The 57,595-nt window shown below is 43.0% G+C and overlaps 2 protein-coding genes across 2 annotated transcripts; both read right to left on the bottom strand.

The window, feature by feature from the left end:
* Positions 1 to 27,214: 27,214 nt before the first annotated feature.
* On the bottom strand, positions 27,215 to 28,607 carry LOC119368079 (COBRA-like protein 7). The gene is made up of 4 exons (XM_037633436.1): positions 28,340 to 28,607; positions 28,087 to 28,243; positions 27,706 to 27,986; positions 27,215 to 27,636 (listed from the first exon to the last, which is right to left on the bottom strand). Exons 1-4 carry the CDS (start codon positions 28,605 to 28,607, stop codon positions 27,347 to 27,349), a joined length of 996 nt encoding a protein of 331 aa, XP_037489333.1. The 3' UTR covers positions 27,215 to 27,346.
* Positions 28,608 to 28,643: 36 nt separating this feature from the next.
* On the bottom strand, positions 28,644 to 29,382 carry LOC119361032 (COBRA-like protein 7; the record flags this gene model as incomplete). Its single annotated transcript, XM_037626426.1, has 3 exons — positions 29,096 to 29,382; positions 28,912 to 28,991; positions 28,644 to 28,799 (listed from the first exon to the last, which is right to left on the bottom strand). Coding segments are annotated over exons 1-3 (297 nt in total), but the record flags the coding sequence as incomplete, so codon positions are not given.
* Between the last annotated feature and the right edge of the window lie 28,213 nt (positions 29,383 to 57,595).

The raw sequence follows: 57,595 nt of genomic DNA, 5'->3' as shown, positions 1-57,595 counted from the left end.
CTGCCTCGTGGCCGCCTCTTTGCTTCCTTGACATCCACTCCAAGTCTCCTGGATTGTGTTTGTTCCAAAAATGATTCTCCCGAAGGTTTCCTTCCATTTGGACTCCGTTTGATATTCCTTTTCCGCGAAACACTGAAATAGGCAAAAAAAACAGCAATTTGCACTGGGCCTCTGGTTAATAGGTTAGTCCAAAAAATAATACAGAAGTGGATAATAAAGCCCATTAAACATCCAAAACAGATAATATAATAGCATGGAACAATCAAAAATTATAGATATGTTGGAGACGTATCAAGCATCCCCAAGCTTAATTGATGCTCGTCCTCAAGTAGGTAAATGATAAAAACAAAAATTTTGATGTGGAATGCTACCTAACATAATTTTCAATGTAATTTTCTTTATTGTGGCATGAATGTTCAGATCAAAAGATTCAAGATAAAAGTTTAATATTGACATAAAAATAGTAATACTTCAAGCATGCTAACCAAGCAGTTTATGTCTTATCAAAATAGCATAGCCAAAGAAAGCTTATCCCTACAAAATCATATAGTTTGTCCATGATTCATTTTCGTCACACAAAATGCTCCCATCATGCACAACCCCGGTTTCAGCCAAGCAATTGGTTCATACCTTTTAACGCGCTTCAGCCTTTTCAACCCTCACGCAATACACGAGCGTAAGCCATGGACCTGGCACTATGGGTGGAGTAGAGTATGATGATAGGGATTATGTGAGAAAACAAAAAAAGGAGAAAGTCTCACATTGACGCGTCTAATCAACGGGCGATGGAGATGCCCATCAATTGATGTCAATACGAGGAGTAGGGATTGCCATGCAATGGATGCACTAGAGCTATAAATGTATGAAAGTTCATCAAAAAGAAACTAAGTGGGTGTGCATCCAACTTGCCTGCTCACGAAGACCTAGGGCATTTTGAGGAAGCCCATCATTGGAATATACAAGCCAAGTTCTATAATGAAAAATTCCCACTAGTATATGAAAGTGACAACATAGGAGACTCTCTCATGAAGATCATGGTGCTACTTTGAAACACAAGTGTGGTAAAAGGATAGTAACATTGTCCCTTCTCTCTTTTTCTCTCATTTTTTGGTGGGCTTCTTTGGCCTCTTTTTTTATTTGGGCTTCTTTGGCCTCTTTTATTTTTCATAAAGTCCGGAGACTCATCCCGACTTGTGGGGGAATCATAGTCTCCATCATCCTTCCCTCACATGGGACAATGCTCTAATAATGGAAATCATCACACTTCTATTTATTTACAACTCAAGAATTACAACTCAATACTTAGGACAAAATATGACTCTATGTGAATGCCTCTGGCAGTGTACCGGGATATGCAATGAATCAAGGGCGACATGTATGAAAGAATTATAAAGGTGGCTTTGCCACAAATACGATGTCAACTACATGATCATGCAAAGCAATATCACAATGATGGAGCGTGTCATAATAAACGAAACGGTGGAAAGTTGCATGGCAATATATCTCGGAATGGCTATGGAAATGCCATAATAGGTAGGTATGGTGGCTGTTTTGAGGAAGATATAAGGAGGTTTATGTGTGATAGAGCGTATCATATCACGGGGTTTGGATGCACCGGCGAAGCTTGCACCAACTCTCAAGGTGAGAAAGGGCAATGCACGGTACCGTAGAGGCTAGCAAATTGTGGAAGGGTAAGAGTGTGTATAATCCATGGACTCACATTAGTCATAAAGAACTCATATACTTATTGCAAAAGTTTATTAGCCCTCGAAGCAAAGTACTACTACGCATGCTCCTAGGGGAAGGGTTGGTAGGAGTGAACCATCGTGCGATCCCGACCTCCACTCATAAGGAAGGCAATCAAAGAACACCCCATGCTTCAAATTTGTCACACAATGTTCACCATACGTGCATGCTACGGGACTTGCCAACTTTAACACAAGTATTTCTCAATTTCATAATTACCCAACTAGCATGACTCTAACATTACCACCTTTATATCTCAAAACAATTATCAAGTATCAAATTTATCATAGTGTTTAATGCACTCCATATGAAAGTTTTTATTTTACCCAACTTGGATGCCGATCATATTAGGACTAATTTTATAACCAAAGAAAATTACCATGCTGTTCTAAAAGACTCTCAAAATAATATATGTGAAGCATGAGAGATCAATAATTTCTACAAAATAAAACCACCACCATGCTCTAAAAAGGTATGAGTGAAGCACTAGAGCAAAATTGTCTAGCTCAAAAGATATAAGTGAAGCACATAGAGTATTCTAATAAATTCTGATTCATGTGTGTCTCTCCAAAAGGTGTGTACAGCAAGGATGATTGTGATAAACTAAAAATAAAAAACTCAAATCATACAAGTCGCTCCAAGCAAAACACATATCATGTGGTGAATAAAAATATAGCATCAAGTAAAGTTACCGATAGACGAAGACGAAAGAGGGTATGCCTTCCGGGGCATCCCCAAGCTTAGGCTTTTGGTTGTCCTTGAATTTTACCTTGGGGTGCCTTGGGCATCCCCAAGCTTAGGCTCTTGCCACTCATTATTCCAAAATCCATCAAATCTTTACCCAAAACTTGAAAACTTCACAACACAAAACTCAACAGAAAATCTCATGAGCTCTGTTAGTGCAAGAAAACAAACCACCACTTTAAGTTACTGTAATGAACTCATTCTTATTTATATTGGTGTTAAACCTACTGTATTCCAACTTCTCTTTGGTTCATACCCCCCGATACTAGCCATAGATTCATCAAAATAAGCAAACAACACACGAAAAACAGAATCTGTCAAAAAAAGAACAGTCTGTAACAATCTGTAACTCTGGAATACTTCTGGAACCCCAAACATTCTACCAAAATAGGAAGTCCTAGAAAATTTGTTTATTCATCTTCTGCAAAAATAATCAACTGTAAAGCACGTTTCTGTGATTTATGAAAATTATTCTCTTGCGTGCAAAAGTTTCTATTTTTCAGCAAGATCAAATTAACTATCACCGTAGGTTATCCTAAAGGTTTTAATTGGCACAAACACTAATTAAGACACAAAACCACATCTAACCAGAGGCTACATGAATTATTTATTACTAAACAGGAACAAAAAGCAAAGAACAAAAATAAAATTGGGTTGCCTCCCAACAAGCGCTATCATTTAACGCCCCTAGCTAGGCATAAAAGCGAGAATAGATCTAAGTATCACCATAATGATAAGGTAAATCACGAAAACTCATCTCATATTCCCTATGTTCAGCAACAAGTTTTTTCTAGCAAGCAAAAGTAATCAAAAGGGCTAAATTTAATGGGACAAAAGTCCCCAAGATCGAGCTCGGGAGGTATGGGTTCCTCCTTTGGCCCCTCATATTGCACAACCAATTCATCATTATAAGCATTCTTTTGGCAAAAAGTCATGAGCCTTTGCTCAAGAGAAAATCCTAACCCATTGTTTTGAATAGAAAAATCATCATTAAGTTTGGAGATTCTATCAACTAGAACATCGGTAGGAACCTTTTTTCTAAGGTTTTCATTATAAGCAACATGATCTAAAGATCGTAAACGCATTATGTCTTCTTGATTAAAAAGGATCGCCTCTATGGGAGAATGACCAATGTCCACCCTATAGTGCGCAAAAATTTCTTTGGCTTCTTTCATTATAAATCTGAACTCATGTGCCAAAAAGATAGTAACTGCACGCTTAACAGAAGAATGCTCAATATTGGAAAATTCTAGGAAAATCCTTTGTATGCAAGGATGCATATGAATAAATTGTATTTCAAGTTCAACTATAAGCTAGGATATAGCATCCGCAAGACTACTAGTTCTATGAAGAATAGATCCACCCATAGCAGGCAAAGCACCGGCACAAGTAAAGAAATCTTGAATAAACCCTTTTCCAATAATATTACCACTACCGATTCGAAACTTTTTAGTATGTAAGATAGTGGGTTCTTCAGCGGGATCATCAAAAGATCAAAGTTTCCCACGTTATTAGTATTGTCCTTATCAACGATAACCTCCCCAGTTTCAGACATAGTGGCAGCAAATACCACAAGAAGCAAGCAAAAAAGAGGCGAATGGGAAAAGGAGGGCGAATAAAATGGCAAGGGTGAAGTGGGGGAGAGGAAAACGAGAGGCAAATGGCAAATAATGTAATGCGAGGGATAAGAGTTTGTGATGGGTACTTGGTATGTCTTGACTTGTGCGTAGACTCCCCGGCAACGGCGCCAAAAATCCTTCTTGCTACCACTTGAGCATGCGTTGGTTTTCCCTTGAAGAGGAAAGGGTGATGCAGCAAAGTAGCATAAGTATTTCCCTTAGTTTTTGATAACCAAGGTATCAATACAGTAGGAGGCTACACTCAAATCCCTCGTACTTGCACAAACAAATAAGAACCTTGCAACCAACGCTATAAAGGGGTTGTCAATCCCTTCACAGCCACTTGCAAAAGTGAGATCTGATAGAGATAATAAGATTAATTTTTTTGGTATTTTATGATATAGATTGGAAAGTAAAGATTGCAAGATAAAATAGATCGGAAACTTATATGATGGAAAATAGACCCGGGGCCATAGGTTTCACTAGTGGCTTCTCTCAAGATAGCATAAGTATTACGGTGGGTGAACAAATTACCGTCGAGCAATTGATAGAAAAGTGCATAGTTATGAGAATATCTAGGCATGATCATGTATATAGGCATCACGTCCGCGACAAGTAGATCGAAACAATTCTGCATCTACTACTATTACTCCACACATCGACTGCTATCCAGCATGCATCTAGAGTATTAAGTTCATAAGAACAGAGTAACGCATTAGGCAAGATGACATGATGTAGAGGGATAAACTCAAGCAATATGATATAAACCCATCTTTTTATCCTCGATGGCAACAATACAATACGTGCCTTGCTGCCCCTGCTGTCACTGGGAAAGGACACCGCAAGATTGAACCCAAAGCTAAGCACTTCTCCCATTGCAAGAAAGATCAATCTAGTAGGCCAAACCAAACTGATAATTTGAAGAGCCTTGCAAAGATAACAAATCATACATAAAAGAATTCATAGGAGATTCAAATATTGTTCATAGACAATCTTGATCATAAACCCACAATTCATCGGATCTCGACAAACACACCGCAAAAAGTATTACATAGAATAGATCTCCAACAAGATCGAGGAGAACTTTGTATTGAGATCCAAAGAGAGAGAAGAATCCATCTAGCTAATAACTATGGACCCGAAGGTCTGAGGTAAACTACTCACACTTCATCAGAGAGGCTATGGTGTTGATGTAGAAGCCCTCCGTGATCGATTCCCCCTCAGGTGGAGCACCGGAAAAGGCCGCAAGATGGGATCTCACGAGTATAGAAGGTTGAGGCGGTGGAAATAGGGTTTCGTCGTGCTCCCGGATGTTTTCGGGGTATATGAGTATATATAGGCAAAAGAAGTTGGTTAGGGGAGCCACGAGGGGCCCACGAGTGTGGGGGTGCGCCTACCCCCCTAGGCGCGCCTCCCTGCCTCTTGGCCGCCTCTTTGCTTCCTTGACGTCCACTCCAAGTCTCCTGGATTGCGTTTGTTCCAAAAATGATTCTCCCGAAGGTTTCATTCCGTTTGGACTCCTTTTGATATTCCTTTTCTGCGAAACATTGAAATAGGCAAAAAAACAACAATTTGCACTGGGCCTCCGGTTAATAGGTTAGTCCCAAAAATTATAAAAGTGTATAATAAAGCCCATTAAACATCCAAAATAGATAATATAATAGCACGGAACAATAAAAAATTATAGATACGTTGGAGACGTATCATAGCCCTCCATGGACTCGCGCGGTCGTTACCCTTCTTGGGTTGAAGTCTCCATCAATGTGGACGTACGATAGCACCACCTATAGGAACCATGCCAAAAATCTTCATGTCTACATTGTGTTTGCCTTCTCCAAACCCTTCCCTTTACCTTCATATGCAATGGTTTACTTTCCGCTGCTACACTCTTAGAATTGCATGTGTAGGTTGATTGCTTGACTTGTGCTAAGTTGCTAAAATCTGCCAAGACTTCAAATTGGGAAAAGGCTAGATTTTTATTTGGTCAAGTAGACTAATCACCCCCACCTCTAGACCTACTCGATCCTACACTTGGCGTATACTCCAAGGCATAGAGATAGTCCTCAACACGTTTATCCCTTAGATATGGCTGACCATGTTTAAACTCTATAGCCCCGGTTTCTATATAAGCCGAGGTGCTAGGGCCGTAGAGGGTAGATTTATTCACATCCAATCTCGTGGTAGATCACATGTGTTATGTGCCCCATCCACAATCGATACAAACAAATCATGACATAGGGTTTTACCGCCTCGAGATGGCCTGAACCTGGGTAAATCTCGTGTCCTTTGTGTCCTTACTTTTTGTCCTTGTTACCATCTAGCCAAGACTAACAGATCGGGACCCCCTACCCGAGATTTGTCGGATCTAGCTCTGACATCCACCGTCTGGAACAGCAGCTTCGGCATCCACTGCCTCGGCATCCCACCACAAACACAAAAGCCACAAGCGCCAACGAACCTCGTCTCCAATAATGGCGCCTCCAAGAAAGATAAACGATGCCAGGAAAACACCGTCGCCATCCGATTCGGCAAACTAAATCTTGGTTTTCACCCGAAAGACAAGGTCCCATTGGTTGGAGGTGGGTCGGGGCTCCTCAACGGCACCATCAAGATGGAAATGGTGCAACAAAGCACCACCGTTGCCACCGACTAAGTCAGGAAAATCTTTCTCCTAGAACACCACAAAAACCACCATCACTTGGCTGTCGCAAGGACAGTCCACTGTGCCGCAGCTCTTGACAAATCCAGGGAGCCGTCGCCTTCACTAGAAGCACCACCAACCATGCCACTGCCGCCCACACGAGCAGGGGCACGACACAAATCCACCGTGACCTGGAGTCGTCACTCCAGCAATCACGAACATACCATCGCCAAAAGCCCCGACCACCACTCTGTCGCACGCACAACCGGACTTGGTAGTGCAAAGACCACACCGGAGGCCAGGGACCCTCCCCCCACGACAACCATAACACACCCACCTACGTGGCGCCGCCGTGCCATCGTCTAGGAGTTGCAGCACACCGCCACCCATGGGCGGATTTGGGCCCCAGGCAGCCCAGGCCATTGCCTGGGGCGTGGGGAAGTTTCTCGGCCTATATCTATATTAAAAAAAGTTTGGCCTGGGGCGCAGCCCACTTCCCCGCCCAAGCCAACTGGCCCAGCCGCCCAGGCCGAGTACCCCGCAGCACAGAAACACGCAAGGTGCAACCCCCAGCAGCAGTCGCCTCTGTTCCTTCGCCGACCTGACGAACCCTAAGCTAGGGAATCGCCTGCCGTCGGAGCCGCCCATCGCCACCGCCTACCGTCGCTGCCATGTCGGTTAGATCTGTCCGGCAGCGCCCCCTGGCTCCCTCCTTCCAGTCTTCGTCGTGCCGGTCAGTGCCCCCGACTCCCCTCCCCCTTCCAATCTTTGTCAGCTCGTCAGGTTGCACCGCTGCCGGTTGCTGCCCTGCCCAGTGTCCGGCGTGGTGGTCCTCAAAAATCAGCTGTGCTGCCCGGTGCAAAGGTACTGGTTTGATCCTTTGATGGCTTGATGCCCATGTGATGCCAGTTTTTTTCTAGATGCCACACTACCACTGTTTGATGATGATTTTAGTTGCTATATTCCACTGTTGTTGCTTGATGTGTTTTTGGTTTGATGGACCATCTAGTCCTGATGATGTGTGTTGGTGAACAGTTGTTGGTATGGTTTGGTATGAATAAGTGAATTTGAACCCATGTGCTTGTTCATTTTACTTCTGATTTGATATCTCCCCGGTTGAATGTTTTTCCAGTTTTTATCTAGCAACTAGCAGTGATCTTACCATAGCGGCTCTTTGTGATTGCATTATATGGGCTGTAGCTCCCAATGTTCCTATGAAATCATTAGATTTTGCAAGTTATATATCCATGTTTCTTCTATCTTGGAATGCTATTGTGTTGAATTTGGGCACATTGAATCTACTGCCTGAATTCTTCATTATGTTCTCTAAAACCTTCTGCTTACAAAAGAAGAAATTCAAGAAATGGGCACATTGCCACTGTTTGTTAGATGCCGAAATTGATTTGGACATTCATTAATTTTTGTTTCTATCAAATTTGACAGGAAGGCAAGATGAGTAAAAGAAACAAGACATTGAATTCTTTTTTTCAAGTTTGAACCACAGGTTATCGCACACGCAAAGGCCTTTTGCCTCGTCCCAGACGTAAGTTTTCACATTTTGCATCTGTTGTTAACTAGTTTTACCTGCTATATTATGCACTGATTTGCATTTCAAATTTTTTGATTGAAGGTTTAGCTTCTTCTGTGATCGAAGATGTAGTCATGGGAGGCTTAGATCAACCAATCCTTTGATTTGGTATCTATCTTTTGTATCATCAATATATGCTACATATTGTCTTTTGATTTGTCTTGCTTTATTATTTGACCCATCATGGAACAAATGCTGCATTGAATATTATGTTTGGTTTCTTATTAGTTATACAACATACTTTGGCTTTTATATGCCTTGAAACTGGAGTTTTTTAGGGGTAGTTTTTAACCCTTAGTTTCTCGCCTGGGGCGTCAGTCAATCCTGGGTCTGCCAGTGCCGCCACCACCACAGCTCGACTAGCCGGATGTGCAAGTGTCACAACCACATGCCTGGGCACCCCCACCGACGGATACCGGATTCAGGTGCTAGATCTGCGGCGACCGGCCCCAACACCGCCCTGCACGACGCCCAGCGAGGGAGGAGTGAGGGAGTCCTAGATTAAGGGGTCATCGGACAGACAAACTATATGCGTATGCCAGACTGTTGGGCTATGAAGATACAAGATAGAAGACTTCGTCCCGTGTCCGGGTGGGACTCTCCTTTGCGTGGAAGGCAAGCTTGGCAATTCGTATGTGTAGATTCCCTTCTCTGTAACCGACTCTGTGTAACCCTAGCCCCCTCCGTGTCTATATAAACCGGAGGGTTTAGTCCATAGGACAAGAACAATCATAATCATAGGCTAGCTTCTAGGGTTAGCCTCTACGATCTTGTGGTAGATCAACTCTTGTAATAAGCATATCATCAAGATCAATCAAGCAGGAAGTAGGGTATTACCTCCATAGAGAGGGCCCGAACCTGGGTAAACATCGTGTTCCCCGCCTCCTATTACCATTTGCCTTAGACACACAGTTCGGGACCCCCTACCCGAGATCCACCGGTTTTGACACCGACATTGGTGCTTTCATTGTGAGTTCCACTGTGTCATCATCATAAGGCTTGATGGCTCCCTCGATCAGCTACAACGATGCGGTCCAGGGCGAGACTTTTTTCCCTCGACAGTTCTTCGCATTTGGCGGCTTCGCACTGCGGGCCAACTCACTTGGTCATCTGGAGCAGATCGACAGCTACGCCCCTGGCCATCGGGCCAGGTTTGGAAGCTTCAACTACATCGCCGACATCCGCGGAGACTTGATCTTTGACGGATTCGAACCCACGACAGCCGCTCCCAGTAGCCACGATGAACATTACTTAAATCTGTCATCGGACTACGCTTAGGAGACAGCGCCTGTGACTGTCCTGGCCCTAGATCCGGAACAGATCGCGCCGTCTGCGGACGGGGGGCTGGACCCCACCATGGAAGTCGCATACTCTATGGCGCTTGAGCCGAACACAGATTCAACCTCAAGAGAGGCCTGTGCCATTGGACCCTTAGACTCGTCTCCGGATATAGGTTCTGAACCGTGTGTGTCTGCGCCCGTCGAATCTGATTGGGCGCCGATCTTGGAGTTTACCTCCATGGACATCTTTCAACACTTGCCCTTAGGAAATGTATTAAACTCATTAGGATCTCTCTCCTTGTCAGGAGATTCTTGGCTGAACTATGTCCGGCTTGAGTGGGAAATGGACGACAAAGAAATTTGTTGCCCACCCACCACCCACTTGATAGCCACTGTCGACGACTTGACCGACATGCTTGACTTCGACTCCGAAGACATCGACGGTATGGATGACGATGCGGGAGAAGAAGAGGAACCACCGCCCACAGGGCGCTAGGCATCCACCTCATCATACGACATCTACATGTTGGATACCCCCAAAGAAGATAATGGCGAGGACAAAAAGGATACAGGTGAGGACAAACCTCTCGAAAAGCAGCCGAAGCGCCAACGTCAGCGACGCCGCTCTAAACCACGCCATAGCAAAAACAGCGATACCGGCACCAGAGACAATAGCACTCCGGATGATGCCGAAGACGAAAACAACCCCACCAAGCCAAGCCTCGAACAGGCCGGTCGGGAGAACGAGCAAGCCAGCCCCGACGAACAGGCAATGGATGAAGATTCGGAGGATGACAATTACATGCCCCTCCCTGAAGACGAGGTGAGCCTCGGTGACGAAGAATTTATCGTGCCTGAGGATCTCGTCGAGCGGGAGCGCTTCAAGCGCCGGCTTATAGCCACTGCGAAGAGCCTGAAGAAAAAACAGCAGCAACTTCAAACTAATCAAAATCTGCTCATTGATAGATGGATTGAGGTTCTCGCAGCCGAAGAATACAGACTTGAGCGCCTAACCAAAAGCTACCCAAAGCGCAAGTTGTTGCCTCAATTCGACGATGAAGCACTAGAGCCCAAACTACCAGCGCACGATGCGGCTGACCGACCACCGCGTGGCCGAGACAAATTGGCACATCAGCCCGAACACCAGCCCGCACCATGTCGCCAAACAAATAGAAACACAAAAGCTCGGGGACATAGAAATGACCTGCGGTAAACCTTGGAAAAGAGAGCAGGTCAGCCCAGATCGATCTACGGATCACAGGGGCGCGCCCCAGCGCGTGACGACGGCCACCACACCAGATACAATAAAAACCAACCTGTCCGGGCCGAATACCACAGACCAGCTCCATCCGAAATGTGTCGCGACGTAGCCCGGCATAGAGGCGCCGCAAATCCCCTATGCTTCACTGATGAAGTAATGGAACATGAATTCCCATAAGGGTTTAAACCCGTAAACATTGAATCGTATGATGGGACAACAGATCCTGCGGTGTGGATCAAAGACTTCCTTCTCCACATTCATATGGCCCGCGGTGATGATCTCCATGCCATCAAGTACCTCCCACTAAAACTCAAGGGACCAGCTCGGCACTGGTTGAACAGTCTGCCCAAAAATTCCATTGGCAGTTGGGAGAACATGGAAGACGCATTCCTTGAAAACTTTCAGGGTACTTATGTATGACCTCCGGACGCTGATGACTTAAGTCATATAACACAACATCCCGGAGAGTCAGCCAGGAAATTCTGGACTTGGTTCTTAACTAAAAAGAACCAAATCATTGACTGTCCGGATGCCGAAGCCCTAGTGGCCTTTAAGCATAATATCCGAGACGAATGGCTTTCCCGACGCCTCAGATAAGAGAAGCCGAGATCCATGGCAGCCCTTACAACGCTTATGACCCGCTTCTGTGCGGGCGAGAATAGCTGGCTAGCTCGTAGCAACAGCACCTCAAGTAAACCTGGAAATTCTAAATCCAGAGACGACAACGGCAAGCCCCGACACAGCAAACACAAACGTAGAAACAACGGCGATAGCGCCAAAGACACATCTGTCAACGCCGGATTCAGTGGCTCTAAGACCATTCAAAGGAAGAAACCATTCAAAAGAAACAATCCGGGCACGTCCAGTCTGGACCGCATACTCGACCGACCATGTCAAATTCACGGCACCCCAGGTACACCAGCTAATCATACTAACAGAGAATGCTGGGTCTTCAAACAGGCCAGCAAGTCAAATGCCGAAAGCAAGGAGAAGGGGTCGCAAAGCGATGACGATGACGAGGAGCCCCGGCCACCAAAGACAGGATGGCAAAAGAAGTTTCCTCCGCAAATTAAAATGGTGAATATGATATACGCCACCCACATTCCCAAGCGGGGGCGGAGGCGCGCACTCAGGCACGTCTATGCGATGGAGCCAGTCGTCCCAAAGTACAACCCATGGTCGTTCGGCTCGATCACCTTTGATCGCAAGGATCATCCGACCAGCATCCGTCACGGTGGCTCAGCCGCACTGGTCATTGACCCAATAATCGACGGATTCCATCTCACGTGAGTCCTTATGGATGGAGGCAGCAGCCTGAACCTGCTTTATCAGGATACAGTGCGCAAGATGGGCATAGATCCTTCAAGGATCAAACCCACTAAAACCACCTTTAAAGGCGTCATATCAGTTGTTGAGGCCTGTTGTACGGGCTCAATCACTCTGGAAGTGGTCTTCCGATCCCCGGACAATTTCCATAACGAAGAGTTAATCTTTGATATCGTCCCTTTTCGCAGCGGCTATCACTCACTGCTTGGATGAACCGCATTTGCTCGATTCAATGCGGTGCCACACTACACTTATCTTAAGCTTAAGATGCCCGGTCCACATGGCGTCATAACAGTCAATGGAAACATTGAACGCTCCCTCCGTACCGAAGAGCACACCGCCGCCCTAGCGGCAGAAGCACGGAGCGGCCTCTTTTAATCAAACATTCATTTGACGGCCAAGTTCCTGGACACTGTCAAAAGAGTCCGAACTACCTCGCGGTAGGATAGCCCAGCTCGTCAAGAGCTCAACTAACCACTTCGGCTATAGACGGAGGCACAGCAAGGTTATGTCCCACAATACGGCTCACCTGGTGACCGGACAGATGAAGGGACGGACACACCACGGAGGGAAACAACTCAAATGAGTAGGGGAATCCCTAGATATTCCCCTTGATGATCATCCTACTATTCTCCGGATCCGCACACAACTCCCTCTGGTCTCAACAGGTTCTGAGGTCATATTTGTTTTTATCGCACTACTTGTACTCATACGCTTTGACGTACTATTCAATTAAAATCCGCGGCTTTATATGACGTTCACTTGTTGTTCCTTTTTATTTGATATTTTTTGTCAAGTAGCAGCCGTACACTCTGGTACGCCTTAATATGTCAGGGGCTTCATTGTACCCATAATACGGCAAGTCGAACACCTTCACGGTCATTCGGCACCCCAAACTTATAGCATTATATGCATCAGCTCCGAATCATGTCTTTGGTCAAATGTTGGGCTTGCCCGGCTCCCATGTTTTGCTACCTTACGTTCCGCTATATCGGCTAAGGTGGCACAGGTAGAACTACTGCGATTGTGTCCCGGTTCTTCCAGACGAGCACCTCAGTAGAGAAAGCCGAAAACTGACTATCATGATGCAGCGAGAGCTGGTCAGCTATTCGAGAGGTTACAAAATCTTTAAAGATTTCTTACGCATTATGCGGTAACTATGCAGCGTGCGATGGATCGGTTTTTCTGATCAGGTGCTTACAGAGCCCCTAGTTCGGTCTTCCGAACTCTAGGGGCTGCGCCTACCTTTCTTTTGTCAAACTCCTATGGCTAAGTGAGGGTGGTAAAGCCTTATAGTCCAATTGACTGGTTCGTTGTGCTGAACACCTCCTTAAAGGACCCAAAATTGGGGTAAATAGTGTTTAGATTTATCCCGAACACCCCCGTACTTCCTACGTGGGGGTAGAAGCCGACGACTGGCCAACTCTCAGAATTAATATAAGTAACAGCCGCACAGGAGGTAAATTTTTTAAAAATAACAAGCACTACATGGTAACCTTGTTTCATATTACAACGCCGGACGACATGAATATTCATGGGTAAATAATGTCCTTGGCACAATGCTCCGCCACAAGGCAAGATCCCTCCAGGACACCTTCGTAGTACAATTCAGGTTTGTGGTGCTCCTTCCCTTCGGGTGGTCCTTTGGTCATCAGTTTAACAGCGTCCATCTTCGGCCAGTGCACTCTGACATAGGCGAAAGCCATTCGAGCACCTTCAATATAGACCAACCTCTTGATCACGTCAATCCAAGGACAGACGCTAACCAGCCGCTTAACGAGCCTGAAGTAGCTGCTGGCAATTGCTTCGGCAGGCCATAGCCGAATTATCAAATCTTTCATGGCTAGTTCGGCAGCCCTATGCAGCTCGACCAGCTGTTTCAGCTGATCGATAAAGGGCACAAGATGTTCTGGTGCAAAGTATTGCGACCAAAACAGCTTCTCCGTAGAACTCCCTTCTTCGGCTCGACAAAATTGCGTGGCATCAGATATGCTGCGTGGCAAATCCGCAAACGCCCCTGGAGAGCCCCGAATTCGGGTTAGCAACAGGAATCTTTCCTTCACATAATTGCTTTGCATAGAAAAAGCCTTACCTGCCGCAATCTTTTTGGCCTCCTGGATCTCCTGGAGGGCGCCTTGGGACTCACCCTGGGCATCACGTGCGGCTTGCTGAGTCCTGCTGAGTTCGGATTCTCTATCCAACAAGCTTTACTCCAGGGTCTCGCACCTTTCCACAGCTTCCCACAGTTCTTGTTGAACCTCAGTTACCCTAGCTTCGTGTTTTTCACGATCGGCCTGCTCCTTGGTTGCCCTCTTTTCGGCTGCGGCCACCGCTTTCTTAAGAGCTTTGACTTCAGACATCGCTCCTGGCACACAACACGATGTTCTTCGTCAATATCAATCATCGATTGATAATAAATACAAACAAGGTTTTACATACCTTGGTTATCCTCCAACTTCTTCACTTGGCCGAGCTCTTCTTCGGCCTGCTCCAGACGCCGCTTCAGTCCGGAGACTTCCGCAGTATGAGAGGTGGCAGTCAATAAAGACACCTGCTTAGACAAAAAAACAAGGGTATTATATGGTAAGTCTCCTGCGAGCATATATTCGATCCTCTGTCCGGCTTCTCTTTTCGAACATCGAACAGTGTATCAGGGGCTACTATCTATACTATGACACTCTTTAAACCTCACCACTTACCTCAAAGCATGTTAGGAGGCTGGTGCAGGCTTCAGTTAGCCCGCTTTCCGCAGACTGGATCTTCTCAATCACCGCACCCATAAGGGCACGGTGTTCTTCAACGATGGAAGCGTTCTTTAGCGTTGTCGACAAGGTATCTGGCACCTCTGGCTGGACAGAGGTCGCTGGTGGAACAGGCGCACCCCCTTCTGTTGAAGAAGGTTTTCTACCTGATTCTGGAGCTGTGTTGGTCTCCAGAACTGTGTCCGGCTGGGGGCGGAATTCAAGCTGGCCCTCGTCGTTAGTATCCATGGGGGTCTCCTCCCCCATGTGTCCGGCTGCCGATGTTTGACCCTCTGGCGCCGCCTTGACGGTCTCCCCAGCTCCTCCTTGGCCCGGGCCCTGTTGGGACAACACCTCGGTGTTGTCCACGTGTTTGGGGGAGGAGGCCGTCGGGGAAGTCCCACTGTCCATCGCTTCTGAGCCCAGTGAATCCTCCGATGAGGATTGCTCGACGCGGGACCTGGCCGGACGGCAAGATGCGTCACTCAAGGCGTTAACATTGTGCGGTAGTGAGTCTGGATATACGAATGTGTCCAGACTTTATGTACTCACGATTTAACCAGGGGTTGGACCCTCGGATCCCACTCTGGGCTGCTATCGGTGGCGGTGGTGGAATCGTCTGTAAAGGAGGCTTTCCTCCTCTTAGACGACTTGGCCTCCAAGCGTATGGAGGTCGTGCTCTTCTTCCTCCCCCTCACTGGGGGGGATTGGCTTTCCTCCTCCTCTTTCTCGTCCTCTTCGGAGGAGGAGCGTGCCTCAGAGTCTTCGGACACTATGTCCGAAGTACCCTTGCGATGAAGGCTGCCCCTGGTCTCTTCGGCCTCCTTTTTAGCCTTCCTCTTTGGCGCCTTGTAAGGCACCGGGACCAGCATCTTCATCAAAAGTGGGCCAGCTTGTTCTTCTGGCAGCGGGGCCGGACAGTAGATCCGCTCCGCCTCCTTCGTCCAGCCCTAGGAGAATTATTGGAAAATATATTAGGCATTTCCCTCAGAGTACGCAGATAATGTTGGGGAACGTTGCAGAAAATTAAAATTTTTCCTACGGTTTCACCAAGATCCATATATGAGTTCATCTAGCAACGAGTCATGGGAGAGTGATTGCATCTACATACCACTTGTAGATCGCGTGCGGAAGCGTTCAATGGAACGGGGTTGATGGAGTCGTACTCGCCGTGATTCAGATCACCGATGACCTAGTGCCGAACGGACAGCACCTCCGCGTTCAACACACGTACGGAGCGGATGACGTCTCCTCCTTCTTGATCCAGCAAGGGGGAAGGAGAGGTTCATGAAGATCCAGCAGCACGACGGCGTGGTGGTGGATGCAGCAGAACTCCGGCAGGGCTTCGCTAAGCAACTACGGGAGGAGGAGGAGGTGTTGCAGGGAGGAGGGAGGCGCCAGGGCTTATGGGTGCGGCCACCCCTCCCTCCCCTCCCTTTATATAGGCGCATGAGAGGGGGGAGGGCGCAGCCTTGCCCCTTCCTCCAAGGAAGGGGTGCGGCCAAGAGGGGGGGAGGAGTCCATCCTCCCCAAGGCACCTCGGAGGTGCCTTCCCCTCTTTGGACTCTCCCCTCTCCAAGTCTTCTTGGCGCATGGGCCTCTTGGGGCTGGTGCCCTTGGCCCATATAGGCCAAGGCGCACCCCCTACAGCCCATGTGGCCCCCAGGGCAGGTGGACCCCCGGACCCCTTTCGGCACTCCCGGTACAATACCGATAAAGTGCGAAACTTTTCCGGCGACCAAAATAAGACTTCCTATATATAAATCTTTACCTCTGGACCATTCCGGAACTCCTCGTGACGTCCGGGATCTCATCCGGGACTCCGAACAACATTCGGTTTGCTGCATACTCATATTCATACAACCCTAGCGTCACCGAACCTTAAGTGTGTAGACCCTACGGGTTCGGGAGACACGTAGACATGACCGAGACGGTTCTCGGGCAATAACCAACAGCGAGATCTGGATACCCATGTTGGCTCCCACATGCTCCTCGATGATGTCATCGGATGAACCACGATGTCGAGGATTCGATCAAACCCCGTATACAATTCCCTTTGTCAATCGGTACGTTACATGCCCGAGACTCGATTGTCGGTATCCCAATACCTCGTTCAGTCTCGTTACCGGCACTTTACTCGTACTGTAATGCATGATCCCGTGACCAAACACTTGGTCACTTTGAGCTCATTGTGATGATGCATTACCGAGTGGTCCCAGAGATACCTCTCCGTCATACGGAGTGACAAATCCCAGTCTCGATCCGTGTCAACCCAACAAACACTTTTGGAGATACCTGTAGTGCACCTTTATAGTCACCCAGTTACGTTGTGACGTTTGGTACACCCAAAGCACTCTTACGGTATCCGGGAGTTACACGATCTCATGGTCTAAGGAAGAGATACTTGACATTGAAAAAGCTCTAGCAAAACGAACTACACGATCTTGTGCTATGCTTAAGATTGGGTCTTGTCCATCACATCATTCTCCTAATGATGTGATCCCGTTGTCAATGACATCTAATGTCCATAGTCAGGAAACCATGACTATCTGTTGACCAACGAGCTAGTCAACTAGAGGCTCACTAGGGACATGTTATGGTCTATGTATTCACACGTGTATTACGATTTCCGGATAATACAATTATAGCATGAATAAAAGACAATTATCATGAACAAGGAAATATAATAATAATGCTTTTATTATTGCCTCTAGGGCATATTTCCAACAGTCTCCCACTTGCACTAGAGTCAATAATCTAGTTACATTGTGATGAATCGAACACCCATAGAGTTCTGGTGTTGATCATGTTTTGCTCGCGAGAGAGGTTTAGTCAATGGATCTGCGACATTCAGATCCGTATGTACTTTGCAAATATCTATGTCTCCATCTTGAACATTTTCACGGATGGAGTTGAAACGACGCTTGATGTGCCTGGTCTTCTTGTGAAACCTGGGCTCCTTGGCAAGGGCAATAGCTCCAGTGTTGTCACAGAAGAGTTTGATCGGCCCCGACGCATTGGGTATGACTCCTAGGTTGGTGATGAACTCCTTCACCCAAATTGCTTCATGCGCTGCCTCCGAGGCTGCCATGTACTCCGCTTCACATGTAGATCCCGCCACGACGCTCTGCTTGCAGCTGCACCAGCCTACTGCTCCACCATTCAACATATACACGTATCCGGTTTGTGACTTAGAGTCATCCAGATCTGTGTCGAAGCTAGCGTCGACGTAACCCTTTACGATGAGCTCTTCGTCACCTCCATAAACGAGAAACATGTCCTTCGTCCTTTTCAGGTACTTTAGGATATTCTTGACCGCTGTCCAGTGTTCCTTGCCGGGATTACTTTGGTATCTTCCTACCAAATTTACGGCAAGGTTTACATCAGGTCTGGTACATAGCATGGCATACATAATAGATCCTATGGCTGAGGCATAGGGGATGACGCTCATCTCTTCTTTATCTTTTGCCGTGGTCGGGCATTGAGCCGAGCTCAACCTCACACCTTGCAATACAGGCAAGAACCCCTTCTTGGACTGATCCATTTTGAACTTCTTCAAAATCTTATCAAGGTATGTGCTTTGTGAAAGACCTATGAGGTGTCTCGATCTATCTCTATAGATCTTGATGCCTAATATATAAGCAGCTTCTCCAAGGTCCTTCATTGAAAAACATTTATTCAAGTAGGCCTTAATGCTGTCCAAGAATTCTATATCATTTCCCATCAAAAGTATGTCATCTACATATAATATGAGAAATGCTACAGAGCTCCCACTCACTTTCTTGTAAACGCGGGCTTCTCCATAAGTCTGCATAAACCCAAACGCTTTGATCATTTCATCAAAGCGAATGTTCCAACTCCGAGATGCTTGCACCAGCCCATAAATGGATCGCTGGAGCTTGCATACTTTGTTAGCATTCTTAGGATCGACAAAACCCTCCGGCTGCATCATATACAGTTCTTCCTTAAGATGCCCGTTAAGGAATGCCGTTTTGACGTACATCTGCCATATCTCATAATCATAGTATGCGGCAATTGCTAACATGATTCGGACGGACTTAAGCTTCGCTCCGGTAGAGAAAGTCTCATCGTAGTCAATCCCTTGAACTTGCCGATAACCCTTAGCGACAAGTCGAGCTTTATAGATGGTGACATTACCATCTGCGTCCGTCTTCTTCTTAAAGATCCATTTGTTTTCTATCGCTCGCCGATCATCGGGCAAGTCAGTCAAAGTCCATACTTTGTTTTCATACATGGATTCTATCTCGGATTTCATGGCTTCTAGCCATTTGTTGGAATCTGGGCCCGCCATCGCTTCTTCATAGTTCGAAGGTTCACCGTTGTCTAACAACATGATTTCCAGGACAGGGTTGCCGTACCACTCTGGTGCGGACCGTGTCCTTGTGGACCTACAAAGTTCAGTAGCAACTTGATCCGAAGTACCTTGATCATCATCATTATTTTCCTCTTCAGTTGGTGTAGGCATCACAGGAACATTTTCCTGAGCTGCACTACTTTCCCGTTCAAGAGGTAGTACTTCATCGAGTTCTACTTTCCTCCCACTTACTTCTTTCGAGAGAAACTCCTTTTCCAGAAAGGATCCGTTCTTGGCAACAAAGATCTTGCCCTAGGATCTTAAGTAGAAGGTATACCCAATGGTTTCCTTGGGGTATCCTATGAAGACGCATTTTTCCGACTTGGGTTCGAGCTTTTCAGGTTGAAGTTTCTTGACATAAGCATCGCATCCCCAAACTTTTAGAAACGACAGCTTAGGTTTCTTCCCAAACCATAATTCATACGGTGTCGTCTCAACGGATTTAGACGGTGCCCTATTTAAAGTGAATGTAGCTGTCTCTAGAGCGTATCCCCAAAATGATAGCGGTAAATCGGTAAGAGACATCATAGATCGCACCATATCTAATAGAGTGCGATTACGATGTTCGGACACACCGGTTCGCTGAGGTGTTCCAGGCGGCGTGAGTTGTGAAACGATTCCACATTTTCTTAAGTGTGTACCAAATTCGTGACTTAAATATTCTCCTCCACGATCCAATTGTAAGAATTTTATCTTTCGGTCACGTTGATTCTCTACTTCATTCTGAAATTCCTTGAACTTTTCAAAGGTCTCAGACTTGTGTTTCATCAAGTAGACATACCCATATCTACTCAAGTCATCAGTGAGAGTGAGAACATAACGATATCCTCCACGAGCCTCAACACTCATTGGACCGCACACATCGGTATGTATGATTTCCAACAAGTTGGTTGCTCGCTCCATTGTTCCGGAGAACAGAGTCTTGGTCATTTTGCCCATGAGGCATGGTTCGCATGTGTCAAATGATTCATAATTGAGAGACTCTAAAAGTCCATCAGCATGGAGCTTCTTCATGCGCTTGACACCAATGTGACCAAGGCGGCAGTGCCACAAGTATGTGGGACTATCGTTATCAACTTTACATCTTTTGGTATTCACGCTATGAATATGTGTAACACTACGTTCGAGATTCATTAAGAATAAACCATTGACCATCGGGGCATGACCATAAAACATATCTCTCATATAAATAGAACAACCATTATTCTCGGATTTAAATGAGTAGCCATCTCGTATTAAACGAGATCCAGATACAATGTTCATGCTCAAACTTGGCACCAAATAACAATTATTAAGGTTCAAAACTAATCCCGTAGGTAAATGTAGAGGTAGCGTGCCGACGGCGATCACATCGACCCTGGAACCATTCCCGACGCGCATCGTCACCTCATCCTTCGCCAGTCTCCGCTTGTTCCGCAGCTCCTGCTGTGAGTTACAAATATGAGCAACGGCACCGGTATCAAATACCCAGGAGTTACTACGAGTACTGGTAAGGTACACATCAATTACATGTATATCAAATATACCTTTAGTGTTGTCGGCCTTCTTATCCGCTAAGTATTTGGGGCAGTTCCGCTTCCAGTGACCCTTCCCCTTGCAATAAAAGCACTCAGTCTCAGGCTTGGGTCCATTCTTTGACTTCTTCCCGGTAACTGGCTTAGCAGGCGCGGCAACCTCCTTGCCGTCCTTCTTGAAGTTCTTCTTACCCTTGCCCTTCTTGAACTTAGTGGTCTTATTGACCATCAACACTTGATGTTCTTTCTTGATTTCAACCTCTGCTGACTTCAGCATAGAAAATACTTCAGGAATGGTCTTTACCATCCCCTGCATATTGTAGTTCATTACAAAGCTCTTGTAGCTTGGTGGGAGCGACTGAAGGATTCTGTCAATGACCGCCTCATCAGGGAGGTTAATATTCAGCTGGGTCATACGGTTGTGCAACCCAGACATCTTGAGTATGTGCTCACTGACAGAACTATTTTCCTCCATCTTACAACTATAGAACTTGTCAGAGATGTCATATCTCTCGACCCGGGCGTGAGCTTGGAAAACTAGTTTCAGCTCCTCGAACATCTCATATGCTCCGTGATGCTCAAAACGCTTTTGGAGCCCCGGTTCTAAGCTGTAAAGCATGCCGCACTGAACGAGGGAGTAATCATCAGCACGTGTCTGCCAAACGTTCAAATCGTCTTGCAGTGCTGGGAGAGCAGGTGGGTCACCTAACGGTGCTTCAAGGACATATGCTTTCTTGGCAGCTATGAGGATGATCCTAAGGTTCCGGACCCAGTCTGTATAGTTGCTGCCATCATCTTTCAGCTTGGTTTTCTCTAGGAACGCGTTGAAGTTCATGTTGACATGAGCGTTGGCCATTTGATCTACAAGACATATTTTGCAAAGATTTTAGACTAAGTTCATGATAATTAAGTTCATCTAATCAAATTATTTAATGAACTCCCACTCAGATTTGACATCCCCTTAGTCATCTAAGTGTTACACGATCCGAGTCGACTAGGCCGTGTTCGATCATCACGTGAGACGGACTAGTCATCGTCGGTGAACATTCTCATGTTGATCGTATCTTCCATACGACTCGTGTTCGACCTTTCGGTCTCCGTGTTCCGAGGCCATGTCTGTACATGCTAGGCTCGTCAAGTTAACCCTAAGTGTTTTGCATGTGTAAAACTGTCTTACACCCGTTGTATGTGAACGTAAGGATCTATCACACCCGATCATCACGTGGTGCTTAGAAACGACGAACTTTAGCAATGGTGCACAGTTAGGGGAGAACACTTCTTGAAATTGTTGTAAGGGATCATCTTATTTACTACCGTCGTTCTAAGTAAACAAGATGCATAAAACATAATAAACATCACATGCAATTATATAAAGTAGTGACATGATATGGCCAATATCATATAGCTCCTTTGATATTCATCTTCGGGGCTCCATGATCATCTTGTCACCGGCATGAAACCATGATCTCCATCATCATGATCTCCATCATCGTGTCTTCATGAAGTTGTCACGCCAACGACTACTTCTACTTCTATGACTAACACGTTTAGCAATAAAGTAAAGTAGTTTACATAGCGTTCTTCAATGACACGCAGGTCATACAAAAAATAAAGACAACTCCTATGGCTCCTGCCGGTTGTCATACTCATAGACATGCAAGTCGTGATTCCTATTACAAGAACATGATCTCATACATCACAATATATCATTCATCATTCATCACAACTTCTGGCCATATCACATCACATGACAATTGCTGCAAAAACAAGTTAGACGTCCTCTAATTGTTGTTGCATCTTTTACGTGGCTGCAATTGGGTTCTAGCAAGAATGTTTTCTTACCTACGAATAACCACAACGTGATTTTGTCAACTTCTATTTATCCTTCATAAGGACCCTTTTCATCGAATCCGCTCCAACTAAAGTGGGAGAGACAGACACCCGCCAGCCACCTTATGCAACTAGTGCATGTCTGTCGGTGGAACCGGTCTCACGTAAGCGTACGTGTAAGGTTGGTCCGGGCCGCTTCATCCCACAATACCGCTGAAGCAAGATAAGACTAGTAGCGGCAAGCAAGTTGACAAGATCTATGCCCACAACAAAATTGTGTTCTACTCGTGCAATAGAGAACTACGCATAAACCTAGCTCATGATGCCACTGTTGGGGAACGTTGCAGAAAATTAAAATTTTTCCTACGATTTCACCAAGATCCATCTATGAGTTCATCTAGCAACGAGTCATGGGAGAGTGATTGCATCTACATACCACTTGTAGATCGCGTGCGGAAGCGTTCAATGGAACGGGGTTGATGGAGTCGTACTCGCCGTGATTCAGATCACCGATGACCTAGTGCCGAACGGACAGCACCTCCGCGTTCAACACACGTACGGAGCGGATGGCGTCTCCTCCTTCTTGATCCAGCAAGGGGGAAGGAGAGGTTGATGAAGATCCAGCAGCACGACGACATGGTGGTGGATGCAGCAAAACTCCGGCAGGGCTTCGCTAAGCAACTACGGGAGGAGGAGGAGGTGTTGCAGGGAGGAGGGAGGCGCCAGGGCTTTTGGGTGCGGCCACCCCTCCCTTCCCTCCCTTTATATAGGCGCATGAGAGGGGGGGAGGGCGCAGCCTTGCCCCTTCCTCCAAGGAAGGGGTGCGGCCAAGAGGGGGGGAGGAGTCCATCCTCCCCAAGGCACCTCGGAGGTGCCTTCCCCTCTTTGGACTCTCCCCTCTCCAAGTCTTCTTGGCGCATGGGCCTCTTGGGGCTGGTGCCCTTGGCCCATATAGGCCAAGGCGCACCCCCTACAACCCATGTGGCCCCCCGGGGCAGGTAGACCCCCCGGTGGACCCCCGGACCCCTTTCGGCACTCCCGGTACAATACCGATAAAGTGCGAAACTTTTCCGGTGACCAAAATAAGACTTCCTATATATAAATCTTTACCTCCAGACCATTCCGGAACTCCTCGTGACGTCCGGGATCTCATCCGGGACTCCGAACAACACTCGGTTTGCTGCATACTCATATTCATACAACCCTAGCGTCACCGAACCTTAAGTGTGTAGACCCTACGGGTTCGGGAGACACGTAGACATGACCGAGACGGTTCTCGGGCAATAACCAACAGCGGGATCTGGATACCCATGTTGGCTCCCACATGCTCCTCGATGATGTCATCGGATGAACCACGATGTCGAGGATTCGATCAAACCCCGTATACAATTCCCTTTGTCAATCGGTACGTTACATGCCCGAGACTCGATCGTCGGTATCCCAATACCTCGTTCAGTCTCGTTACCGGCAAGTCACTTTACTCGTACTGTAATGCATGATCCCGTGACCAAACACTTGATCACTTTGAGCTCATTGTGATGATGCATTACCGAGTGGGCCCAGAGATACCTCTCCGTCATACGGAGTGACAAATCCCAGTCTCGATCCGTGTCAACCCAACAAACACTTTCGGAGATACCTGTAGTGCACCTTTATAGTCACCCAGTTACGTTGTGACGTTTGGTACACCCAAAGCACTCTTACGGTATCCGGGAGTTACACGATCTCATGGTCTAAGGAAGAGATACTTGACATTGAAAAAGCTCTAGCAAAATGAACTACACGATCTTGTGCTATGCTTAAGATTGGGTCTTGTCCATCACATCATTCTCCTAATGATGCGATCCCGTTGTCAATGACATCTAATGTCCATAGTCAGGAAACCATGACTATCTGTTGACCAACGAGCTAGTCAACTAGAGGCTCACTAGGGACATGTTATGGTCTATGTATTCACACGTGTATTACGATTTCTGGATAATACAATTATAGCATGAATAAAAGACAATTATCATGAACAAGGAAATATAATAATAATGCTTTTATTATTGCCTCTAGGGCATATTTCCAACAGATAAAGCGTACATCTTGCTAATACATGAAAACTTACCGAACTTGCGGGACGAGACAATTTGTACCCACGGTCCTCGGCCGAGTCCGGCCACGATTTGACGAACTTGAAGAGCACCTTCCAGATATCTTCATGCGTTGTGCCGAAGAACTCCAACAGGGTCTGGTGCTTGGCTGGGTCGAATTCCCATAATTTACAAGCCCTGCGTTGGCATGGGAGAATCCGGCGAACCAACATCACCTGGACTACGTCAACAAGCATGATGTTCTTGTCTCCCATACTCTTAACGCGCGCCTGGAGCGTTGCCAGTTCGTCTGATGAAGACCAGTCCAGGCCCTTCTCGGGCTAGGACGTAAGTCGCAATGGGGCTCCGGATCAAAATCGGGAGCGGCGGCCCATTTAGCGCGCATGGCTCAGTGACATAGAACCACTGTTGCTGCCATCCCTTGACGGAATCATTGAAGGTACCTGATGGCCATGTAATGTTGGGCATCTTGCTCACCATGGCTCCTCCGCGCTTAGCGTGCTCACCACTCACCACCTTGCGCTTCACATTGAAAATCTTCAGCCACAAGCCGAAGTGTGGGGGAATGCAGAGAAAGGCCTCGCACATGACAATGAATGTCGAGATGCTGAGGAAGGAATTGGGGGATAGATCATGGTAATCGATCCCATAATAATACATTAGGCCGCGAACGAATGGGTGGAGGGGAAACCCTAGCCCACGGACAAAGTGAGGGAGGAATACAACCCTCTCATGGGGTTCCGGAGAAGGGACAATCTGTCCCGCCATCGGAAGGTGGTGGCCGATCTTCTTGGCCAGATACCCGGCCTTCTGGAGTTTCTTGATATCCTTCTCCCGGACGGTAGAGGCCCTCCACTTGCCTCCTGCTCCGGATCTGGACATTTTCGGAGGGCCTTTGTGGGCGGAGAAGGCGGATGCTTGAGTGCTGGACTCGAGCGAGAGAGGATGGATGAGCAGAGGAAGAAGAAGGTGTGGTTAAAAAAGGGGAGTCCTTATCTCCTTATAAAGGCCGCAGATCATGCGCCTCCCCACTTGCCCTGGAGACTCGCTTAGTCCCCGAGCGCCGTGTTGATGGTGCGGTTGGGTTACCCACACCCGTATTGATGAGAATCTCGTGATAAGGGGACACGATCTCTGCTTCGATAAGATGTGCCAATAAAACCACCTCGCAATATGTGCAGTAGCAGGTTGAGAAAAACGGTTCAAATAATGACCGGGCCGCGACGTGATGTCACACTATGAAAAATTGTCAGCAGATTAGACTCGTGGAATATTGTACTCTCTATGGTGGTATGTGGAATTTGTTTTGCAGAGCCGGACACGATTCTTGTGTTCAAGATCTACTTTGGAGTATTTGGAGAAGGAACCCACCTTGCAATGCCGAAGACAATCTGCGCGCCGGACTCATTGTCATTGAAGCCTGGTTTAGGTGCTACTGAGGTAGTCCTGGATTAAGGGGTCCTCGGACAGCCGGACTATATGTGTATGCCGGACTGTTGGGCTATGAAGATACAAGATAGAAGACTTCGTCCCGTGTTCGGGTGGGACTCTCCTTTGCGTGGAAGGCAAGCTTGGCGATTCGGATGTGTGGATTCCCTTCTCTGTAATTGACTCTATGTAACCCTAGCCCCCTCCGGTGTCTATATAAACCGGAGGGTTTAGTCCGTAGGACAAGAACAATCATAATCATAGGCTAACTTCTAGGGTTAGCCTCTACGATCTCGTGGTAGATCAACTCTTATAATACATCAAGATCAATCAAGCAGGAAGTAGGGTATTACCTTCATAAAGAGGGCCCGAACCTGGGTAACATCGTGTCCCCCGCCTTCTGTTACCATTAGCCTTAGACACACAGTTCGGAACCCCCTACCCGAGATCCACCGGTTTTGACACCGACGAGGAAAGAAGCGATGTCACCGGCATGCTCGGGGCCGCCGCCCCTGCTTACCTGCGCAGTGAGACGCCACCGTCAGTAGTCGATTAGCTTTGTCCAGGGCCGCCGCTACGTGCCTCGCGAGGAGAAGTCCCTGCCGCTGCCGTACGTCTAGCGTGCTTCGCCCGTCGGTTTCACCTGGCGGCGGCGAGGGGAGCTGGGGTGGAGGTGGAGAATGGGGCGGCAGTGGCAGCTACCACCTATGTTTCGGCCGTGCCGCCCCCCGTGAGCGACGCGAGCGCTTCAGCTTTCCCCGAGTGCAAGCATGTGAATGTCGTTATCAACAAAATCTATAGATAGTACAGTACAAGTTTTGGCTTTACCGACCAATTGCTTGACTGAATTGAGATTGGAATGTGTAAAACATGTCCAGGGCAATGGTAAGCAGAGCAGGGAAAGCAGCCATCTCCAAGCTTGCACTTCGTACTATTGTACTAAGCATCAAAGGACCATGGAATTGCTGGGAAGACATCCTACCCGAATATGAAGTTTTCTAGGATTTCCTTTTGCTGGGGGCATATGTCACTGAGCAATAGTTTAATCTATAGCCGCTCAAAGAGGAGGTAGATGCTATGCTGGATTAGTTGTACTCTACAGGCCAGTTAAACTGAGATACTCAAACCCCGTGTATTCAGGGCTAGTCAGGTATCCTTTATACGAGAAACAACATAGACAACGAGAGCAGACAAGAGCCGGCGACCAGCCACCGCTGCACCGCCGAGACACGCACGTCCCAGGCCGCATTGGGCAGCGAAGGGTACTGATCCGGCGGCGGCATGACGCACTCGTGTCCATTGAAGTAGACCCTCCTCGGGAACGCCCAGCCCCCCGAGAAGGTGAAGTCGCTCGGGTCTTTCTCCAGTATCATCTCGGTCTGCACGTTCCCGTCCCTCAGCAGCATCTCGTTGTAGTTCTTGATCCCCCAGAACACCCCCGTGTCATCTGCAAAAACCCACATTTCTTACCCATTCTTGCTTCTTATCATCTTCTTGTCGAAGATCGTGTACTTACTGATGGTGCCGTACTGGATGAGGGGCTGGTAGTTGAAGCTGAAGAGCTGCGTCAGGCTCCGGAGGTTGGGGTGCTGCACCACCAGGTTCCAGTCAGTGTAGTTGCTGACCACGTCGTAGTTCGTCACCGTTGTCTTCACCCTCCAGTACCCCCGATAGCTCTGCTTCACGTGCCAGTGCACCCGGATCGGGCACATGTGCTCCGTGCACCGGATGACCGGCACGGGCGGAGCGCCGTCGGCGTCAGGCAGCGCCGCCAGTACCTTGGACTGCTCGCCGCCGCTGAAAAACCGGACGAACATGCAAAAGCAGGCACGAATCAGAAAGACGGCAGGAATTCAGAAGAATGCAGAGTGTGTGGCAGGGTGTCAGGTGGCTTAACCTGAGGCACTGATGCGCCGAGGGAGAGTTTGCACCACCGCAGCTGTCCCGCGGGCACCCCACGATCGTGTTGTTGTAGAAGGTCGTGAGGGAGACGCAGCAGGACGGCGACGGTGCGTCCCTGAACTGCGAGTACGAGCAGATGATCTGCCATGTCCCTGCACCCCACCAAGCCAAGAAAGAGTCATCGCTCGATGCACGGCGCGTCACAAGACAGTGGGTCGTTGGCAAGAAAGAAAGAATCAAGTGCTTACGCAGAACTTGTACGTGGCGCTGCTCGTCGACCTTGGACCTCGTCGCCGGCACGTTGGTGGCGTTGCTGCAGGTGTAGCCCGGCACGCCGATGCTGAAGGTGGTCGGCATCTTGGGGTCGCCGTGCTCGTCGAGCGCGAAATTGACTATGTACATCTCGAACTGCGAGGTGGCCGTCCTGTTGTTCTGCGTGACGGACGAGAGCACGCCGCCACGGCAGCAGTTGGCGGACTGCCTGTTGTACGGCGCGCCCGGCAGCAGGTCCGCCATGACCGGTTGCTTCTCGCAGCAATGCGGAGGGGCGCCGTTGGCGCCGTGGCGGCCGGTGCAGTTGCCCCGCTCCGTCGTCTCCGCGCCGATCACGTCAGAGATGAACTCGTGGCCGGCCCACACCCAGCTCAGCCGCCACCCCGGGCGCTCGATGTGGCGGTACAGCTGGTAATTGTGGATGCTCACCTTGACCTGCGCGCACAGGAAATCGATTGATTCCTACGCAGTTTCAGTGGCAGAAAATCGCAATTTCTGCGAGGAGCATTGCGTTTCAGAGAGAGAGAAAAATCACAACTATGCGCACCGCGTACACATTAGGCTCGATGGACGGAAAATCCCAGTTGATGGTGATGTTCCCGTTTGGATCCACCGGATCATACGCATCTGCCAGAGAGACACGGCGAAATCAACAATCATCAATCGCAGAATCAAAGGAAACGCAGAAAGGGGCAAGAATCATGACACATCAGGAGAAAACCAAAGGGTACCAGCGAATCGGGAGGACAGATAGCAGATGAAGATGAACAGGACGAACTGCTCCCTGGCCATCTGTCTCAGGATCGAGTGCTTCCTCACGCACCGAAACAGAGCAGCGGCGCGCCGGCGCCGGACAAAACGACGGCGCCTTTTGCAGGCACTTGGCAGTTGGCACCTGGTCTGGTCTGCGTAGGTAGGGGACGAGACGAGGGGAAGAGATGGCAAGACTGTGGGTACGAGGAAGAGGACAGGGATTGGATTTGGCACGCATATAATCTCCTAGCACCGCCGATGTGACACGCGCGTCGTCATGACTCGTGGATATCTCAGCATTTAGCCTCGAATTAAACGCCCGGAGTGGAATGGAGGCGCGTCCGCGCACACACACGGATTACTACTCGAGTCAGGCAGGAACGGACACTGATTACTCTCCTTTTCGGCACCTAGTCGACAGTGGGACTGTGGGAAGTCCAGTTGGCGTCCGCTCACCGTGCGGCTGCGTATATGGAAAGCATCCCGGATTGGCACGCAAGCCGCGTTCGTTTCCTCTCTGCACATCTGTCACCTTGCCGTACACGTTCCTGCCTGATTTGGAGGGAAGTTTGAATCGGTGGGCCGTGCTCGCCGACACGCGGGGTCATGCAACGGTGGTGATACTTGCTCATCGTTCATGGTGCCATTTACCGAAATGACCAAAACTTGGCGTGTGTCCATGTGTAGGTTGTAATTGATGCTCTTGGTTGGGCGATGAATTCCACATCCCTATGGTAACAAAAAAAACATTTTTAGAGGATCTGTGGTACTAGATTGTTGCCATGTTCAAGGCAGTGCTACGCGCCCTTCGGGTGATAAGCCGATTAGATCAACCGCGGTCGGATGCCGCCCAAATCAATTGTCTGATCTACCATCCCAGCCAACTGAGGACCTTTGCAACACTAGCTTGTTGCGCTCAGGGGTTTTGCAGCAAGGGCCTTGCTGCAAAGGTTCATCGGGACAACACCGCTGGCCCGCCATGGCCTGAGCGCCTCAGCTATGGAGCGCCGCCGGCAGTCGGAGTTGTCGCGCCTCCTCTGACCCAGCACCCCGAGCAGCTGCCTCTACTCCAGCACTAGGGCGACGAGCTCTCACCCGGCACTCCCCGGCACTTTCTGCAATCGGAGCCATGTTTCTGAAACAAGACTCCTGTTGCAGAAGAAAACAATCTTCACCATCGAAGCATTTTTTTTCTTTCTGAAAGAAGACTTTTGTCGCAGAAACCTTCTGAAATTAGACCTTTTGTTGAAAAGACTTCACCGCCGAACCATTCTTTTTGTTTTGAAACAAGACCTCTGTTGGAGAAACCTTCTGAAACAATATGCCTGTTGCAAAAAGAAAGAAAATTTGGCTGCACGAGACTTGTGGCCAGCGTGAGCGCTCGATCAGGATCAATCTGGCGGTTGCACGGGCATCAGTCGGCTGAAGGGTAGCATTTTCCCTCAACCTTCTACTTCCTTCGTCCACGAATAAGTGTACTTCTATTTTTTTCTAAGTCAAAGTCTTAGAATTTTGACCAACTATAGTAATATATATGACATCAGATTGATATAATATAAAAGTACATTTCAACACGGATCCAATGATACTAATTTATTGCCATAAATGCTACTGCTTTTTCATATAAATTTGGTCAAAGTTTTAAAACTTTGACTTCCAGTAGTACACTTATTCGCGGATGGAGAGAGTATGCTCTTACCTTTTGTGCAATCGTGTATACATGCTCTCAATGTTTTAAATACGGATTTGCTAATTCTCATCTGGATGAGAATTAAGAAAGTCATATCTAACTCCTATACTATTTGATTAACCAAACAAAAAATAAAAGAAAAAATCCCCACAAATCTTCGCGTAAAATCCAACGGTGTAGGAATTAGATGAGATATAATTATTTCTCATATAGATAGGACTTTTAACTTGTACTATTAAAACGCAGTTTACATAATTCAGAAAAATGGAGAAAAATATACTAAAACGAACTATTTATTTCAAGTTCCTCGTGAAAAAATGTGTTAATCTATAGCCTACGTGAAAAAGACAAGAATGAGTAGTTACAAAGGCATCTTTGGATGCTTTAAGTTTGGCTTCTGTGCACAAGCCACGACAATGCAGAACTTCTGCGCACCAAACTTTAGATCTCTATATAGACTGTTTCCAAATGTGCTGGAAGAATAAAAATATTTTTAGGAAAAGACGGCCGGTGTGTGCTCTTGCAAGCTCTCACTATCACACCATCACAGGAAGATACGACAACCCTGGCATAAACCTTTCGCTTAGAAAAAAAAAACTAGCACAGCTTCCATATATCGTCTCACTATCACATGAAATTTAAACTACAAAACTGATATATATGCACGTATACATGGAGAATCAGTAGAGACAAATCTTGCTGTGGATGGTATCGGCCGGTTCTATCCGCTGTGGAATTTGTCTTTGCCATCTTTGATGTGTGGATCAAATTTATATTTGAAAAATACATGTTGCGGTTTCTGACGAGACAAGCTAATTGAAGCTCCCTCTAGTAAAAGTATTACACGTTGATTGGTTCAAACAGTGTGCCTCTTCATGCTGCAGACTACTACTGGAAAGTCACGACCAAGCAACATCTGAAATCACGTTAGTCATAAAATAACGGACGGTACGGCAAAAGCTACGGTGTATTGACATTTGGCACCATCGGCGGCCTGCATTGCTTACTTCATGTGACCGGCAGAAAGAAATCTGAGTAGAATTAGAAACCATTGGCATAAGCAGGTGGAAGATTCCAAAGCAACGTTCTACAGAACCTTACAAATCGTTCGTTTTCAGAACAATTCTCCCTGTCCACATACCTCACTGCCATGACAATGAACATTATTATTTTTAGGATACTCTAGGCATCGGCCTGGTGGAGGCGCCTTATCGGCCGCCTTCCCCACCGCCTGAACACACATAAAATCAAAATCTGGAATGTCTAATCCATACAGAATTGAATACCTTGTGTAACATTGACATTTTTGCAATATCGTAACATTTTTCGTGCGGCGCATCAATAACATGTAGTAACATTTCAAATATGCCCGATGTGGCAAAAGAAAATTGGCGTATGCAACAAATCCTCCCTAGTTGTACAAAATTGCCGAGAAATTCACACATATGTAACATAGAAGCCAAATTTTGTAGCAAAGCGAACAAAATTTGCAACTGAACACACTATTTGCAGCGGATACCCAAATTCATCGCCACCCATGTGTTTGCAACAAAAGACGCAAAATATTGCAGCATGTTGAAACAAATGACGTACACAACATCAAGAATTTCTAAAATGATTAACCTCACACACATCATCCAAGGAGCACTGGTCTGAGCCTGTCACAAACCTGACTAGTCGGAGCCGAATCGGGTGGGCCTGAATCCATTCCCGTTGGCCTAACATCTTCCTCGGACCTCGGCACCACATAGGCCTCAGTTTCGAGACCTCCTCATCGGCGCCTATAGTGCCAAAACAAGAAACCGGTGCTCACGCGAGGGGGAAACGGGCCACGGCCATCAAGATTCGGACCCTCGCTTTGTTGTTCGTTCGCTTGCTTAACTCGCCTTTTTCGCCTCTTATTTTTCTTGGTTATGTTGTACTGCTGGTTCAAGAAATAAAATGACCACCATTTTTTGTGATTTTAAAAAGCTTATAGATTTGCACAAAAAATAATGAATTAAAAATTAAGTTTTGAAATTGGAAATACTTCATCGATTTGAATTTTTTTCACGAATTTGAAAACAGTTCACAAAAATAAAAGAAATTATTGATTTAAAAAAGTACACGAATTTGGAAAATGTGCAATTGAAAAAAATCATCTATTTAAAAAAAGGTTCACGCATTTGTCAAAAAAATGAAAAAGTTTCTGAATTTCAAAAACTTTAATGGATTGATTTTTTTTCATGAATTTAAGAAAAATTTCATGGATTTGATAATGTCCACGAATTTCAAAATTTTCAAGATTTTTTAAAAAGTTCACGGATTTAAGAAAATGAAAAATAAAAAAGAACTAAGAAAAACAGCCAAGAAAAACCAAAAACAAAAGAAGAAAACCAAACAGAGAAGACGTACAAGAAGAAGAAAAACGAAAGTGACTATGCACTGCGGATTAGCTTTCTCAGTTAGTTACTGCGGGTGAATGTAAACACGGCGGTCGAGAGTTTGAATCTCGCTTCACACAACTATTTTTTATGGTTGAAAAGAGAAAAGCAAAAGGCAAATGGGTCGAGCCCGGAATAGAGGGGGTGTGCGCCAGTTTGTGGAATACAGAATAACCGGCGCTGAGCGCACCAAATAGGAGTTGGGCCTTCAAACCAAGATGAAGGATGGCGTACAGAAGAAGCCTAATGGAGCAAAATAGGGGAGCACCTAACTGGTGCCTTACGCGTTCTTCTATGGGGTGTTTCTACGAAGGCGTATAGTCATTTGCTCGCTGATTCATAGTCGTTCACACGCTGATTCGATCCCTATTCTACTGCTTCATGATTTTCTTTTTAAAAAATCTGAGAAATTTAAAAAAAATGCTCATTGATTTTTAAAAAGGTCACTGATCTTGAAAAACGAAGTTCACGAAATTTTAAAAAAAATCATCGCCTTTGAAAAAGTTCAGTGATTTTGAAAAAATAACAAAAAAAATTATAAAAAAATAATTGATTTTGAATTTTTGTCACAAATTTGAACTTTTTCATGATTTTCAAAAAACGTTTAACAATTTGGAAAACAAATGATCAATTTGGAAATAAAGTTCATGGATTTTTGAAAAAAAAGAAAAAGGTTTATGAATTTGAAAACAGATAGAAAAAAGAGAAAAAGGAAAGAAAAAGGAAAATGAAGAAAGAAGAAAATCACACGGTGTCATGTGGTCGGGTGGCTATCTCTTGGGTCACTGAACTGTCCCGTCGTGGGTTTGAATCCCAGCTCTCACGCATTTTTTGCAGTTTACAAACAAAAAAAATGTAAAAATGGCCGGCCCAATGCGACGAGTGTTGTGCGCCGTTTTGTAAATAATGAAGGAAAGGGCATTACGGGCGCCGTTTAGGAAACGCCACAGAACTGTTGCACACTCACTATATCATGTGCATGGGCAGACCCATATAACGCTTGCTATGTCCTTTCGCTTGTCGCTAGCCTTTTACTCCTCTTAACAAATGACCAATAGTAACAATTGACGAATTTTTACAAGAAATGTTCGAGGAGACAAGGATATAAAAAAATTTCCATGAGTTTGAAAATCTTTAAGAATTTATAAAATGTTTACAGTTTTTTAAAAGATGTTCATGTATTAAACATAATTGTTTAATGATTTTTAGAAAACTTCATGACTTTGAAAATGATTAACATTTTCGAAAAATGACATGAATTTTTAAAAGTGTTAACATATTTTTAAAATAGTAATGTGCTGTAGAAAATATCACAACCTAGAAAATGTTTATGTTTTTTATAATCTTTATGAATTTTGGAAAATAAAAAAGGAAAAACGAAGAAGGAGAATGAAAGATAAATAAAAACGAAAAAATGGAACAAAAAAAGAAAATAAAACGTGCAACAAAAGGAAACCAGTAGGAAGAACAAAGGGAGAAAGGCAATAAAATTTGTAGAACCATGCATACAGATGGGTAGAAAACGGTGTGGATTTTCCTGTCTGAAAATTAGTGTTTGTAAATTAGATTGAGAGCATTATTCTGCAGGAAGGGAGCTAAATAGGGTATTCCAGAGAGGGTGCCTCGCAGATCCAAATGCGGGAAGGAAGAAATAGCATTATTCTGTGGAGGGTCATCCCTATTTGCCGCTCGGTGCGGCAGAGAGTCGCTGAAACGCATAAGGGAGAGGAAGCGGACGGATAAATGGGCTAGCCCATTTTAGCTAGCACACGCGACTACAAAACCTGGTTATGGGAACTTTCTAGAAGGTTTCTGAGCCGCATTTTTTCTTGTTGGTTTCTTTATTTTATTTTAGTCTTCTGTTAAGTTTTCAGTTTTCATTTTTCCAGTATGTTTTTCTTTTCTTTTCTTTCTGTTTTTCTTCAAAAAATCACAAATTTTTAAAAATGTTCATGATATTATAAGAAGTGTTAACAATTTAAAACAATGTTTGTAAATTCGGAAAAAGTTCTTTTTTTCCAAAAAAAATCAAAACTTGGAGGAATATTCATGTTATCAAACCAAGAGAAAATTTGAAAATGTTTTCTTTTTTAGGAAAAAATGAAAATTTGGTAAAGTGTTTGTGCTTTTTGAAAAAACATTCGCATTTAGAAAATGGTTACATTTAAAATAATTCAAAGTCTAAAAAATGTTCACATTCTCAAAATATATTCAAATATAAACATGTTCCTTTTTCCCAAAAAATCACGTTTTCAAATAAATGTTCAAAATTTTGAGAGAAAAATTGCTTTCTGAATTTTGAAAAAATTGCTCGCAATCGTCAATAAATGTTTTTTGTTTGTTAAAAAATTTTGAAGGTAAAAAAATGTTTATATTTTGAAAAAAGTGTTGACAAACTCTCTTAAAAATCACTATAGTATCGATGTAGCTGTTATTGTATCGGTCGCTACAGAACCGGTCACGATGCTAGTCGAATTATGGGTAAATATTATACTTTGTTGATCAATGTTCATAGAAATGGTTACAACAACATGGGGCTAAACAAGCCAAAGGTGCCTACCTTGAGTGAACGATAGAGAGAACTTAGCTAAAGTATCAACTTCAGAAAATTACTGACCATAAGGTCAACACCTAACGCTTGATCTTCTCTGCATGCAAGGAGTCCAAGCTTGCAAGATCATTGATGGAAATAAATTTGATTGACGAGGACACAAGATAAGCCCAATATAACCCCTTCACACTCTCGCAACAGCACCGCACGTCCCATTCCTCGCCACAGCGCCATCTATGTTGAATTTGACAACTCTCAGCGGTTTGGCTTTATCATGAATGGCGAAGAATCTCATGTCTACAACAAGTTTAGTGGAACTTCAAAAGCATTTTTAATCTTGTATGTAGATTGATTGGCAATGATGTAAAATTTCTTAGTGCAATTAAAGAGTCATTGAGAAGGTGTTTTCAATGAAAAACTTAGGCGGAGTGGCATATATAATAGGTACTAAAATCTATAGAGATAGATCAAGACGCCGAATAGTTAGCGAGAGTACGTACATCATCCAATTTTTAAATAGGTTTAAAATGGAGAATGCTAAGAAGGACTTACTCCTAATATCACATGGTGCAACACTTAGCAAGAGTGAATGTCCACGCACAGTTGATAAGTGAGTGCAACTGAGTGATGTTTCATATGCCTTGGCAATTGGTTCCATCATATATGTCGTGCTATGCACAAGACAAGATGTTTTTTATGCGCTAAATGTTTGTAGCAAGTACCCAAGGGATCCGGGCTCACTGGACAGCAATTAAAAATATTATTAAGTACCTCAGGAGGACTGCTACTTCTTGAGCTTGCATTGGTTTTTCCTTGAAGAGAAAATGGTGATGCAACAAAGTAGAGATAAGTATTTCCCATAGTTAAGAACCAAGGTATCAATCCAGTAGGAGGAACGCACAAGTCTGAAATTATCGCACCTACACAAACAAACAAATACTTGCACCCAACACAATAAAGAGGTTGTCAATCCCTTCGCGGTTACTTGCAAAGATGAGATTGATAGAGATGCATATAAAAGATAAGTAAAAGTGCACAACAAGATAAAAGTAAATAAATTGTAGCAAGATATTTTTGGGTTTCTGTTTTTGTAGATCTAAAAATAATATGATAAAACTAGACCCAGGGACCATAGTTTTCACTAGAGGCTTCTCTCCTCAAAGAAAGCATATGGTGGGTAAACAAATTATTGTTGAGCAATTGATAGAAAAGCGATAATTATGACGATATCCAAGGCAACGATCATGTATATAGGTATCACGTCCGAGACAAGTAGACCGACTCTTGCCTGTATCTACTACTACTACTCCACATATCGACCGGTATCCAACATGCATCTAGTGTATTAAACTAACAAGAATGGAGTAACGCCTTAAACAAGATGACATGATGTAGAGCGATAGATCCAATCAATATGAATAAACCCCATCTTTTTATCCTTAATGGCAACAATACAAATACATGTAATGTCCCCTTCAGTCATTGGGATTGAGCACCGCATGATTGAATCCATTACAAAGCACCTCTCTCATTGCAAGAAAAATCAATCTAGTTGACGAAACTAAATCAATAGAGCAGAGAGAAATACAAAGCTATATAAATCATGCATAAAGGAGTTCAGAAAGCACTCAAATAATATTCATAGATAATCTGATCATAAACCCACAATTCATCGATCTCAACAAACACACCGCAAAATAAGATTACATTGAACATATCTCCAAGAACATTGAGGAGAACATTGTATTGAGGATCAAAAAGAGAGAGAAGAAATCATCTAACTATAGCTATGGGCCCGTAGGTCTGTGGTAAACTACTCACACATCATCAGAAGGGTAACAAGGTTGATGAAAGCCCTCCGTGATCGAATCCCCCTCCGGCGGAGTACCGTAAAAGGATCCAAGAGATCTAATGAGGACAGAAGCTTGCGGCGGCAAAAATTATTTTTGGTGTACCCCTGGTCTACGGGGAATATTTGGATATTTATGGAAGAAAAATTAGGGTTGGAAGTGCCATGAGGGGCCCACAAGCTCGCCCCCTCCCGCTAGGGCACACCCTCTGAGCTTGTGGCCATCTCGTGGCCCTTCTGACCTCCTCTCTGAGCTTCTAGTATGTCTTGTGGTCCAAGAATTTTTTTCAAAAAGTTTCATTTTATTTGGACTCCGTTCGGTATTGATTTTTTGTAAAGGCAAAATAAGGAAAAAATCAGCAACTGGCACTTGGCACTAGGTTAATAGGTTAGTCCAAAAAAGTGATATAAAAATATAAAATAGTATAATAATGCAAATAAAACATCCAAGGTTGATAATATAATAACATGGAACAATAAAAAATCATAGATATATTGAAGACGTATCAAGCATCCCCAAGCTTAATTCTTGCTTGTCCTCGAGTAGGTAAATGATAAAAATAGAATTTTTGATGTGGAATGCTACCTGACATGTTTTATCATGTAATCTTTCTTTATGTGGCATGAATATTCAGATCCGTTTGATTCAAAACAAAAGTTTAATATTGACATAAAAATAATAATGCTTCAGGCATACTAAAAAGCAGTCATGTCTTTTCAAAATATCATGGCTAAAGAAAGCTATCCCTACAAAACCATATAGTCTTATTATGCTACATCTTCTTGACACAAAGTATTTATCATGCACAACCCCGATGACAAGCCAATCAATTTGTTGATACTTTTTAATGCGCTTCAGCTTTTTCAACTTTCACACAATAAATGGGTGTCAGTCATGGATATAGCACTTTAGGTGGAATAAAAGGTGGTAGTAGATAAAAAAGAAGGGAGAAATTCTCACATCTACTAGGAAAATTAATGGGCTATGGAGATGCCCATTAATCGGTATCAATGTGAGTGAGTAGGGATTGCCATGCAACAGATGCATTAGAGCCATAAGTGTATGAAAGTTCAAAAAGAAAACTAAGTGGGTGTGCATCCAACTTGCTTGCTCATGAAGACCTTGGGCATTTGAGGAAGCCTATCATTGGAATATACAAGCCAAGTTCTATAATGAAAAATTCCCACTAGTAATATATGGAAGTGACAAAATAGGAGACTCTCTATCATGAAGAATATGGTGCTACTTTGAAGTACAAGTGTGGAAAAGGATAATAACATTGTCCCTTCTCTCTTTTTCTTTCATTTATTATTATTATTATTTATTATTATTTTTCTTTTTGTTGGGCACTTTGGCCTTTTTTTTCTTGGGCTCTTTTGGCCTCTCTCTTTTATTCCTCACATTGGACAATGCTCTAATATTTATGATCATCACACTTTTATTTACTTACAACTCAAGAACTACAACTCAATGTGACAACTCAAAATAACGGAACGGTGGAAGTTGCATGGCAATATATCTCGAAATGGCTATGGAAATGCCATAATTAATAGGTAGGTATGGCGGCTGTTTTGAGGAAAGGTGTAAGGAGGGTTTAATGCACCGGCGAAAGTTGCGCGGTACTAGAGTGGCTAGCAAAGGTGGAAGGGTGAGAGTGCGCATAATCCATGAACTCAACATTAGTCATAAAGAACTCGCATAATTATTGCAAAAGTTGATTAGCCCTCGAAGCTAAGTACTACTATGCATGCTTCTAGGGGGATATATTGGTAGGAAAAGACCATCGCTCGTCCCCGGCCTCCACTCATAAGAAAGACAATCAACAATAAATCATGCTCTAATTTCATCGCACAACAGGTCAAGTCCCAAGTCCCAAGTCCCAGAAGGCCGGCTCATGTTACGGTAGGCCGGCTTAAGAGGAAAGGCATAAGGAATATTTCCCTTAAAAGAGAACCAAGATTAGGATTCCACTAGTAATAGAGTAGTCCTAATCCTACTAGGACTAGTCATGTAACCCGCCCCTTCAACTTATATAAGGAGGGGTAGGGCACCCTCAAGAGGGACAAGTTAAGACATACAAGTCAATAGCTCCCGAGATAGAGGTAGCGAAAGAGCACCCTTGTAATCGTGAGCATGATCATCATCGATATCAGTGAAGCAGGATGTAGGCTTTTACCTCCACCGCGAGGGGTCGAACCTGGGTAAAAACCTCGCGTCTCTCATCCCATTCAACCCCTCTCAAGCTACTACATAGATGCGTTGGCCTCATGAATAAGTCCTCACACTAGGACATCTGTCGTTGACAAAACCACGACAATATCTCTCTTGAATACCCATCATATTAGGACTAAATTCATAACTCAAGAAAATTGTCATACAATTTAGAAGACTCTCAAAATAATAGAAGTGAAGAATGAGATATCATCAATTTCTTTAAAATATAACCACCGTCGTGTTCTAAAAGAGATAAATGAAGCACTAGAGCAACTACCTAGATCAAAAGATATAAGTGAAGATCAAAGAGTATTCTACTGAATTCACGATTAATGTGTATCCCTCTCAAAAGGTGTGTCCAGCAAGGATGATTATGGCAAACTAAAAAGAAAATAAAACAAAGACTCATATAATACAAGACGCTCCAAGAAAAACACATATCATGTAGTGAATAAAAATATAGCCTCAAGTAATTTACCGATGGATTGTAGATAAAAGAGGGGATGCCATCCGCGGTATCCCCAAACTTAGACGCTTGGTTGTCCTTGAATATTGCCTTGGGGTGCCATGGGCATCACCAAGCTTAGACTATTGCCACTCCTTATTCCTTAGTTGATCAAAACTTTACCCAAAACTTAAAAACTTCACAAGACAAAACTCAACAGAAAACTCATGAGACCCGTTAGTATAACAAAGCAAAACCACCACTTTAGGTACTGTTGTAAACTCATTCTAATTTCATATTGGCATTATATCTACTGTATTATAACCTCACCATGGTTCATAATCCCCATACTAATCATAGATTCATCAAAATAAGCAAACAACACAATAGAAAAAGAATCTGTGCAAAACAGAACAGTTTGTAGTAATCTGAACAATGACCATACTTATGTAACTCTAAAAATTCTCAAAAATTAAGAAAGCGCGGGAAATTTGTATATCAATATTGTGTACAATATTCAGAGCGAAATCTCGTTTGTGTGTATTTACTAAATTCTAGAACTGGGCACTAAAGTTTCTTTTTTTCACAGAATCAAATCAACTATCTTCCAAATCACCCCAAAGGTCTTACATGGCATAACCACTAATTTAAAACACAAGAACACCATCATAACAGAAGCATAATGGCATATTTATTGGAAAACAGAATAAAAAACTATTGGGTTATCTCCCACCAAGCTCTTTCTTTATAGCCATCAAGATAGGCTTGAGGTTTTATTGATACTCACATGAAAGATAATAATTGAAACACAAAGAGAGCATCATAAAACCTGTGACAAACATATTTAAGTCTAACATACTTCCTATGCATAGGCATTTTATAAGCAAACAAATTATGAAGGCAAGCAAAAACTAGCATATGCAAGGAAGAAGAAAGAAACAATAGCAATCTCAACATGACGAGAGGTAATTTAGTAACATGAAAATTTCTTCAACCATATTTTCCTCTCTAATAATTATTACATGTAGGATCATAATCAATTTCAACGATACAGCTATCATATAAAATTTTCTCTTCATGATCTACATGCATAAAAGTTTTATAATCTTCCAAGATAGTGAGATTAACACCAACTAAAGTCATGACCTCTCCAAACCCACTTTCATAAAAAAAGTCATAAGATCGAACACTCTCCAAATATTTGGGATTTTTTTTAAAAAGTTGACACTCTTCCAAACCCACTTTCAATATTAGTATAAACATTATTATCAATAGCATATTCATCATGCGGCTTAAATAAATTTTCAATATCATAAGAAACATTATCACCTCAATCATGATCATTGCAATAAGTCGTAGACATAACAAAATTATAATCCCCAAACTTGTAGCTTTGCATATCCTTAGCACAATTGTCATTAGTAAAATTTGTAATAACATCATTGCAATCATGCTTTTCATTCAAGGGGCTATCAAGTGTGGGTTGCTACTTCTTGAGCTTGCGTTGGTTTTTCCCTTGAAGAGTAAAGGGTGATGAAACAAAGTAGAGATAAGAATTCCCCTTAATTAAGAACCAAGGTATCAATCCAGTAGGAGATACACGCAAGTCTCTAATCTATGCACCTGCAAAAACAATCAAACACTTGCACCCAACACGATAAAAGGGTTGTCAATCCCTTCATGGTCACTTGCAAAGGTGAGATCTGATAGAGATAGATATAAAAGATTGCTAAAACGTAAAACAAAGTAAAAAACAAATAAGTTGCAGCAAGGTATTTTTGGGTTTTTTCATTTATAGATCTGAAAATATATGATGGAAAATAGACCCGGAGGCCATAGGTTTCACTAGAGGCTTCTCTCTTGAAGGAAAATAATACGATGGGTGAAGAAATTATTGTCGAGCAATTGATAGAAAAGCGCAAAGTTATGATGATATCCAAGGCAATGATTATGAATATAGGCATCACGTCCGTGTCAAGTAGACCGACTCCTGCCTGCATCTACTACTATTACTCCACACATCGACCGCTATCCAGCATGCATCTACAGTATTAAGTTCATAAGAACAGAGTAACGCTTAAGTAAGATGACATGATGTACAGGGATAAACTCAAGAAATATGATGAAAACCCCATCTTTTTACCCTTGATGGCAACAATACAATACATGTCTCGCTACCCCTACTTTGTCAGTAGGTGAGATCACCGCAGGATTGAACCCAAAACTAAGCACCTCTCCATTGCAAGAAGAACCAATCTAGTTAGCCAAACCAAACCGATAATTCGAAGAGAAATACAAAGATATCAAATCATGCATATAAGAATTCAGAGAAGATAAAATAACATTCATAGATAAACTGATCATAAATCCACAATTCATTGGATCTCGACAAACACACCGCAAAAGAAGATTACATCGGATAGATCTCCAAGAACATCAAGGAGAACATGGTATTGAGGATAAAAGAGAGAGAAGAAGCCATCTAGATACTAGCTATGGACCCATAGGTCTGTGGTAAACTACTCAGGCTTCATCGGCAGGGCAATAGAGTTGATGTAGATGCCCTTCGTGATCGAATCCCCCTCCGGCAGGATGCCGGAAAAGTCCCCAAGACGGGATCTCATGGGAACAGAAGGTTACGGCAGCGGAAAAGTATTTTGATGGACGCTTCTGTAGGTTCGGGAATATTTCTGAATTTATAGGCCAAAGATTATGGTTGGAGGAGTCATGTGGGGCCCATAAGCCAGAGCCCCCCAGGGCACACCCTGAGGGCTTGTGGAACCCGCGGGACTCTTCCGCCTTCCTCTCCAAGTCATATGTGTGTCTTCTGGTCCAAGAAAAATCATCATAAAGTTTTATTCCGTTTGGACTCCGTTTGATATTCCTTTTCTATAAAACTCAAAAACAAGGAAAAAATAGAAATTGGCACTTGGCTCTGGGTTAATAAGTTAGTCCCAAAAATAATATAGAATAGCATATTAATGCATATAAAACATCCAAAACAGATAATATAATAGCATGGAATAATAAAAAATTATAGATACGTTGGAGACGTATCAAGCATCTCCAAGCTTAATTTCCGCTCGTCTTCGAGTGGTAAATGATAAAAATTGAATTTTTGATGTAGAATGCTACCTAACATATTTATCCATGTAATTTTCTTCATTGTGGACTGAATATTCAGATCCATAAGATTCAAAACAAAAGTTTAATATTGACATAAAAATAATAATACTTCAAGCATACTAATAAAACAATTGTGTCTTCTCAAAATAACATGGCCAAAGAAAGTTATCCCTACAAAATCATATGGTCTAGCTATACTCCATCTTCATCACACAAAGTATTAAATCATGCACAACTCCGGTGACAAGCCAAACAATTGTTTCATACTTCTGATGTTCTCAAACTTTTTCAACTTTCATGCAATACATGAGCGTGAGCCATGGATATAACACTATAGGTGGAATAGAATATGGTGGTTGTGGAGAAGACAAAAAGAAGGAGATAGTCTCACATCAACTAGGCATATTAACGGGCCATGGAGATGCCCATCAATAGATATTAATGTGAGTGAGTAGGGATTGCCATCCAACGGATGCACTTGAGCTATAAGTTTGTGAAAGCTAAAAAAGAAACTAAGTGGGTGTGCATCCAACTCACTTGCTCACGAAGACCTAGGGCAATTTGAGGAAGCCCGTCATTGGAATATACAAGCCAAGTTCTATAATGAAAAATTCCCACTAGTATATGAGAGTGACAACATAGGAGACTCTCTACCATGAAGATCATGGTGCTACTTTGAAGCGCAAGTGTGGAAAAAGGATAGTAGCATTGCCCCTTCTCTCTTTTCTCTCATTTTTTGGGGCTTCTAGGCCTCTTTTATTTTTTGTGGGCTTCTCTGGCCTCTTTTATTTTTTGTAAAGTTTGGAAACTCATCCCAACTTGTGGGGGAATCATAGCTTCCATCATCCTTTCCTCACATGGGACAATGCTCTAATGATGATCATCACACTTTTATTTACTTACAACTCAAGAATTAGAACTCGGTACTAGAACAAAACAGAACGGTGGAAGTTGCATGGCAATATATCTAGGAATGGCTATGGATATGCCATAATAGGTAGGTACGATGACTATTTTGAGGAAAGGTATATGGTGGGTTTAATGCACCAGTGAAAGTTGCGTGGTACTAGAGAGGCTACCAATGGTGGAAGGGTGAGAGTGCGTATAATCCATGGACTCAACATTAGTCATAAAGAACTCACATACTTATTGCAAAAATTATTAGCTATCAAAACAAAGTACTACATGCATGCTCCTAGGGGGGGGGGGTAGATTGGTAGGAAAAGACCATCGCTCGTCCCCGACTGCCACTCATAAGGAAGACAATCAATAAATAAATCATGCTCCGACTTCATCACATAACGATTCACCATACGTGCATGCTATGGGAATCACAAACTTTAACACAAGTATTTCTACCAATCCACAATTACTCACTAGCATGACTCTAATATCATCATCTTTATATCTCAAAACAATCATGAGGAATCAAACTTCTCATAGTATTCAATGCTCTTTATATGAAAGTTTTTATTATATCCCTCTTTAATTCCCATCATATTAGGAATAAATTCATAACCTAAGATAATTACCTTGCTGTTTAAAGAGACTCTCAAAATAATATAAGTGAAACATGAGAGTTCAACAATTTCTATAAAATAAAGCCACTGTCATGCTCTAAAAAGACATAAGTGAAGCACTAGAGCAAAATTGCCTAGCTCAAAAGATATAAGTGAAGCACATAGAGTATTCTAATAAATTCACGATTCATGAGTGTCCCTCTCAAAAGGTGTGTACAACAAGGATCATTGTGGCAAACTAAAAAGCAAAGACTCATATCATACAAGACGCTCCAAGCAAAACACATATCATGTGGTGAATAAAAATATAGCCTCAAGTAAATTTACCAATAGACGAAGACGAAAGAGGGGATGCCATCCGGGGCATCCCCAAGCTCAGATGCTTGATTGTCCTTGAATATTACCTTTGTGTGCCTTGGAGCGTCAAAAGTTTCTGTTTTTCAGTAAGATCAAATAAACTATCATCGTAAGCCATCTCAAAGGTCTTACTTGACTCAAACACTAATTCAAACACCAAAACACAATTACTACAGAGGTAATAATGTGTATCTATTAAAAAATAGAACTAAAAACATAAAAATAAAATTGGGTTGCGTCCCAACAAGCGATATTGTTTAATGCCCCTAGCTAGGCATAAAACATAGATCTAGGTATTGTCATCTTTGGTATGCAATCCATACGTAGCTCTCATAATAGATTCATATGGCAACTTAATTTTCTTTCTTGGAAAGTGTTCCATGCCCTTCCTTAGCGGAATTGAAATTTAATGTTCCTTATTTCATATCAATAGTTGCACCCATCATTCTAAGGAAAGGTTTACTAAATAGGATTGCAATCTATATCAAGCACAAAAATTCTACGGGGACATAATTTCTATTTGTAACAATAAGAACATCATTAATCCTTCCCATAGGTTGTTTAATAGTGGAATCCGCAAGATTCAAATTTAAAGAACAATCATCAAATTCACGGAAACCTAACACATCACATAAAGTTTTCGGAATTGTGGAAATGCTAGCACCCAAATCACACAAAGCATGGCACTCATAATCCTTAATTTTAATCTTAATTGTAGGTTCCCACTCATCATAAATCTTTCTAGGGATAGAAACTTCCAACTCAAGCTTTTCTTCAAAAGATTTCATCGTAGCATCAACAATATGTTTAGTAAAAGCATTACTTTGATTATAAGCATCAGGAGAATTCAACATGGATTGTAACAAGGAAATACAATCTACCAAAGAACAATTATCATAATGAAAATCCTTGAAATCCAAAAGAGTTGGTTCATCGCTACTTAAGTTTTGACCTCTCCAATCCCACTTTTATCATTTTTTGCATTAAGATCTATAAACTCTGAATCATTGGGACGCCTTCTAGTTAAAGTTGACTCACCTCCAGTCCCATTTTTATCAAGATTTATATTAGAAAACAAAGATTCAATAGGAGTCACACCAATCACTTTAATATCTTCATCACTATTTTCACAAAAAATACAAGAACACGCTTTTACAAATCAATCTAGCTTAGCACGCATCCTAGCAGTTCTTTCTTTGCACTCATCAATGAAATTTTAATAGCTTCCAGAGATTCATTAATATCATGCTTGGGTGGCATAGATCTAATTTTCAAAGAATCAATCTCAAGAGAAATCTATAATACCTAAATAGTTCATCCCCACTATCCTATTTCTCTTGACATGCAAGTTATCCACGTCATCAGGTAGGCCCATTTCTTCCTTTCTCTTGACATGCAACCATCCCACCGCAGCACATGTGCCATGTCAGCATCACAATATACCTGTAACTGAGTACGAGGTCACGTCTTTTCTTCTCCACGCTAGCATTATTTCCCCATGCAGCGTCTCCTCTCCTTCCTATTTACTTCACTGAAGCTCCTCTCCCTCTTCATCTTCTTCAATCCCCATTAAATCAAGTCAATGGAAAGGATGCATCCTTTGCCTCCTCCTCTCCCCTGCCTGCCTATGCTACCACATTTTTTCACCATTATTAATACCCTCCTCGTCCTCCAGTCTAGCCCACACCCACCACTTCGGTCATTGTTGCCAACTAATTTCTTCTCGTCTTCTCTGCAGCCCTCTCTCCCCGGCACTACCATCACCTCCAAATAATCAACCAATGTGTGCTATAGCTAACGGTATCAGAAGCCAATAGGGGCATTGGCTTGGTCAGGAGAAGGAGAGTGCTAGTCAACTTTTCAGGGACAACTGTGCCATGATCTGTTGCGGCGAGAAGAGAAGTTGGGCAGTCAAGAGCATATATTGGCACACTGAAGATCCCAATGATATTGTGGTTCATGCCACCGATTCGTCTCCTGCATACGGCCCAATCTTTTCCTACAAACCATGATACGTCTCCATCGTATCTACTTTTCCAAACACTTTTGCCCTTGTTTTGGACTCTAACTTGCATCATTTGAATGGAACTAACCCGAACTGATGTTGTTTTCAGCAGAATTGCCATGGTGTTATTTTTGTGCAGAAATAAAAGTTCTTGGAATGACCTAAAACTTCACAGAGAATATTTTTGGAATTAATAAAAATACTGGTGAAAGAATCAAGACCAGGGGGCCCACACCCTGTCCACGAGGGTGGGGGCGCGCCTACCCCCTGGGCGCACCCCTACCTCATGGGCCCCCTGAGGCTCCACCGACCTCAACTCCAATTCTTCACGTCCGGGGAGGAAAAAATCAGAGAGAAGGATTCATCGCATTTTACGATACGGAGCCGCTGCCAAGCCCGAATCTCTCTCGGGAGGGCCGATCTGGAGTCCGTTCGGGGCTCCGGAGAGGGGAATCTATTGCTGTCGTCATCATCAACCATCCTCCATCACCAATTTCATGATGCTCACCGCCGTGTGTGAGTAATTCCATCGTAGGCTTGCTGGACGGTGATGGGTTGGATGAGATTTACCATGTAATCGAGTTAGTTTTGCTAGGGTTTGATCCCTAGTATCCATTATGTTCTGAGATTGATGTTGCTATGACTTTGCTATGCTTAATGCTTGTCATTAGGCCCGAGTGCCATGATTTCAGATCTGAACCTATTATGTTTTCATGAATATATGTGAGTTCTTGATACTATCTTGCAAGTCAATAGTCACCTACTATGTGTTATGATCCGGTAACCCCGGGTGACGTCACTCGGGACCACTCCCGGTGATGACCGTAGTTTGAGGAGTTCATGTATTCACTAAGTGTTAATGCTTTGGTCCGGTACTCTATTAAAAGGAGGCCTTAATATCCCTTAGTTTCCAATAGGACCCCGCTGCCATGGGAGGGTAGGACAAAAGTTGTCATGCAAGTTCTTTTCCATAAGCACATATGATTATATTCGGAATACATGCCTACATTACATTGATGAACTAGAGCTAGTTCTATGTCACCCTATGCTATAACTATTGCATGAGGAATCACATCCGACATAATTATCCATCACTGATCTAATGCCTACGAGCTTTTCACATATTGATCTTTGCTTAGTTACTTTACCGTTGCCACTGTTACAATTACTACAAAAACTGCTACTGTTACTTTTGCCACTGTTACCGTTACTTCCATATTACTTTGCTACTAAATAGTTTGTTGCAGATATTAAGTTTTCCAGGTGTGGTTGAATTGACAACTCAACTTATAATACTTGAGAATATTCTTTGGCTCCCCTTGTGTCGAATCAATACATTTGGGTTGAATACTCTACCCTCGAAAACTGTTGCGATCCCCTATACTTGTGGGTTATCAAACCATCATATGGCTCTCAATCTCTCCCATCTGCTCCTCTAGGTGGCTCCCTTGCTGCTCTTACGGTCCTGCTCAAGGTAATTAATCACCCCCATCCTCTATGCTCTCCAGTTTACTAGGACCCATCCCAACGCCACTTGCTTCTCCTCACTCTCGACCCCTGTCCTCTTTGAGGCGCATGCATCTGTGTTGCATCAGATTATGGTGAGGAGACTCGAGCTCCCTAGCAATTTTTACATCAGAGATAACGAGGTAGGTATCTAATCAAAGTTATTACATTTCTGTCTCTAAGTTACAGGAGATGTTAGCATTAAAATAACATCAAATCTTATATAGGTTTTACCAATCCAACTGCTATCCATGCAATTCGTCGTCCTCACATGACAAGCGAAAGTAATTTTGTTGCATCCGAAAAATACTCTGTGTAATTAATTGAGCTTAGGTGATAGTGCAGTTTATGAGCTTTCAATCAATCGGGAGCTAATATATGCAATTTGTTTTGCGTCAATGTCAGTGTAATTACCGCCACAAAATGACAATTTAATTAAACTAGAACATAGTCTGATATGTAATTTGACACCGTTTTGAAGGATATGAAGGCTCATCAGCTGCTTCCGTCCTTGCTTTTCATCTGATGTTTGGAGGAGCTGTGTGTGGATGTTAGTGTGGGTGTTGCCATGTGAGTCAGAGTCCCGGGTCATGGTGTAAAAGTTGTGTAAGACCTCAGTCGCAGAGAAATCCTCGAGGTGTATCAATGTATGTGTACGATGTAGATCTGGTGGAGTTGTGGTGTAGCAGCTAGAATGCCCGCACAAAAAGCTAGCATGCCCAGCCCTGGGTATTGGGAGGGAAGTAGCATTTCCAATGAACGCAAGCAAAAGTTTCTATACTATAGAAGCAATACAAACATAGCGCCGTGGTCACAACTAAATTATGGTTTAAGGCAAATGGTAGCACGAATAAATTGGAGAATGAGGAGTCGTGGGCTTTAATTACATGAAGAATATTACTACCAACATACGTGATATGAGGCATCTCTCTCTCTCTCTCTCTCTACTTGTTGTAATATTTTTTGTTTGCTTTTCTGCTCTTCGATTATGATAAGGTAATTCATTGGTCCTAAATATAAGATTGCTAAAATTAAATTATTTTTTAGATACCATGCTACACTTAAATCACTCACAATTACCTTTTGCAATATATAAGCATTCCAACCCATTAGAAATGCATTTGTTGACTACAATGTACTAAGTTATGTGTTTTGTATCATTCCAATGAACACTCTAATAAATTTATATATTGCTTTAATGGTTTCACTATTTTCTCATCTCCATAATGCTTCTGTACCATACTACAAATTCCCACCGCAACGCGCGGGGAAATCATCTAGTTCTATCAACGTTCCTAGCCAAATCATCAATCTTAAGCAATCTTTCTTCAACCATAACATTGAAAACTTTTTGGGAATTAATAAATTCTTTAATATTGTTCTCAAGATCAGAGGGAATCTTATTAGAATTTTCATAAGAATTGTTGTAGGAATTACTAGGAAAGAGCCTAGGGTTGAAATTACCTTTATACGCGTTTTTACCAAAATTGTTCCTACCAACAAAATTCACATCCATATATTCACTATTGTTATCAATCAAAGTAGACAAAGGCATATCATTAGGATCAATAGGAGCACTCTTGCTAGCAAACAATTTTATAACCTCATCCATCTTTCCACTCAAAGTATTAATTTCTTCAATCGCATGCACTTTTTTACTAGTGGAACATTCGGTATGCCATTGAGAGTAATTAGCCATAGTATTATCTAGGAGTTTAGTAGCTTCTCCTAATGTGGTTTCCATAAAAGTACCTCCCGCGGCCGAATCTAAAAGATTTCTAGATGCAAAATTCAATCTGTCATAAATTTTTTGTATGATCATCCATAAACTTAAACCATGAGTAGCACAATTTCTTATCATCAATTTCATGCTCTCCCAAGATTGTGCAACATGTTTATGATCAAGTTGCTTAAAATTCATTATATTGTTCCTAAGGGATATGATCTTAGCGGGAGGAAAATACATGGAAATAAAAGCATCTTTACACGTATTACATGAATCAATACTATTTTTAGGCAAAGATGAAAACCAAATTTTAGCACGATCTCGTAGTGAGAACGGAAATAGCTTCAATTTAACAATATCGTTATCCACATCTTTCTTCTTGTGCATATCACACAACTCAATTAAAGTATTTAGATGGGATGCGGCATCTTCACTAGGAAGGCTGGAAAATTGATCTTTCATAAAAGATTCAGCAAAGCGGCATTAATTTGATAAGATTCCGCACTAGTGGCGGGAGCAATTGGAGTACTAAAATCATTATTATTAGTATTAGAAAAGTCACACAACTTGGTATTCTCTTGAGTCATCATGATAAAGCAAGCAATCTAGCACACAAACAACCAAAAAGCAAACAAAGAGACAAACGGAAGAAGGGCAAATAAAAAGGCAAATATTTTCTATTTTTCTGAAAACGTTTTAAAAGTGGGGGAGAGGAAAATGAGAGGAAAATGGCAAATAATCTAATGCAAGAGATGAGAGTTTATGATGGATATTCGGCAGACTTGATGTAGATCTCCCTGGCAACGACGCTAGAAATTCTTCCTGCTACTTCTTGAGCTTGCGTTGGTTTTTCCCTTGAAGAGGAAAGGGTGAGCAGCAAAGTAGAGATAAGTATTTCCCTCAGTTAAGAACCAAGGTATCAATCTAGTCAAGGGATAATTAGATTTATGCCCCTAGTTGTGTCCCACTTGTCTGTTTTACCCCTAATTTCCAAAAGTCACCGGTTCTGTCCAAGTCACTTTGCTCCTGTTATGCTTTTGCCCTTTGACCGTTTGACCGCTAGTTTGAAAACTTCATAACTAATCCATACTAAATCATAAAAATGCAAATAATATACCAAAATGTTCAGAAAAACATCACATATATGTCAGTGTCATTTGCATTCATGAAAAAAGTGTTGGATAGTGCACATCCGAGTTTTAGCTCTTTTGATACCACCATGAATAGATAAATCTAAAAAAATGCAAAAAAAATTCAAAAAAATATGGTGGCAACGAACGAAAAATGTTCTAAGTGCTTGCCAAGTTTCATTAGGGAACGACATTCGTAGAAGTTGTAGCAAAAGAAAATCTATTTTGGAGTGCTGATTGTTTTTTTTTTGCCACGACTTCCACGAATGCCGTTCCCTGATGAAACTTGGCAAGCACTTAAAACATTTGTCATTCTTTGCCACCAATTTTTTTGAATTTTTTTTAGATTTTACTATTCATGGTGGTAGCATAAGAGCTAAAACTCGGATGGGCACTTTCCAACACTTTTTCATGAATGCAAATGACATTGACATATGTGATGTTTTTCTAAACATTATGGTATCTTATTTGCATTTTTATGATTTAGTATGAATTAGTTATGAGGTTTTCAAACTGGCGGTCAAACAGTCAAAGGGCAAAAGCATAAGAGGAGCAAAGTGACTTGGAAAGAACCGGCGACTTTTGGAAATTAGGGGTAAAACGGACGAGTGGGACACAACTAGGGGCATAAATCTAATTATCCCAACAATCAAACACTTGCACCCAACGTGATAAAGGGGTGTCAATCCCTTCACGGTCACTTCCAAAGGTGAGATCTGATAAAGATAGATATAAAAGATTACTAAAACGTAAAACAAAGTAAAAACAAATAAATTGTGGCAAGGTATTTTAGGGTTTTTTTGTTTATAGATCTGAAAATATATGATGTAAAATAGACCCGTGGGCCATAGGTTTCACAAGAGGCTTCTTTCTTGAAGGATAATAATACAATGGGTGAACAAATTACTGTCGAGCAACTGATAGAAAAGCGCAAAGTTATGACAATATCCAAAGCAATGATTATGAATATAGGCATCATGTCCGTGTCAAGTAGACCGGCTCCTGCCTTCATCTACTACTATTACTCCACACATCGACTGTTATCCAGCATGTATCTAGAGTATTAAGTCCATAAGAACGGAGTAACGCCTTAAGTAAGATGACATGATGTAGAGGGATAACTCAAGTAATAGGATGAAAATCCCATCTTTTTACCCTTGATGGCAACAATGCAATATGTGTCTCGCTACCCTACTTTGTGACTGGGTGAGATCACCGCAAGATTGAACCCAAAACTAAGCACCTCTCCCATTGCAAGAAGAACCAATCTAGTTAGCCAAACCAAACCGATAATTCGAATAGAAATACAAAGGTATCAAATCATGCATATAAGAATTCAGAGAAGATTCAAATAATATTCATAGATAAACTGATCATAAAGCCACAATTCATCGGATCTCGGCAAACACACCGCAAAAGAAGATTACATCGGATAGATCTCCAAGAACATCGAGGAGAACATGGTATTGAGGATCAAAGAGAGAGAAGAAGCCATCTAGCTACTAGCTATGGACCCTTAGGTCTGTGGTAAACTCATATAGCTTCCAAGCATAGCATCGCAAATAATTTATTTGATTCCATAAGAGTCTTCCTTTCGGAGATAAACGATGACGCATAAAATGAGCATGCTCATCTAATGATTTTCCCTCAACTAGACTAGTTGGGGTTTCAGCATGAGCACAAATGGATCGAAGATGATCTAAGTAGAAAACTTTAAGTGGATCCATAGTTATGTTTATTTTTCTTGTTTCTGTTTTGTTTTTGAGTCATGAAGGAAAAACAAGCGAGCAAACAAAGAAGCAAACACAAAAAAGGCAAACGGGAAGAAGACAAATAAAAAGGCAAATTTTTTTTTATTTTTCTGAAAATGTTTTAGAAGCTGGGGAGAGGAAAATGAGAGGCAAATGGAAAATAATGTAAATGCAAGAGATGAGAGTTTACGATAGGTACTTGGTAGGCTTGATGTAGATCCTCCCCGGCAACGGCGCCAGAAATTCTTCCTGCTACTTCTTGAGCATGCGTTGGTTTTTCCCTTGAAGAGGAAAGGGTGATGCAACAAAGTAGAGGTAAGTATTTGCCTCAGTTAAGAAGCATGGTATCAATCCAGTAGGAGGAACACACAAGTCTCCAATTATCGCACCTACACAAACAAACAGATACTTGCACCCAATGCGATAAAGGGGTTGTCAATCCCTTCACGGTTACTTGCAAGGATGAGATCTGATAGAGATGGATATTAAAGATAAGTAAAAGTGCAAAAGAATATAAAATTAAATAAATTGCAGCAGGGTATTTTTGGGTTTTTGATTTTGTAGATATGAAAATAATATGATAAAAATAGACCCGGGGACCATAATTTTCACTAGAGGCTTCTCTCTTGAAAGAAAGCATACGGTGGATAAACAAATTACTATTGAGAAATGGATAGAAAAGCGAATAATTATGACAATATCCAAGGCAATGATCATGTCTATAGGCATAACGTCCGAGACAAGTAGACCGACTCCTTCCTGGATCTACTACTATTACTCCACACATCGACCGCTATCCAGCATGCTCTAGTGTATTAAGCTAACAAGAACGGAGTAACGCCTTAAGCAAGATGACATGATATAGAGGGATAGATCCAATCAATATGAATAAACCCCATCTTTTTATCCTTAATGGTAACAATACAAATACATGGCATATCCCCTTCTTTCACTGCGATTGAGCACCGCAAGATTGAAACCATTACAAAGCACCTCTCCCATTGCAAGAAAAATCAATCTAGTTGGACAAACCAAATCAATAGACCAGAGAGAAATACAAAGCTATATAAATCATGCATAAAGAGTTCAGAAAAGACTCAAATGATCTTCATAGATAATCTAATCATAAACCCACAATTCATTGGATGTCAACAAACGCACCACAAAAGAAGATTACATTGAATAGATCTTCAAGAACACCGAGGATAACATTGTATTGAAGATCAAAGAGAGAGAATAAGCCATCTAGCTACTAGCTATGGACCCGTAGGTCTGTGGTAAACTAATCACACATCATCGAAAGGGCACCAAGGTTGATGTAGAAGCCCTCCGTGATCGAATCCACCTCTGGCGGAGTACCAAAAAAGGCCCCAAGATGGGATCTCACGAGGAAAGAAGCTTGCGATGGCAAAAAAGTATTTTTCGTGCGCCCTTGGTCTACAGGGAATATTTGGGTATTTATAGAAGAAAAATTAGGGTTGGAAGTTCCACGAGGGGCCCACAAGCTCGGGGGTGCCCCTAGGGCGCGCCCCCTAGGGCGTGCCCCCTGAGCTTGTGGCTATCTCGTGGCCCTTCTGGCCTCCTCCCGAAGCTTCCAAGGTGTCTCGTGGTCCAAGAAAAATCGTCAAAAAGTTTTGTTCCATTTGGACTTCATTTGGTATTGATATTATGTAAAGGCAAAAACAAGGAAAAAAACTACAGCTGGCACTAGGTTAATAGGTTAGTCCCAAAAAGTGATATAAAATAGCATAATAATGTATATAAAACATCTAAGATTGATAATATAATAGCATGAAACTATCAAAAATATAGATACATTGGAGACATATCAAGGACTAAGGATTTCCTCCTTGTCTATGGAGGTGGTGAAGAGCTCATTGTAATGATTACAATGATACTAGCTTCATGGCTGATAAAGATGACTATAAATCTCAATTATGCTACATTTTCACAGTCAAGGGTGGTGTAGTGTGTTGGAAGCGTTCTAAGTAGAATGTTGTTGCGGATTCTACGATGGAGGTGAGAGCTTCAGAAGTTTCGAAGGAGACGGTCTAGATCAAGAAGTTTCTTGAATAACTAGGTGTGTTTCCAAGCGCATTGAACCCAATGGAGCCCTATTGTGATAATAGTGGTGTTGTGGCTCGGGCAAAGGAGCCAAGGTCCCACCAAAAGTCCAGACATATTGAGTGCAAGTATCACGTTATCCAAGATCATCTAGATAAGGGTTTTGTGAAGTACCCAAAATTCACATGGATCGGAACTTGCTAGACCCAATGACGAAGCCTCTACAAAGAGCAACACATGAACAACACACGATTACCATTGGTGTAAAATAAGTTACCAAGAGTAGATTATTGACTCTAGTGCAAGTTGAGACTGTTGAAAATATGCCCTAGAGGAAATAATAATTGTGTTATTATTCATTTCCAAGTTTATAATTAATGTTTATGTTCTATGTTATAACTACAATGGTTTTCGAGTCTGCAATAACCATGAGGCTCACAGAAAAACTCATGTGCACATGTAGAATAATAAATGGTAAAATAGATTCCCAGTCTTGCCTCTAGGACTAACTCAATTGTTGCATGATGGTTATGTCTTCCTAATCATAGGCACAAGTTAAGTGTAATAATGATGTCAGCAATATTAAGGGAACGATGTTAGAAGAACACTTGCTTTGAATTAATCCTTGTTGTATGTTATACTAGGAGACGATTTCATCACAAGTCCATAGTCTATAACACGAGAGAAATAATGTATGCATATTCCTTAGACCATGATAGTGTCGAGTCACTTCATACTTCAACAGGGTGGTCATAACGGGAACTTACAAGTTCATCAAAAACGTATGACAAGGGACTAGAAACCTGAGACTGGGATTTGTTCCTCCGACGATGGAGAGATATTCTTAGGACCCTCTCGGTGTGACGATATCCATCATCATCTGTTCAGACAGAGCGTGAATTGCACAGGGATGCCGACACACGGGAATGAGACAATGAGAACAAAACCAATAACGAGGACACTGGCATAGTGATCATGAGTTGACTCACGAGGATGCCGATACATCTCACCTCGGGTTTTGTAAAGTATCGCAAAGCAAAAGGAATAACATGTGGTAGCTACAGGTTCACTCGATCATCATTCGTGGGGATATAGGAGTCAATATGGAAGTCCACGGTTCTGCTATTGATCATTGAATGAAAGGTGTTTTGGTCATTTCTATATTTCACGGAATCTGTAGGGTCACATGCTTAAGGGTCTTCGATTTGTTGAGTGCTAACTGATTTAGGAGCTTCGGAGAATATCACTAGAAAAGTTTCAGAGGTAAGGTAACATAAATTGTTTTGAGAGAGAATCGGAAGTGTTTCGAAGAAACACAGATAAAATCGAGAAGGTGGAAAAGTTTTTGAAAGATGTATAATTGCGTAGGGGGGCTTCGAAAATTTTCTCGGAGCCCCCTAGGATTAAAGAGGCGCCCTGGAGCCCCTATAGGGGCAGCAGCATGGGCCTTAAGTCCTAATAAGGGCGCCCCTTAGGCCTTGCGCCCAAGTTAACTTGGTGCGGCTAGGGCTTGGGGGGCACCCCTTGGTGCACCACCTCCCAAGCTTTAATTTCTTGAATTTGTTATATCTTTTGAACCAAAAGTTCAATTTATATTTCGTTTGCATATTTCATATTTCTTCTGATGAGTGCTTTAAAACAATACCACTTTTCAATATGTTTTGAATTTTTTAAAAAACTTCGTCAAGTTTCAACTAACAAAACTTGATAGGAACAATTGATACATTCACCAAGTTTTACAAACTAAATTTAACCATAAGCCCTACACTCTAAAAGCAAATGAAACCATGTGAAACTTAGTAAAAACTTAATATTACCACTACTAAGTTTTAACATTGAAACTTAGTAAAAAAATAAAAAAATATTCAAAATCGTTCTTCTTCAAAAGTACTTGTTGCAACGAACACAAATGTGCAAAAAAAAGTGGACAGTTCAAAAGATACAATAGATTCAAATTTGAAGAGGAAATGAAAAGACACGAGAGGTGGGGTGGATGGGGCTACGAAAAATGCATGCCAGCGGCACCATTTCCACAACTCCAAGTTCTTCTTCTGGCGAGCATACGACTCCAATGTCCTCATTTTCGCAAACCTAAGCTATCGAACATCTACAATCAGGCT

Source organism: Triticum dicoccoides, chromosome 2B (assembly GCF_002162155.2).
Source record: "Triticum dicoccoides isolate Atlit2015 ecotype Zavitan chromosome 2B, WEW_v2.0, whole genome shotgun sequence".
In the NCBI taxonomy this organism is placed as follows: Eukaryota; Viridiplantae; Streptophyta; class Magnoliopsida; order Poales; family Poaceae; genus Triticum; species Triticum dicoccoides.
Note: the sequence above shows the minus strand (reverse complement) of the source record. Positions and strands in the feature narration are given on the sequence as shown.

Excerpts from the sequence above, each read along its gene's own strand:
- LOC119368079 (XM_037633436.1), bottom strand. The coding sequence starts at position 28,607 with ATGGCGGACCTGCTGCCGGGCGCGCCGTACAACAGGCAGTCCGCCAAC. Across the intron at positions 27,987-28,086 it reads TCGGCGCATCAGTGCCTCAG|CGGCGGCGAGCAGTCCAAGG; the intron begins GTTAAGCCACCT and ends CCGGTTTTTCAG. Across the intron at positions 27,637-27,705 it reads CATCCAGTACGGCACCATCA|ATGACACGGGGGTGTTCTGG; the intron begins GTAAGTACACGA and ends GGGTTTTTGCAG.